The sequence below is a fragment of the Coffea eugenioides genome, chromosome 2 (assembly GCF_003713205.1).
Source record: "Coffea eugenioides isolate CCC68of chromosome 2, Ceug_1.0, whole genome shotgun sequence".
Lineage (NCBI taxonomy): Eukaryota > Viridiplantae > Streptophyta > Magnoliopsida > Gentianales > Rubiaceae > Coffea > Coffea eugenioides.
The window spans coordinates 51,772,568-51,844,656 of NC_040036.1; the positions used below are offsets into that span (position 1 = coordinate 51,772,568).

The 72,089-nt window shown below is 37.2% G+C and overlaps 3 protein-coding genes and 1 long non-coding RNA gene across 4 annotated transcripts; 2 read left to right on the forward strand and 2 right to left on the reverse strand.

Moving 5' to 3' along the window:
* The first annotated feature begins 14,269 nt into the window (after nt 1-14,269).
* LOC113761658 (cytochrome P450 98A2-like) lies at nt 14,270-18,620 on the forward strand. The gene is made up of 3 exons (XM_027304734.1): nt 14,270-14,775; nt 16,936-17,333; nt 17,745-18,620. The coding sequence occupies exons 1-3, from the start codon at nt 14,292-14,294 to the stop codon at nt 18,387-18,389; spliced, it is 1,527 nt and encodes a 508-aa protein (XP_027160535.1). The 5' UTR covers nt 14,270-14,291; the 3' UTR covers nt 18,390-18,620.
* A 1,360-nt stretch (nt 18,621-19,980) lies between these two features.
* On the reverse strand, nt 19,981-31,552 carry LOC113761741 (dr1-associated corepressor-like). The gene is made up of 6 exons (XM_027304854.1): nt 31,267-31,552; nt 29,537-29,609; nt 29,347-29,440; nt 21,663-21,773; nt 21,506-21,563; nt 19,981-20,711 (listed from the first exon to the last, which is right to left on the reverse strand). Exons 1-6 carry the CDS (start codon nt 31,297-31,299, stop codon nt 20,247-20,249), a joined length of 834 nt encoding a protein of 277 aa, XP_027160655.1. The 5' UTR covers nt 31,300-31,552; the 3' UTR covers nt 19,981-20,246.
* Nucleotides 31,553-32,343: 791 nt separating this feature from the next.
* LOC113760462 lies at nt 32,344-32,813 on the forward strand. The gene is made up of 3 exons (XR_003467042.1): nt 32,344-32,428; nt 32,576-32,622; nt 32,723-32,813. It is a non-coding gene; the product is annotated as an uncharacterized LOC113760462 (long non-coding RNA).
* Nucleotides 32,814-39,097: 6,284 nt separating this feature from the next.
* On the reverse strand, nt 39,098-46,485 carry LOC113762055 (heat shock protein 90-6, mitochondrial). Its single transcript, XM_027305301.1, has 20 exons — nt 46,196-46,485; nt 45,542-45,733; nt 45,379-45,452; nt 44,815-44,940; nt 44,645-44,738; nt 44,479-44,562; nt 44,233-44,376; nt 44,026-44,139; nt 43,738-43,797; nt 43,580-43,654; nt 43,401-43,505; nt 42,835-42,975; nt 42,653-42,745; nt 42,358-42,435; nt 41,891-42,145; nt 41,698-41,800; nt 41,091-41,265; nt 40,895-41,000; nt 40,683-40,772; nt 39,098-39,712 (listed from the first exon to the last, which is right to left on the reverse strand). The coding sequence occupies exons 1-20, from the start codon at nt 46,304-46,306 to the stop codon at nt 39,539-39,541; spliced, it is 2,394 nt and encodes a 797-aa protein (XP_027161102.1). The 5' UTR covers nt 46,307-46,485; the 3' UTR covers nt 39,098-39,538.
* Between the last annotated feature and the right edge of the window lie 25,604 nt (nt 46,486-72,089).

The following is a 72,089-nucleotide window of genomic DNA, read 5'->3' on the forward strand; positions in this document are numbered from 1 at the left end:
CCCTCTACTTAGCAGTTTCCTAGCCCGAATGCCCGAAATCAAAACAGATGAGGCTAACCTACCCCTTATATCCAACCTTAAGGTCGCCTCACCAGGAATACGGAATTCTACCACTTTTGTTTTACAATCCAGTTGGGCATTATACTTGGCTAGCCAGTCCATACCCAATATCACATCATACCCCTTAATGACCAAGCTTATCAAGTCTCCTAACAATCTCTTCTCTCCTACCCACACTTCACAATCCCTATAAACCATTGTCGCGCCTCACTTTTTGAGTATGGTGTGAAAGTAGTGTGTATGTGAACGTGTGTAAACATGAAAATAAAATGCCGGGGGATTGTGAAATGCGACGGTTTGGCCAAATAAAGTTCAAAAAGGGTTTTTGAATGGAAAAATGGAGTCGCCACTTGGTATAGAGTTAGGGTGTACCAAGTCACCCAAAAAGTGATTTTTTTTAAAAAATAAAAGTAAACAAACCCTTTTTGAAGAATTTTAGGTCTACGTAACCAAAGCAAGGGATCGGGGGTCACATTTGATAAGCCAAAGCTAGTTGCGTGACTTAGCCCCTCTTTTCCTAATTCTTCTACCCAAAGTATGTGTTGCATGTTGGATATGACTAATGGATATGAAAAAAATGCAATCCTAAATCTAAAATGTCTCGTGTGAGATTTTTTGGTCCCAATCACATGAATTGTGATGGCCAATAAGGAAAACTCTCATAGAGGTCACGGGTAATGCAAATGAAGACCCACATATGAGTGCAAGTGTGAAAATGTAAGAGGAATGCAAAAGAAAATAAAAACACAAATGTAAGTGCAAGTGTGCAAATGTAAGAAAAGTGCATGTGTGCAAATGTAAGAAAATATGCATGTGTGCAAATGTAAGAAAAGTGCATGTGTGCCAATGTAAGAAAATAAAGGTGTTCGTGTGCAAGTGGATGAAAATATGGTATAAATAGTAGTAAATGCATATAAGTGCAATTGGGTGCAATTTGTGAGGTAGAAAATAAATAAGTGATAGGGAAAGAAGAGAAGTGTGTGAATATGGCATGTGGAGTGAGAAAAATATAAGTAGTGGGAAATGTAGATAAAAAATGAAAAAGTGATATGCATGAACCTAGAGGAATGCATCAAGTCGGGTACGGGAATGACTCCTAATTTCACGACTTTAATTTTCCCTTTGATTAGAAGGAAGAACTAGCGTGCTAAGGCTATTTTGTAGCCACACTCGCTCGTTTCCCTTACCAAAAGGGGACTCTCAAGCAAATGTACCCTATAACTAGCATGAGGATGCAAAAACCTAAAATGAAGGGGAAAGGGTTGGAGGGGCATGCCAAATGCTAGAAAACTAAGAAAAATGCATGAAATGTAGTGAGACATGCAAGTATGTACTAGCGAGGGAGATCCCTAAGGGTCTAGCATTGGACTAGCCCATATCTATGAATTCCTACTAGTGTTGGACTAGTGTGGTGACGTGCATTCATCCATCATATTCATCTATGACTATAGAAAGCAAGTAGACATGCCAATCACCTATAAACACATAGCACATAACACTTAGCATGCTCGACTAGATGCAAGAGCCTAGTAAAGCAAATTAACACGTAGCAACAAAAGCAAGCAATCAAGCTAATGAACCTATTACATTTGCTAACTAAAACAAAAGGGGAAGGGGAAAAATGGATAAAATTGCTCTCCAAGCCCTATCTATTACAAGCCAAGAGGTGTACACATACCCCATAAAAGAATAACTTAATAAAAGCAAAAGTAAATGAAATGAATGAAAGGAATTAAGGAAAAACAAGGAAAGCAAAGTAGACATGCAATTCTCACTTAGCACGTTGGATCACATAGGAGAGAGACAAAAAAGATAAAAGAAGTTATACCTCCCTTGAGTTGATGCCTTAAATGGAGTGAAATCACTTATTTATCCTCCAAAATAAAAGAAATGGTCAAGGTACCAATTTATTTGGGAAAATTAAAGAAAATAGGCAAACACAAGCTCACTTGGTCATAAAGCCCATAAAGTCATGACTTTAGTGCAATTGAAACAAAGCATAGTAAGTAATTGAAACAAACGAGCAATGAAGTTGTAAAATTAAAACTACCAAGGACCAAATTGAGAAGATTATTCAATTGATTGGGTCATAGCAGCATGAGTTAGAAGCCAAGGGGTCAAAGTGCAATTTTGGGAAAGTTATTTCATGCAATCTTCATGCAAGGACGTGAGAAACATTCTGCAATCAAGTTTCAGCAATTCTTTAAGATTTCTGCACCATTCCAGCCGAGACCTTTTGCCCATTTCATAATGCAAGCAGGTTCATCAAATTCTCAGATTCTACCTATCAATCATCGACTAAACACACAATTTCGTTGCGGGTTTGAAGCAAAGAGTTGGAGCTGACCATCAAGGATAAAAAGTAAACAGCAAAAGAAGGAAGAAGAAAAAGTGCAGCAGTGGTTTTCATATCAGCAAAACAAAGGTGCAGCCAAATATTCTTTGTGCCCTTGAAGAACTAGAATCTGACCATGATGAAACAAACATCCACCAACTGATAAACTTTGATGCTATAAATGCAAGACATGAAAGCATGAAGAACAGAAATGTGGACTTCATGAGCTGCGAATCGTGGTGCAATATCTTGACAACAATGGTTCCAGCTAATCCTGGAACTCACGGTTTGGCAGCAATTCAACTTTTATTACGTTCTTAACTAGCATATGGACAACACAATCCAAACTCCAAGAGACTACAGGTCACAGCAAGAGTGATTAAATCATGGAGCTTTGGTACTTCACAACTTCCAGTCGCAAACGCAGCCAACGTGACTTGAACATCTACCAAGACTTGACCAGAAAATCAAGGAAAGAAAAGGTTCTGTAGATATTGCTGCAATAACTCAGCACAACAGAAATGAAATTCAACCCTCTTCACATGCAGAAACAGTCATGAAGCTGAAGGTGTTAGATGGAGCATTACAAGAACCAGATGGATTCGGACTGTGAAAAAGCAAAATGAAGTGCAAGAAACAGCGAGAATCCTCTTTTCATTCCATGCACTTGAAGGGCCAGTGGCTCAAATGATGAAACAATCATCAACCTGATAATGGACTTCAATACAAACATGAATAAAAGTCATGCAAAATCAGGAAGACTTTCTACTTCTACTTGTGGCGACTGACGAAGCTTTAAGCTTCAGCAGCTTTACCCGAAAGATGCAGTCATGCGATTGGACAAGCAAGAAGACAGCTCTAGGTGAATGCATACATAGTATACCCATTAACCAAACATTTCAAATGAAGCCTGAACCAGAACAAGTAAAAGGAAGGAGACGGATCCATCCAGAATTTTTGTGCGCTAATCTGGACGCAAAGCAAACCAAAATCCAGGCGACATGATCGTCCAACATTCCTCCTATTTCTATCAAACGCAGCAATGCAACTTAACTATGAAAACAGATCGAAGATGCCAAGGGAGAAAATGAGGTAAACATGTTCACGAAAGTCCCACTCAATAGCGCACAAAACTGGAAGCTTTTTCCTCGTTCAACCACAGTAAACTTTGGTAACTCATGAAAACTTTGAATTTTTTAGTGATCATCTATGACAAACACATGCCAGGCGTTAATCTGTCATGAAAGACAGCGAAATGAAAGTAACCAACCCCAAAGAAAGTCCTGAGTTTCGGTCTCTCAAAACCCCACTTTAGATCTGTACATGTCAACAGCATAGAACGATCAAAGGTGCAAACTTCCTGCAATTTTCTTTCGGCTAAGACACAATCATGCAAGACACCGATTCATTACCCCAAACTTCAGATTTTTCATTACCCAAATAAGAACCATCAATCGTATTGCATCCGAAACAGAACCAGTAAACAGCAAAGAAATGCAAACAACCAACTAAAACAAGCAGCTTTCAACTATAAAAGGGTGAACACAATACCTTGATCAAGGAAGGGAACGCGGGATGACCAAGAAAGGGCTCAAGTGATTCTTTTAGACGCTCGAAGGAATGTGAGACGATGATGAATGAAGGCCCAGTCTATCCCCTCCCGCAACTTCCAGCCGAAGATCCTTCTTGCTTTTTCCCCGTTTTTTCTTCCTTTCCTTTGCTCTCCTCTGTGGTTTCTTTTTTCATACCCTAGCCGTCATTTTATCCCCCCTCTGATTTCCGTTTTTCTTTCTCTCTGTCGGTGTTCTTAGCTGTCCTTAAAATCCTCGCTCTCTCTACCCAGCTCCCGACCCTTTTCATCCGCCGTCCTCTATCTCTTCAGCCGCAAACCTCCACTCTCAGCTCACTCTTCTCCCCAGCCAGCCCGTAGCTGCCTTGAAGTTTTCTCTCCCAAAACCTAGCCGCTACCCTTCACTCCCTAGCCGTTCCTCTCTCTCTTTTTAGATTTTCAGCCGTCCTCTCAAAAACCTCCTCTCTCAACCAGCCGTCCAGTGTTTTTTTTCTCCTTTTCTACCCACAGCCGCCAGCCAACCTCTCTGGTTTTCTTTTCTTAGCCATCACCGAACCCCCCTTTCTTGGCTGTCTTTCATTCTTTTTATAGCTATAAAATCCCCCCATAACCTAGAATTAAAGGAGGAGATTGGAGCTGCATTTTTCTTCCAATTTTCTGAGCCATCCGATGACCTCTGCATGAAGCTTGCGTCCCTTTTTTTCTTTTTCTTCTTTTTCCCTTTTTTTCATTTAATTAACAATAAACAAAATATGAAGAAAAATAACTAATTAAGTAAGATCGAATAAAAATGAGCGAAACTAGGCATAAAAAGATAAAATCAAATGCTAATTTTTCTTTCTCTTTTCCTTCTTTTCTTTTTCTTTTTTTTTTAAAAAAAAAAATTAACAATGAATTTGAATCTAAAATAAATGCTCGTAAACTAATTAAAATACAATAAGAGGCACGAAACAGGAAACAACCAAAATAAACCTAAAATTGAAACAAATAAATCTAAAATTAAACTAATAAAAAAATAAAATTCGAAACCAAAAATTTGGTGTCTACAACCATACTAGTAACCAAACGTTGATTCCCCGTAGGTGTACTAACTTCTAGGTCGTATGGTAAACTAGCAGATTTTATATCGATGCCACACAGGAAATCAGGGTTAACGAAGGAATGAGTGGCACCAGGATCAATTAAAACTTTGGCAAAACGGTGAAAAATAGGGATCGTACCTTCTACGACCTCTGAGGAATCTGGGACCTGTCGAGGTTCTAACGAATATACTCGAGCTGGCACCTTAGGTTTCGTCCCATTCCCCTTATCCGGTCCCGTAGTGGTCTTTGGCACGGTTTGAGTTCCCTTTCCGTCTTGCTTTAAGAGTAGGCAGGTAGCAAGCTGGTGGTCTGCGCTTCCGCATCGCAGACATTTGCCTCCATTCTTCCAGCAATTATCTTCAGAGTGATTCGGCTTTCCGCAGTACCCACAAGGCCCACGGGACGCCGAACCTGAACCCTTCTGGAAGTTTCCGCCCTGGCCTCTCCCGGCTGGGCCACCCCTAGTCTGAGCCCCTCTGTCGAAACTCGTCTGTCGGCCACCTCCAGCTCCTCGTCCCAACTTGGAGGGGGTACCTTTATCCCCTTGCCCGGAGATGCATCCAGGAAAACCCCGCTTCTTCGCCTGGAAGTTCCGTACTTGTACCCTGGTGCTCTCTACCCGTTGGGCCTTCTCAACGGCCTCGCTAAAAGCGTTAATCTGGGCCACCGCGAGGTCCTTCTGAATTTCCACGTTTAGGCCCTGGATAAAACGCCTAATTCACCGTTGCTCCGTCATAATCAACTCAGGGGCAAATTTGGATAAGCGCGTGAACTGGCTTTCGTACTCCGCGACAGACTGAGCCCCTTGGCGGAGTCGAATAAACTCATCTTCCTTCCTCTCCTGAACTAGAGGAGGGAAAAATTTCGCGTTAATCTTTCTCATAAAATTTACCCAAGTCCTGGGCGTTTGTTCCCGCTCCCATTTTTGCCGAATGACATTCCACCAGGAACGGGCCGCCCCTTCCAGCTGGAAAATGGCAAAAATCACCTGCCATTCTTCGGTATAGTGCAGGGCAGCGAAAATATCGACCATCTTCTCAAGCCACCTTTCGGCGACATCCGGATCAGGTCCCCCAATGAACTTGGGTGGAGCAAACTTTTGAAATCATTCAAGAGCTCTGTCTTCGCTCTCGACGTGATTGCCAGGGTTTCCAGGATTAGGGTTTGGGTTTTGGCCCTGTTGCTGCACCACTTGTGCCAGCAAGTTGGTCATTTGCTGCATAGCGGCAGCTATTTGCACGTTGGGGTCAGGATTAGGTCCAGATGAGGGTTCCCCAGTACCCCTGTCCGGTGTGGGTTGTCTATTTCCGCGCCCACGCCCCCGTCCACTACGTGTACCTTCCATGAACTCTACTTGGTCTAGGCAAATGTACTAAACCAATATAAGCACAATATATGGAAGTAAAACCCAAAAACTTTTACAAACATATATATACATTCCAAACAAGGCAAACAACACACATATCAACAACCAGTCAAGTCAAGTACAAACATGGACAATCCACGAGGGAATGGCCTCATCAAAAGAAATATACACGTAGCTAATCCAAACGTACAAAACGATTAGTTAAGGCTCTTTTCCCTATCCGCCCTATATACAAAAAACAAAACTATCCCAAAACTCTAGGAGTCGTGACCTAGTCCGACGACGAGCTAGAAGACCCACCCGACGGGGTGGATCCAACCCCAGCCTCGGGTCCCGCACACGAGTCCTCGTCACTCACGCCCTCGACCACGTCCGCGCAGAGGTTCAGGATCGATGCGGCTCGAACCTTCACCTTTCGGGCTCTCTTAGACTCGCGCTCACGCGTCTCCCTCAGCTGAGTACAGAGATCATCAACCCTATCCTCTACCTCTAGCACGTCGTACTCCAGACCCTTAATACGCTCAGCCTGTTTCTCATTGGCCGCCCTAAACTGGTTCACCTCGGCCTCAAGCCTAGCATTATCTGCGGCCAACTCCTTACGCTCCTCGGCCACGGCCCACACTAAGGCGTTAGGGTAAGCGTACTTGTGTCGACACTCGCAACGTCAGAGGCGGTTAGCCGGGCTCCAACGCACAACGGCCCCTCTGGGCCGGATCTGGTACGGGATCACTGGGAGCGCTCCACGGGGTAGCTCTCCAGCATGGGGACTACTAGGCTCACCATGACCGTCCATCCTACACCAAAAGAAGAAATAAGTATAATAATCTTAAAGGACGTAACCAAAATAATCCTCAAATCGAGCATTTCTATTACACCCAGGCTAATTCAAACCTAGGCTCTGATACCACCTGTGACAGCCCCACCTTCCCCTAAGGCGAACCAAAGGGGTTAGCGGACTGCCTGCCCAACTCTCGCCAGGACTAACGGTTCAGTTCAGAGCGATCTAACACGTTCCGGAACTTACAAACGCGAGTAAACAAGTCAAAATCCCAAAATAAAAAAAAAATGAAATCGGAGCCGGTCATGAATAGTAACCAACCCGTCAGAACCCAATCAAATATCAAGCAAACATTCACATCTTGAAATTTAGCATTTACAATCTAAAGTGGCATACAAAAGTATTCAAAAGTGGATACATGTATGGTTTGCCAAATCAAAAGAGAAACGGACCCAAAAGTACATTTAGGGTTTCAATCTAGGAGTTATACAAAAGATATGTCCATCTAGCTCAATTCGGCAACCAACTATCAATTGCAGTCCAAAAGTATTTATTTTCCTGTAAGGAAAACAAAAGGAATAGGGTGAGCTTACGCCCAGTGAGATAATACCACTCAAGCAGCAAAGTTCACATAAGCATAAAGCTTTTCATTCCAATTGATCAAAAGTAAGCAAAGGCACACATCAAAAGTGGTGATAAAAGGATACGGGCGGCTCTCAAGAGCCCTTTTCCTCGTTTGCATTCTTGATCGAACCTTATTGACTCTCCGTCAATGTTTTAAAGTAACCAACCGTAGACTCCACTTTACTTACATTCCTTCCACCCAACATACCCCTACCGGGCCCGAACTCCAAACACTTGCAATGTGGTATTACTCGAGTATACCGGAATCGAGAGTCTCTCATACTACAAGATTCCATATAACAGTCCCCAAGGTTCATTAATTGGCACGACCAAGCCCTCGCCGGCTCGATTCAATCAACTACCAATGGGGTTGAGCTCAATGGTAACAATCATGGTCGTTGGATACTCGTCCAAATGACACCAAGTCAAGTACTTTCATTTCATGTAACATTCCATGTAACATTCTAATAACATGATAAACATTCAACGCATCAAGTTCAAGTATCAAAGCCATACAGTAACACACAAGTGAGTAGTACACTCACCAAGCTTGAAAATGATATTTCATACACCTCCGTCAAAGGAGCGTCGTGAACCACCGTCACGCCCTAAAACATGCAAACAAGTACAATGAGACTTGATAACGAGTTATAAACCAATGCCAAATACTACCAAAATAGGGTTCCATAAGCATACATAAGCATGAGAGGAAACCAGAAAAATCCGGAAATGGAGTTAAGTGTTAACCCAAAAAAATAGTTTTTGACACCATTTTGCGGTTTTGGTACCAATGGCACTACGATTATCGGATGGAGGTGCAAGATATACTGTTTCGAAGCTAAGAGATAGGGATACAATGTTCCAGAAGGTCACTCAGCCCAGTTTCGAGTGCAACCAGGTCAAAAATGCAATCTACTACACCAGAACTGCAAAAACAGGTTCACAAATCGCATTCTGGTGCAAACTTCATAAATCAGGCTACCTAAGTCCAAATCCAGTAATTCCAAAGCCATCCGAAAGCTAAGATACAAGGTTACATTTCATCAGAAGACCTCAACAACCAATTCTGAAGCATTCCCAACCAAATTAACCAATTACAGACGCAACTATCAAATTCGGGTAAAACCAGGGCAGCAAGGGTAATTCCGTCTTTTCTCAGGTTACACTACTCCGATTGATCTGAAATTTTACAGACATCTCTAAAATATCATTCCCTACAACTCTCATGTTTTAACCCAAAGCCAATTCAGCCTCTAACTATGAGCTACAGTGCCAGGCAGAATGAAGAACAATGAAACCCTAACTTTTCAAGTTTCTTTCCAAAACAGAAATTGCTTGCAATTAACCACTTTTTCCACTTTCTAGCTTCCTTAAATATCATTTCCAATCATCATACATGACCACATAATCATATTCATATGAAAACAGAAAAATCCCCAATAATTATAAAACTTCACCAATTCAACCAAAAATCAAGATATAATCCATAAAATTGCATCTTATACCACCACCAATCATGAATTAAACATCATTAGAGGGAGGAGAGAGGTCCTTCACTACTCACCTTAGTAATACAAGAGAGAGAGCAATTAGACACCTTAGCTTTCCAAACAACTTCACCAATCACCTCACCAACCCTAAGTGAAGATGTTTTATGGAACAAAAGTAAGTTTAAGTGGTTGTTTTGATGGATTTGAGCTAAATGGAAGCAAGAACTTGGAGAGTTTTCTTTCTTTCTTTCTTGAAGTTGGCCGGCCAAGGAGAAGAAGAAAATGGTGAAATTTTGGTAATTTTTGTGATTTATTTGGTCAAATGGAGAAAGGTGAATAGTGGTCATCAAGTCCAACCACTCTCTAAGTGACACTTGTCACTATAATTAATGCATCTCTATCACTTTGTTTCCTCTCTCACCAATCCAAATAGCAACCTCTAATTATCTCTTAGCACCCGATAATTTAAACCCAGTATCCAAAACTTAACCTAGTTGGCCGAATTTTTCCGAACTTCCTACACTAGCGGGTCCCACGTCCGATATATACTCTTAATTTCTCAAAAACTATTCGATACTAGAAAAATCATCTAAAAACTATATCTGCTCCTTAAAAGTATCTAGAAATTTTCCTAATCACGAAAATACAGAAAACAAGCCATTGAATATAATAAAACCTAGGAAATAGAATAATTACGGGTTCTCACATGGTCAACGTCAGAAATGGAAATTAAAGAAACGGCAAGTGACAAGAAACTTTGACACAAATTATAAAGGAACCACATCTTAAAAGAGGCAACTACACGACGCAAATCAATAGTTGGTAAGAGGGTTGGCGAACCGGATAGTTACACGGTTGACGGCTCTGTGGACCGTATCTTAGACATTTGAAAGCCAATTAAAAGAGACTAAGGGGCATTTCTCAGTTGTTTTGACTTTAGCAAAAAGTTGTTTCATCAGCAATAGCAAAAAAAAAAAAAAAAAAAAAAAAAAAATTCGACCTGCGCAGCTCCTCTGAATTCAAGTTTCCCAAATTGAGTTGTATTTTAATTTATATTTGTATTAGTTGCACTGTAAATGAGTTACCATAGTAACTTACAATCGGACCGGATTCCACCTGCAACTGCAGAGAATATTTAATGACCAAGAGAAATTGGGTTGAACTCGATCATTGGCTTGAAATTCAAATCAACAGTCAACTGCCGATCGTTGGTACACTCGGGAGGAGCTATAATGGTTTTGCCAAGAATTGAAAGAACTGAAGGCACAAGGAGCTATGGGGCCGTCGCTTATTCACCAAGGGTAAAAGTGCCGCGACCAGATGCTTATAGTGGAGCATGGAAGGCACGTAAAGAACATCGTCTATGAGTTGAAACGATATTCCGATGCGCTTGACATCGTGATCGTGGGTGATGCAACCAAATTGCGCACAAACCCCCACTCGGCGATTGCACTTGCTACCACATCCGCCACAGACTCCTTATATTCGTGTCACAGTTGGAAAATGAAAATGTCAATTAATTCGATGTATTTCGTCCAACATTTGAAGATTTCCATATTTTTTTGATAATGTGGAACTCTTTATATATATATATTTTTTATCACAACGATAATATTTATATAATTTACTCTAGCCTAATTTAAAAAGGAAAAAGAGCCGACAAAAAACTCCGTCAGAAAAATCCACTTGAAAGTGACAACTAAAATTAAAATCCACTTGAAAGTGACAACTAAAATTAGGTAGCAACGTAGGCAAGGGTTAAACCCTGGTCTTCCATCTTCACCAGGACTTAAATGTCTTGATGGTACCAACAGCCTGAGAGGCCTCTTGGGCTGTTGGCCTGGAGCTCTTTATATAGTTTCCCGTAAGAAGGTCTACGAGGTACACCCATTAATCAGTTAAGTTGATAAATACACTCATTTGGATAAGAAGGTCTACGAGGTACAGATGTCCCACCCCTAGCTGCATTAAAATAGATGAAATCTACACAGACCCACATATATGGCTCCTTCTTGGTTGTAATTGACAAGCAACCAAGTTGATTACGCTGTATCCAGCATTACTCTATTGTTCTGGTCCTTTTATTACAGAAATTTATATAGGCAAATATGCTTGGTTGCTTGTCTATCCTGGAAGAGGAATCCGAATTGACTCTTTTTGTCGTCTTGTCAATTTTGTAAGCAATTCTATCAACATGGTTACTTTCTTTATGATAATCCGTGGTGAAAATTTTAATATATCCATTTTTTTGTCAATTAGTAATTTCTACAGTGCTCTTATGTTAATCTATCATATTAAGAGAGTCTAATTGGGCCAAGAGGAGTTAGATGAGAGAGATACATCCGGATTAGAGGGCCGCAATACTACACAACCTTTATATTTAACTCTAGTGCAAGAATTCGAACCCTTATTTTACAATTTACAACTAGGAGTGTAACTTATGTGATCTCGTAAGGCAATTTAATTTAATTATAACCAACTAATAAACCAAGTAGTTGGACACACATATTAGTGACAACGATGAAATGTCATGCCATCATTCTTTTGTATCCCTTCATGACCAGGCACCAACCCCATAATAAAAAGGCATCCGAAGCCATAATAATCAACTTGTACTTTTGGCACACAAAATATTATTTTACTTTTATTAAAAATACACTTTTTAATTATTCTTTTTTATCTTTTTAATCTCATTTTATTTTACATGTATCACGTTATAAAAAGTGTTATAATAATTATTTTTAAATAATCACACACACATAATAAAACAATGTTCAATTTTGATTTTGATAGATTGTTGAATTGGTTGCTCTAATTTTTCTGCCAAATAAACTATCTATCTTTTTGCCACATGGACGTCTTTCATGTTTTTTTTTAATTTTTTAATTTTTTTTCTGTTTTTTAGTAACAATTAATTCCCTTACTTTTTTACTTCCTTATTTATAATATGGTTTCTTATTTATAGTCAATTTCAAAAAATCTATTAATAACCTACCTTATATAAGTTTGTATTAATTGTACTTTCTTTATTTTTTTTGTCAATCAATTCATATCTTTTATTTTCTAATCATCTTCATTTACGTCTTTATTTCTAATATTGGTTTGATTTTTATTGCTATTACTAAAATTTGGACAAATGTAGCATATAATGTTCACATTGACAGTTTTTTCCTGCACTTTCATCTGTAGAAGATTCTTATATATTCGCTATTCACTTTCTTTTTTGGTAATTTGCTGAGTTTGTTGTATTTTGTCAAAAATACAATTTTATCTTTTTGAAATGTGAAAAAAGAAAGATTGTATCTACTTATATTTCTTGGTGGATTTTATTCTTTATCTATTTTTTATAACAATAATTTATAGTCCTTTTTACTCTCTTATTTATAGTAAATTTCAAAAAATTTATTAATTTCCTGCTTTATATACAGTTTTATAATTTATGCTTTAATTTATTTTTTTGTCCATGGTTCTCCTATTTTAATTCTCTACAATCACATTCTCTTTTCCTATTATTGGATTGATAATTTATTACCATTACTAAAATTTGGAAAAACTTTCATTTTTTCCTTGTTATTCTATACTTCTTTAATTGTAGTAAATTTCAATCTATTAATTCCCTATTTTATATACATTTATATTGAATATATATATATATATATATATATATATCTTTCTTGATTTTTTTTATCAATCGACGCATTATTTTCTTTTCTTAATTTTCTTCAATTACTTTCACATTATTATACTTAGTTATTTATTTGTAATTCTAAAGTTTTGATAATTTTGATTTTTATTAATGAATCTATATTACACAATTTTAGCATATTACTCATACAATTCCATTTTAATTAAAAAATCTATTTAATTTGTATAAATAGTCATTCTTTCCTAAAATATTCTTTTTATTTTTATAATCTCTCCATTCAAATTCGATTTAGGCCAAAGTAGTGTTCATATAAACACGAGGTTGTAAAAGTTCTTCCAAATTACTTTTCTTAGCTTTAATAATTTGAACAACTAATAAGTTCATTATCTATTTGTTTGCTTTTAAAATTCCTTTTAGTTGTGAAAGAATCAAATATTTAATTGCACTTATTTCCTAATATATCTCCTTCATTCATATGTTGATTTGCCACCATTAATTAGAGTAAACATAATTGAATTATGGGATAAGATTCAATTGAAACTAATTATTAAGTTTTTATAAATTAACAAATTCTAATATGTTTAATTTTAATGTTTGTCTTACAATTAGTATATTAAATTTTTAAAATAGCATTTTAAATTCTTTTTTAACAATTTTTTTGAAAAATAAAAATTATAGAACATAAAAAAAGTGCCTATACAAATACACAGAAAAGAAACTAGTATTTTAGATAATCTCCTATTCTGGAAGCTTTCATCTTAAGTAGCTTTTTGTCTCCATTTTTTTTATTGGTCAAGGAATTTGTTGTTGTGAAGTCACGAAGAGGGAAAACAAAAGTGATATGGTTAGTTTGAAAAAGAAACTAACTAATAGTAAAGGTAGCTTCGGTAGTTTTTTTTTTTAATCACAAACAGCTTTTGCACTTAATTTTTTTTTTAAACAATCCAAAACTATTTTTTTACATTACAAATATCATATTTGAAATATGCATCACAAAAAAGTATTACAATGTTGTTCTAAAAGTTTTTAAGATAATCCTCTATCAAGTACTATAACATTATGAATCTTCGACCTGACTTCTTATCCCCTCACGCAGGATCCGTTGTGCTTTTAGCTGCTAGATAACACGCGTATTCTTTTGACAAGAGAATCCAAAAAAAAAAAATAATAATAAATTTCTAACAACCAAAACCACTCCTAACCCGATTCCAACTACTCTTAGCTGTTTTGTCTAAAATGCCCTTTACCTACTGCCTCCCATTATCCATTTTATATATAACCTTTCTTTAACCACCACCCCACCAAAGCATCTCCCACCTTTCCTTCTCCTTTGATTGATCATGGCACTTTTTCTACTGCTTCTCACGTTCATCTTCATCCTCCTTCCATACTACCTCTACCAGAAGCTCAGATTCAAGCTTCCCCCCGGTCCCCGGCCGCTGCCGGTCGTCGGAAACCTCTACGACATAAAGCCGGTCAGATTCCGATGCTTCGCCGACTGGTCACGGGCCTACGGTCCCATCATATCTGTATGGTTCGGTTCCACGTTGAATGTTGTAGTCTCCAATGCAGAGTTGGCTAAGGAAGTGCTGAAAGAAAATGATCAGCAGTTGTCAGATAGGCACAGAAGCAGGTCTGCTGCTAAGTTTAGCAGAGAAGGGCAGGACCTCATTTGGGCTGACTATGGACCTCATTATGTTAAGGTTAGAAAAGTCTGCACACTTGAGCTTTTCTCACCTAAAAGGCTGGAAGCTCTTAAACCAATCAGGGAAGATGAAGTCACAGCCATGGTTGAGTCCATCTATAAAGATTGCACTCTTCCTGGTAAGTTTCAAAATCTTTTTTTTTTTTAAATCTTGCTTATGATCTTAACTTATGTTAGTTTTCTATTTTCTGATTTGGCACTTGATTTGTTTCATATTATATTGTGACAAATAACAAAGATTACACCACTAGTAACAAAGAGTAAGTGTGGCCTTTTTTTCCCCAGTCACTTCTTGCAATCTAATGTTAATAGTCATGATTACCGTTTTTTTTTTTTTTTTACCTTCTACTTGCAATCTTTCCCACCTTATTATCCAATTCAATATTCTCCCACTAATATTTTTTTCTTAATTATTCTTTATTAGGTTCATTGTGGTTCCTGTTTTCTTTAATGAATGAAAAGCTAAACTGTCCTCCCCTAAGAGTAATTGTGGCAACTCTTCATTATGGCTTTTTTTCTTTTGACCACTGGTAAAGTTTCCAGGGTGATTAGCAATAAAGGGTAGTATTTTAGAGTTAAACTTGATGTTAATAGTTCTAGTGAAGGTGATTAGTATATCATCCAAAATATCGACAGGAAGTGTGACATTTATAGCAGGATATGTCAAAGCAATTTACTACAAGCAGAATTCATGATTTCTAGACCTTTTCACAATTTTCTAAAACTTCCTCTAATTTTTAAAATTTTAACTGGAAAAGCAGGACAGTTCTTTAGGTATTATTTATTTGTTTATATATATATATATATATATTGTGGGGAATGTTTTATTTAGGTTTTAAATGTTTATTTGTTTATTTAGGTTTATATATATATTGTGGGGAATGTTGGTTTGACTAAGTGATTTTTGGTGGCGAGAGAAGTTGGTTTTGGTCCTGAAGATGACAAACAAGGCTGCCTTCTAATTTAAGCGTTGTGGGTGGGTGTTTGGTAAACCAATTCATGACATTGACACCTAAGTTGGTACGAAAAGACGTCGTCAACTAGGGAAGTCCCTGCATCCTTCTGTGTGTATAAAGTTTGAGCAGGGTTTGGTGTAAAAAAAATGTCATTATTTATTTTGTCAAATATACCCTATTAATATTCGCTATTATCTATTTACATTTTATCTATTAAATTTTTCATCCTACACGACTACCAATATATTAAACACACATAAATACGTACACATACTCCTTTTGTTTTAGCCTAACAAAACTTCCAATGAGAACTTTCTATCCCAAAAAAAATGAAAAACAAAATTCTTCCATCAATATTTCTAAAACAACATCCAACAACTCCTAAAAATTTAATATATTTTAAAAAAAATTCCTTTTGGATTTGCACACACATAGGATGTGTCATTCCCACTAGTTTATGTGTGTGTGTAAGCATGTAGAGGAAGTGTAAATAAAAAGAGAAAAGAAGGACAGGAATGTAAATAAACACGCTGAAGTAGAGATACTAATATAGTGAGTCTTTTGGAACAAAATATAGTAACAAAATAGTAACTGACATGTATGTTGTGGGAAATGTTGCAAATGTTGAGGAAAAAGTGTTTCAATATACCCATCTGGTCTATGTGATGGTGATATTTGGAACACTATGATAGTATAATACATGGTTCATGTCCCTTTCAATTGTAATCTTTCTATACATATTAGAGGTCCAAGCCAAATTATACACACTCAAAAAAAAAGAAAAAGAATAATTGCAATCTTTTTATACAGATTAGAGGTCCAAGCCAAATTATACACCCAAAAAAAAAAAAGAGGAAGAAGGGCAGCTCTGACAAACAGTTTTACTTTGTATCCCGAAAAAGATTTTCAATACTAATTCTTCTGAAAAACACATTTGAATTTAAAGCTTATTCTTAAAAAATTTTGTTATGCACTTTCTCTTCTATTGTTGCAAGCTTTTAAATTAAAACTTTTATTCACTAGCTTATCCTTTTCCGGACAAAATAGAATAGGCACGAAGCTGTTATCATCGTGTATAGTTGTGTCCGATTGTTATAATTCTTATACTATGCAGTGTTCACTTTTTATAAAATCAAAATCCACGCTTTTAATTAATAAAAAACAGCAAATTTTAAGCATACAACAAAATGATACAAGTGCACACTAAAATATGAAACAGGCATAATAATCATACAAAACCATACCTAACCTAACCGTGCTTTGTCTCAATTCCAAATAGAAATGGGCAGTATTTGATGGTCTTACAACTATTGTAACTTGCAGAGGGTTCAGGGCAGAGTCTACTAATGAAGAAATACCTAGGAACAGTGGCATTCAACAACATTACAAGACTTGCATTTGGCAAAAGGTTCGTGAATTCCGACGGAGTGATGGATGAACAAGGAAAGGAGTTCAAGGAGATAACTGCAAATGGCTTGAAGCTTGGTGCATCGCTCGCTATGGCAGAGCACATCCCATGGCTACGGTGGTTGTTTCCACTCGATGAAGCTGCTTTCGCGAAGCATGGTGCTCGAAGGGACCGCCTCACTCGAGCCATCATGGAAGAGCATAGATTAGCTAGAGAAAAGAGCGGAGGAGCCAAGCAACATTTTGTTGATGCATTGCTCACCCTCAAAGATAAGTATGATCTCAGTGAGGACACCATCATTGGCCTCCTTTGGGTACGTGTTCCATCACTTCTTCGCCTCACTTGCATGTTTTACGTTTATCACGAGCATTTCGATCCATGCAAAACTATATCAATTGCTATCCTAAAATCTTATACCAACTCGTGGAAATTGATGTTCTTAATGTAGAAAAAACCCAAAAACATGGAAAAACATAACAAAAGCTTGGTATTTCATTAAAAAATATTCCCCAGAAAAAAAGGCTCAAAACAGCACATTACCTTATTTTTTACTTGTGGTTAAGTTCTTCAATTACTGTAATAGACCTTATAATCAACTTGATTAAATCTCTACTGTTCAAAATGTCTTGCAATACAACAATCTGAACAGATTGTCACAGCCTAATGTTCTTTTACCTAAATTAATTAAAGAGCTGGTGAAACTGAATTGCCTATCTGCTATCAGGACATGATCACTGCTGGAATGGACACCACTGCAATATCTGTTGAATGGGCAATGGCAGAACTAATTAAAAATCCAAGAGTCCAACAAAAGGTCCAAGAGGAACTGGACCAAGTTATCGGGTACGAGCGTGTTATGATCGAGACGGACTTCTCAAACCTTCCCTATCTACAATGTGTGGCTAAGGAATCTCTGCGATTACACCCTCCTACCCCTTTGATGCTACCGCACCGGTCCAATGCCAGCGTCAAGATTGGTGGCTACGACATTCCCAAGGGCTCAAATGTGCATGTCAATGTCTGGGCAGTGGCTCGTGATCCTACCGTGTGGAGGAATCCGTTAGAATTCCGGCCAGAGAGGTTCTTGGAAGAGGATGTTGATATGAAAGGGCATGATTTCAGACTACTTCCATTTGGTGCGGGAAGGAGGGTATGCCCCGGAGCCCAATTAGGCATCAATTTGGTAACTTCTATGTTGGGCCATCTCTTGCACCACTTCAATTGGGCTCCTCCTCATGGACTTAGCCCAGATGAGATTGACATGGCAGAGAGCCCTGGACTAGTCACCTACATGAGGACTGCACTGCGGGCCGTGCCCACACCAAGATTACCATCTCATCTATATGAACGTGTGGCTGTGGATATGTAACTTCTATTATTTGTTGGTAATTTCTTTATTTTCCTTTGAGGATTATTTTTAGTATTATTGTTGTATAGGGCAACATAAATTCACCACTGGCCTTTCAATTAAGGGTTGTGTTTTGTAATGTTTTCAAAACAAAGTTTGGTTATATTGGGTCCCCTAAACTTTATTCTGTTTAACAATACCACAAATCAATTTGCCAATTAAATGTAATGGTTAGCGAGGATTTGCATTCTACTTGACTTTTTTTATTTGGACGAAGGGATAAAATAACCATTCCACTCCCCAATTATTTGAGTATGAACTAATGTCGGTCCCGTGTGTTCTCATTAAAGCCAGTTTAGCCCTTTATGCTTGTTATGTTTGATTAATATTGTCCAATAAAGTTCTCGGATGTTTGTTTAATTCTTTAATTTTGACTGTGTACAGCATAAGTTACAATGTTTTTAATAATTATAATGAATACAGGGTTGAGATATGGCTTTACTTGCAAATGATTTACAGTATTTCCATAACAAAACCAAAATTGAGTTGAAGACATTTGCCAAATTCTCAACAAATTTCAGTCAAATGCACTGATCGAACATGAAATACAAGAGGTAAACAGTTAAATTAGTTTACATCCAAATGATGGGATTAAATTGTTCATTAAGTTCTTTTGAAATTGAATGTTGGTGCCACTTCGATTCTTTATATTATGTTATTACAAACACACAATAGCAACTATGAATCATTGTCACTTTTTTAAATAAGTTTTTCTAACAGGTGTTTAATGGATATTCGTTAATACACTTAAATCCCACCTAACCTATCAAGTATATGCACACTAATAATTAATACCCCCTCTTACACCTATATACATTTTCTAATTAATTTACTTTTTAAAAAATCTAACATTTGAAATATATTTTAACAAGTGCTCAATGAACATTCATTAAACATGTTCTTTTTAAATATTAAATTAGATTGTACTACCAAGAGACGTGACACAAGTTAAAATTTCAATATTATAGTTTTTCTTTTTTACCAAGAGACGTGGCACAAGTTAAAACTTCAATATTATGAATTTTCTTTTTCTTTTTCTTTTCCTTGAATTTCCATGGTTTTTCTTTTTCTTTTTCTTTTTCTTCCATGGATCATGATCACTTTTCTAAATAACAGTCATGTTGACGACCCACGAGTTACCCTTTCAATATTATGAATTTTCTTTTTTTAAAAAAAAATTTCTTTTACGTACCATAGAACATCTGTAAATCCAATATAAATGCAATTCAGCGTCGTACAAGAAAATATCAGTTGATCAGTTTTCTCTGTAAACACAAGTATAAAGAACGAGTACATTTCAACTTTCAATATAGTAGAAGTTCGAACTCGACCTTAGCTGGCTTCAAACTAAGACCTGTTAACGAGAAGTGTAGCAGAGTTGACACAATAACTTAAAAATGGAAAAAAGCTCCTCAAACATGGAAGGGGAGCTAGAGGATTACTATTGTGCTGCAATCACTTCCGCAGAACACAGATCTAAATGCACCGAAAATGCAAGCATTTGGGAACATACCAACTTTCAGGGAATCCAGTAACAAGAAGATCACAGCAGTTTTGCCAATCACATACCTAAATGCACTGAAAATAAATCTAATATTATTACATATCAGCATTACATAAAGTACAGAGTATATTACATCTAAAGCAGATCTGAACAAGGAACTAAAATTAAAGGGAAACAAAGAAACAGAGACAGAATACAGCCGTTTTAGGACTTATCAGCCCTAGTGCATTCACATATACATCATTGTCTCATAGCAGGAAATTCATGCTATCTGGCAATAGAAAAGATTGAGCCTACTACATAAACAAATTCTTTCATCCTTCCTCATCATAATCTTCCTCTTCCTCATCCAATCTTGAGCTAAGGTGAGCAATTTGAGAAGGATCAATAGCCATCCTATCCATCTCGGAAAGTGCCCACCCAGGATACTCTTCACCTTTTGTATCAGCAGGTCCAGCTGATGAGGTAGACGGTTCTGTCAGAGTTGCAGCTGTTTTGTCTCCACCTTCACCTACACCTGAGTTCAGATCGATATTTTGCAAAACATTATCATTGTCACTGCTTTTGATGTTTTCTTTTGATGATTCTAACTCTGCCAAAGTATCCGCTGTGCTTCCAGGACTTGAGATTTGCTTACTGCTTTGCTGGATGGACATAGAGGATTCTGATTCATTTTCATGCCGAATAGCTTCTCTATCAGTTATCCGGCTACTACGACCACGCCCTCTTCCTCTTCCGCGACCTCTTCCCCTGCCACTGCTACTTGAATGGCAAACCTCCTGTGGCCATGACAGAAATCTCTTTCATTACAGCTATAAACTAAATCAAAGGCCAAAGTAATCTTTGTCTGTGTACGGGCAAATGACTGGAATGCATGAGCCACAGAGGCTCTAGATTCCAGAGAATCAAGATATTTAGCAGATAATAAGCAGAAAGATGCAATGAAAACAAATTCAGATAATACTCAAGTAGTTAATAAAGATCCTGACAGTGTCAGTAAACAACACATGGAATTTTATGTCAGATTGGTTTCAAGGGCGAAACAGCTAGTGTTATTCTGCTAAGCCACAAAAGCAACAAGCTGTAAGTGCTTATAAGTGGGCAATGCTAGAACACGTTCTTGTCTTCAGTTTGGTGACCATAGTTTTTATATTCTAGGTGTTTGATGAATACGAAAGCGGAGAAGATTAAAAAGATTATGATGAATACAAAAGCAGAGAAGATTAAAAAGATTATGATGAATATTACTTGAAAAGTGAAGAGTGATAGTCTTACAAGATAAGATGTGGAATTAGAGTAGATTGATTTCAACACAAGGAAATATTAATTTTCAGTTCTCAATGCAAACCAAACCACAAAAGCGACAAACTCTAATTTCAAGAGTATTCGACAAAGCTAGAATAAGTTTTTATGGCCAGTTAGTGATCTATGAGAATCCCTCTGCCAAGCAACTAGGTGAAAACCTCTCCATGAAGTAAACCTGTGATGAAGAGTGTACATTTGATTCTTTAAAACTTCTTGTAATTAACATGGACGGTATTTTAATTGGTAAAGTCAGATGATAGTGTTTTACCATTCTGTTCTTCCTGAATTCTTCATCACTGTCATTATATTCTTCAGGAAGAATTTTCCTGTTATGGACACCACCAGACAATGCCACCTTGTCAACAGAAGAAATGGACAAAACTAAGTGTAGGGTAAAGAAAAAAGAGTGTAGAATTATTCTCAACCTTCTTTTTGACATGTCAGCAGAAGCAGCATCAGAGTGGCCATAGTCAGGAACCTTGCTGACAACTTCCCTCAGAAAATCAAATACATTATAGCTTTGGACACAATGCTTTCTGCACATTAATACAGAACTTAATTAGCTGTGCTCAGAAATTCCAACATAGAGTTAGAGCAGTCATGTTGCCTCTTTTTTTTTTTGGTCTGTCTCTTCTACTTTCTTTTTGGTTTGTTGTACTTGAATAACAAGAAGAGGGACTTTAATAACACACAGAAAAACACTGGAGAAGTTAGAACCTAATAATTCAACCCCATTTCAGCTAACTAGTGTCATGAAGTGACTGGAGATCCAGTCAAAACCTTTTGTCCCCACCACTTTTCTGTTTCTTCCCCAGGTAAACAACACAACAGAAAAGGAAGAGACAACAATATACCGGACAAAGAAGGGAAGCAATGCTAACAATGATAAAATGCACATATACTCGTGATTCATTTGAAGAGTTACAAACTTGAAACAACCGATTAAAGCCCCATTTCACTGACTACTGACTGGAGATTTGCTCCCTCCCTAGCATACCCAACTCCTCACCTGCCCCAACCCAGGTTTCTTATTTCTTCCCAGGTAACAGACTGACAGAACGACAAAAGACAGACAATCTGCACATAGGAGGAGCAATAAGGATGCCAAAATCAAAATGGTAACAGAAAAAGTTCTTAACAAAAGATGGAAACCAACAGCTTCAGCTAGTGATGACAGATAAAGATTTAGGAATGTAAGCGGTTTTCTCAGCCAACATTTCACCAGTAGTAAACAGACTTCTCCCTGATGTATTTAAACTCCTTTTAGGATTTGGCTCCACATTACTGGTGTTCCCTCAGCATTTGTGCAAACATAGATATGAAAGCATGACTTTGAGATCAAATACTGTTTCAGAGTAAGCAAACTCAAGGATTAAGCAGCTTCAGGAGTGAGGAACTTGGTGGCTGTAACTGTTTTAAACTTAAGGATAAAACAAGTCAGTCCAGTTTAATTGCCTAAGGAATCTGGTATAGGAAGTAACAAGATTAGTTGTCTTGTGAATTCCATGAAGCCTATATTAAATAAACTAGGAGAAAAAAAAAAACAAAGGTTCTTCTGATGTACAAATATATCAGCAATGTTCGAGGATTGGTAAACCCAATCTTCAAAGATGGTACTGGATTTTTTGCAGACATATCCTCACAAGACAAATACCTACCTGTACCAATACATAGGCTGGACATGATCAAAATTTAACTCATATTGAACGAAAAATCAATTGGACCAAAACATGAGTACTTGTTCGCATATCACAACAACTAGCAAAACTCTTTTCGCCCACACCCCTGCACGGCCATTTTCTAGGTGTTAAGAAACATGGTTTCAGAACTGTATTTTCTTAGTCGTCCTTTAAAGTAGCCACAAACTATTGAAGAAAATGTTGATGCAAATTTGGCAGCCAGATAGCAGCAGACAGAGGATACAGATGGGTATACACAGTATTCATAATAGAAGAAAGAAAGATCAAGACATAATATCAACTTCCAACTTCAGCAAAAAAAAAAAAATGCTATCTTGTAAGCAACACTATGATTCATAGTTTGGGAAATTAAACAAAACAACACCTACATCCCCATGACAGCAACATACATTAATCTAGAAATAGATGATACTTGCTAATACTGCATGAATGTTTACAATGTATAACATAAAATTTTTTCATTCCTAACCATGTTTTGGGCAGTGTTTTGTTCTCCTATCAGCAAATAAACTCAAATTTTGTAGGAGTTTAAGTTAAGATATTGGCCAATCATTTATTTGGTGGTATTTTGTTCTCTGCCTTGGCAGATAAGTTGTGAGTTTGTTGATTTCAGTCTTTTTCCCCTAAAGCAAGGGAAACATCAAGTATTCACATTATTCTCAATTGAGTTTCTTACAAAATCTTTAACATGTACAAAGAAAAATATTTTATTACTTCAACTTTACATTCATGGATTTATTTTTTTGGTACACATGGATCCAGATTACCAGTAAATTCTTCCTTATTTTGTGTTACTTTTTGCCCAACCAAACCAGGCCTATATGTCAAGAAACTAGATTACTAATATAAATATATTCTGACATTTTACAACCAACCAAACTGGTCACCTGCCAAAGTTAACTCTATAGGTCAGCAGCTTTGACACACATTTACAGCTACATCACCAGCAGAATGCCCTTATATACCGGAATCCTAATAAAACCTAGTGACTATGATAATGCAAAAAAAAAGAAAGTTTAGCTGAATTATCTCAATAGACGACATGAGTACTCAGCAACCTAGAACAATCTAATAACCTGCACAGATACTCAGCAATGTAAAGCTATCTAAATTCGTCCATTCATCTGTCAATCTCTTATTACAAATCCTGTGCATTCTAGTTAAGAAAATCAACCATCATCAGCAGCAACCTTCAGCAGCTTTATTGCTTCTGAAATACAGTCAAGACTGTTGATTGGAGCCCAGTTAGAGACACTGGACAGACCTCAACAGGTAGTAGCACCTACAATCTACAAGATAGAGAAAGCACTAAAGCAAGGTTAAGGGTCTTAAATTGGTTTGACGATTATTGTTATACAATAATACCGATATGCTCTGAGGGCTCTGAAACTGATATTTTCAGGCTTAATGCGATGCCCTGTTGCCAGCATAAATGCCGCAATCTAGAGGATAAAAAGGAAGAGGTCGAAAAATGTAGTCATACATCAAGTGGGTGAAATTGAATTGCATTATAACTCCAGCAGAAACTTATTGTGCGATATATCAGTAAAAGAAAATCAAAATTAAAACCACAATGATTGCAAGTCCAAAGCTGAATCAATTGACTTCCAAACCAAAGTTTATTTCAACTATATTAGGATTCCAAAGAAAGGCCAAAAATAAATCTAATCACCTCTTTTAGAACCCTTTAGGCATCATAATCTAAGGCCATATTGCATCTCATTAGTTCCACAAAATAAATGACTTTGGAAAGAAAATCAAACTAGTTTACACGCCAACCATTGAGAAAATCCCACTTTATTAGGGACTAGCAGTCAAGATGAGATAAGAAATAAATCAAAATGTCAAATTCTAGAATTTATATAAAAAACTACCTAACCTTCAAAATAACTGAAGTACACTTGGCAGCTAAACCCCTAAAGGACAGTTTAGATACCAAAAAATTGAATTAGTCCACGCATAACAACTTACTACTTGAAACTTTGTACGATCTTAACTGCATCAATGATAAACCTGAGTCAACTATTGCCATTATTCTCAATAGCTATAATAAAAAGGACCCTATACAACTGATAGATCTATGTGTCCAATTAACTCATGGTCCTGATGGGCTTCAAGCAGCGTTACTCGCTTACCATTTAATGTAGGTCCGAAGGCTAAAGCTAAGTCCCTTTCAGACAGAAGGCTAAGGCTGAGTACCATTTAGTGGCTCTAGTACCATATAGGCACTAAGCAAAAACCAGCCTTCTTGGCAACAAGGCCTTGTACTCCCTCTAATTAAACTACAAGGATGATTGGAGAGGAAATGGATCCGAAGAGAGAAAAGGGAAGCGTTACCCACACACGAGAACACTAAAGACCTTTTTTTTTAACTTTTTTCACACACAAGAACACTCAAGAAGATTATTTCTAAGATAACTCGCATAGGATTACAATTCAGAAGAACTCCTCTTATAAAGGCTGGGAGTCTTCTAGACAACTACATTATTGGCTCATGAAGTAACCCATGACATCACACTCCATTATTACAAACTAGTGGCTTAATACATAAGCCATGACATACGGATTGAGAAGACCATGTTGCCCATCGGAGAAGTTGTGGATCAGGGATTGACTTTTGCTTGAACTAGCACATTTTAGGAAAACAACGCACATCCATTTCTACTAGGAAATAGTGACAAATGAGATGAAAAGTGAATCTCTTGATCTCATTTTTGACTACCAAAATTTCTATAAAAGGTAGAATGACAATGCTGCTCTGAGTCTTTGAATTTTCCACTTGCACATCCACAGAATTTTCTGTGTCTGTCAATTTCTTTGAGCAGAATTGAACTACAATACGTATCACTTGCAATTGTCTGCAAGATTCTTTTTCCTCTGTCTAGAACATGAAGTGTAAGAAGACTTTGCAATTAGGCTGTCTGTGATGATCCCCAGGGAGGAGAGTTTTTCTTTAGCATCTTGGTCACTGAGTTACCTTGGGGAATAGAATCTCAAGCATAATTCACAAAGAAATTAGTCCTACTGCAAGTCAAGATGCTAAAACTAGTTCTCAGTTGATAATTTCACCTGATTATACCTTCTGATCATAGATAATCACATTTTTTCACATTCTCGTTTGCTCTTGAATCTAGATTTTAGATTTTTGATAGCCAAAAAATAAATAAATAAACAAAACCCATCCACCATAAAGTAGCTTTAGCTGATTCTGATTATGCACTATAACAAATTTTTATAATCAGCTTTTGCAAAATCTAAAACAAATGAGAACAAAGTCTATGCCATGACCTATGCAATAAGCCACTAGTTTGTAATTATTTAGGGTGAAAGTCACGACTTACTTCACAAGTCAATAATGCAATTGTCTAGAAGTCTCCCAACCTCTATAAATAGGAGAGTTCTTCTCAGTTGCATTCAGATTGTAACTACCTTTGGAATAAACTTCTCGAGTGTTCTTGTACATGGCTTGGCAAATTTCTCCAAAAACAAAATCATAAAATCATATCCATTTCTTAATCCAGCGCTACCACACTTCCCATGTGCGGTGGCAGGCTAAACTTTCTCTTTTAAAAAAAAAATAAAAAATTAATGTGCAGCTACACATTGTTGTTGTTGTTATTATTATTATTGCATTCCAGTCCCTAATGCAAAATTGTAATTTTTTTTAAAGGTAGGTGTGTTGCCGCACATGATATATCAAATTTTTTTCGTAAAGTATCAACAATGATTTTTTTTTTTTTGGCTTGAAAAAGAAGAATAAAGCCGTTGATCAACAGCATTTGGAGCCATTGGATTTAGCCTGTCCCTATATATAAACCCCCATTTGCTTCTCGTACATTGCCACACAACCTCATTTTCATCTATTCTCAATCTCTCTCTCCATTCTCTTACTCCCTCTATCCCCAACTCAAGAAAACTTTCTATCATCTTTCTTTTTATTTGCTTATCTGTTTGAAACATTTTTCAAATTTGGTGGTCGAAAGTTTGGATCCCAACAAAACCTACAACTTCAGTGGAAGAAGCATTTTCCATTCAGGTAGTAAAGCTTTGCCAAAATCCAAACTTTTGACCATCAAATTCGAAAAATACTTTAGACACATTGACAAATAAAGAAAAAGACAACAGAAAGTTTTCTTGAGTTGGGGATAGAGGCAGTAAGAGAATGGCAAGAGAGAGATCAAGAATTGATGAAAATGGGGTTGTGCAGCGATAGAGGGACAGGTTAAATCCAACAGCTACAAATGCCGTTGATCAATGGCTACCTTTGAATTCTTTTTTTCGTCACCACTCCTCGTGCATATCGAAAATAAACTAGCGATTGATCAATCGCTATTATCTGTTGAACGGACTTTATTCTTCTTTTTCGTCTTTTTCAAGCAAAAAAGAAAAATTATTCATCACTTCGAAAGTGCGGTGACTCTAACACTCTTTAAAAAAATTTCATAGTGTGTCACCACACATACCTTACATCCCATGTGCAGCGTCATTGGTTTAAAAAAAAAAAAAAAATTAGCCAGTTGCTGCACATAGGAAGTGCGGCGATGCTAGATTAAGAAACAACTATGACAAAGCCCCAATTTTGTTTTTTTTCAGCATTATTTTGAGACATTTGACATAAGTAACTCTTCCTTTTTCTCTACAGATCATTTCCTCTCCAAACATCCTGGTAATGATCCTATGGTTTTATTAGAGGCAGTTTAGCTCAATTGCAAGATAAAACTCAGTGACAAAGTGCAGCACCTTAGGCTGGCTTTGGCCTAGCTTACCTTCAAGGAGTTTCTTCCTACTTTCTGAGTTTAAATTTGCCTCTAATACACCTATACAAACAGGAAAAAAAATGCAAAATTGAATATGTGCCAGCAAAAGTTAGAAAAGGTATCCTGATGGTGGGTATACTAGCCAAAAGGTATCCTAAAGGTGCTTAATAGAGGGCTCCACTAACAGAGCAAAGGACCTTTAATGATTCTGAAACATATAAGCTCTAACAGCCCTGTCATCGTGCTACCTTCCATGAAGCATATGACATTTTATGATTCTGGTATACGTAACCTCTAATTGCCCTGATTTTGAGCTACCTTTTGTGAGGATTAGTGATGCCCCGGATGTATAGGTTGACTTTCCAACTGTAACCTTGATAATTCAACTTTATAACTTGAACCAGCACTATTTTGCAGCAAGCGCAACCTTTCTAAGCATGAGTTTGGTCACCAATCTATGACAAAGAAAGGCAGTAGCTATCAGAATTATCTTACCAATGGAACTGATGTCAACCTACTGATTGTAGTCAGGGAAAAATAGGAATAAACGGCATCAATTGGTTAAATTTTACAAAAGACCTTGACAGAAAATTCAGGGCTCAAACTCTCAAGCATTAACTAGAAAAGAGAAAGTTCAAGCAAGCAGATTTGCCAACCTCCATTGAAACTCGATTCATGGTTCTTCAGAGTTCTGCAAGATTTTTGGCTGTCAATATTCTTAAGAATTCTCAGACTCAATCAAAATTTCTAACTTGAAATTTTGAAATTTCAGCTGGGCCATCAAGGATACTTAGAAGTCTCAGACTCAATGAAATTTTCATATTTCATCTGATTTGTTTATTCACTTGTTTCTTTGTATCATGAATCAGGCTAAGCATCCATAACTAGTTTGAACTAGCTTTGATACTGCAGTACTACAGCATAGGAATTAAATTATCAGTCTAAGTTGAAATGGGAAACACTCTTTCTGTTCTGGAAACAAATATTTTCCTAGAAGACACCATCCATTCAGCTCCAGAAAAGTTTCATGTAGTGCTAGAATTCTTCAGCTAGATTGGGAGAGCAAGATGCATCTAATAGCAGGTGTAAAGCAGCTCCATGAGATTTATTAAATTTTATTCACCTTAGCTCATCTGTCTAAATTTTCTGCAGTCCTGATTATGGAAACCCCAGAAGGCCTTCAATTCAAGTTAAAATCACTTACAAAAATAAAAGGAAATGCTTGCTGAGCATTACATTGTAACATCCAGCAAATAAATTCAATTTTTTAATAGCATATCCAAGGCCTTAGGAAGGTGACAAAAAGGAGACTAAAGAACTCCCAAAGCACCAAAAGCAGTCAGAGTAGCATCTTTTGGAAATTTAAGCATGCAGGCCACATAAGAGATAAAAAATCTGGATGCTCATTTAGGACAATGAAAGCTTCAAAAGAAACCATATGAACAAGTAGTTGGGGTTCCAAAAGTTGTTGTACACAGATAAACCAGATGATCTCATACAGACATAAAATGATCCTCAAGCCAAAAGATCACTAGGGATAAAGAAATTTAAGAAGTGGACACCAACGTCAGCAACTTGTATCTGGAACTTATATTATGATATTCATTGTCCAGATCTAACCATGAGGTGTAAAGGATGAGAAATGCACTCACAAATGCAATGAACTAACAGTCTTTGCTCCTCTTTGGAGCGTAATGTCGTAGGTACGATCACAAAGGTCTTGAAGAAATAATTCCAAAGCCTTGGCTGCATTATAATCAAAAGAGCAGAAGTAATGAATTCCCAAAGATGAACGGAAAAGGACTCATAGTTAAAATCGTTAACCAGTAACAGCAATCATACAAACTAAAACAGGTACAGCCATGGCTATTTTCCCAACATCTTCATCAGCTTGCATAATTTTTTTTATCCGGGCCTGCAAAGTAGAATTTCATGAGATAAAGCAAATGTACTTGAGAAAATCTCAAATAAGATTTTGCCAAAAAAAGCAAAAAGTTCTTCTCATTTAAAAGATTAAAGAGTCAAATTTTATCACCAGAGTTGACGTATTAACTTTGCCATTTCATAGTAGACAAAGAACTGGTAGCAGAGGCTAAGCCTAAGCCAATTCCAACTCCAGTAATAAAACAAAAGCAAAGGCATACTAGCCACTCATGATTTGAATGGGCAGTCATACATTGATCTCAATATGAACAGCAGCAAGCACAGTCCATAAGCTGATAATTAGATAAAGCCAAGCAAAATCCCAAAAGGGTCCTTGGCAAATGGCAATATCTAGCAGACTATTGAAATGTGCATAGTGATTCTTCACAAATCATATATAGTTCACAACAAGACATGTAATTGCCAGCCTGCCAAATCACAATAGAAGCATATTGTCCATTTTCACATTGAGAAATGCTTGCATGGATATTTTTACACTTTACACAACGGTTTCAAAATACACATGCACCGATTTTGCAATTATAGCAGATGTCAAGACCCATGTCCAAAGCATGGTCTTCCCTTAATTCAAAACATGAAACTTTTTAACTCCCACCATTATCCAGAATGCAAAAAAAGGTGTCCTTACCCATGCCAACCCTGTAACCTTTATAGCTCTCAATGTTTATAGTAAAAAATCTTGACAGACTTGGTGAAAGAAAAAGGTAATTTCCCATGAAAGAAAGATAAATCTTTCTTTGGTCCTTCAAAAGACCCTATATAAAAGGCCTCAAATAAAATATTCCAGCACCAAGCTATGGGCAAAAAACCAAGTAAGGTCATTAAGAGATTTTTTTTCTGCACTACCATTTAGCATGAAAAGAATGGACTTATAATTTATGCATTCACGTATTTATTCCCATAATCAGTTATCTAGCCCATAATTCTCATTATCTTGGACATAATTTCAGATTTTTTTCGACTGTATGATAATTTAGAGTTTGCAAACCTAGGAGCAGTAATACTTCCATTTATTACAGTAAATGAAATGGTTTCAGTAATGATTTTCTTTCAGGAGCTTTTCTGTTGCCGTTCTTTGAAAAGTTTTTAAAAGAATTTACCGATGCCACATGTTGGATAAACATTCATGTGAGACAAAAATGTCGTCACAAAAACTCTTTGATAAATTACTTCCAACTAAACAAGCTAAGTTTAAATAAAGAACTGAACTTTGATGCCGGCTAATGAGAAACCTGGTAAACTTTAAAATTCAGAAACCAGCACATAAACCATGGCAATTTCAGATAATCCAGAATCAGCAGGTGCTCAAATTTCACCCAAAAAAGAAAAGAAAAAAGGATCGCCAACAACTATAATTTTCAGTAACCAAATAAATTTGCAAATTTCTATCCATACTTCAGAAATTCCACTTGGAAAAATCGAGTGGTAATGATTTCAAAGTCACACCTATCCCATAAACCCATTTCAGAATACCCCTAAAAATGACTCAAATAGATAACAAAAGGAAAAAGAGAAATGAACTTCAGTCACATCACAATCTAAGACATAAACAACACATAAAATCGGACAAAAGAACCCAATTAAAAGAACAGAAAAAAGACAAAAGACAAAAAAAATAGCAAACTTACAGCAGGGAAGCGGGTATCAAGTTTCTTCCTCATGGCTTTTATCAGATTTGGGCCATTCTTGTATTAAAGATACAGTGATAAAATAGCAAGCAAACTAAAGAGAGAGAATCTATCTAATCCAAATCCAAAATCTAATCACAAAAATCAAACCATTTTACTAATTCAAGAAAAAGGAGGGAGAGAGAGAGAAGAAGAAGAAGAAGAAGAAGAATATTCAGAATGACACAATCTTTGCTGCTGTAATCATTGACAGGGAAGAGGGTGAGAGAAGTCAACAGTACTAAGTATTTCAGATCCCGTTGAGAAGGAAGATGCGATATTTTGTTTATTTTATTTAATATTATTTTGTGGAGATTTCTCTATATGGTCCCTCACATTAGCAACTTGTACTGGTTTTAGTCCTACATTTTTCCAAATGTTGCACTATTGTCCAAACATATTCAAAATGGCACAATTTGGTCCCATGCCGGTCCATCATCTACCTATACAGTAAAAGCACGAATGAGTTTGTTAAGATGGATGGTTGTTGTGCTGATGTGGCTGTGTTTTATTGGCTGGCGGGTGGTCGTCATTCACGTGGGAGTCACGTGCTTTCGGCAGGAGAAGAGGTGGAATTCTTGTTGTTGTCCGAGGAGTTTTGATTAAATTTGTTTCCAAATACCGGTCCATTTCTTTGGCTCTCCATGTGCGTGTGTCTTCTAAATACTTTTCTGATGGGATCATGACCACTTCAATTTACGGGGCTCAAGGTAACGACTGCAATCAATCTATTCCCACCTTTTCTTCTCTCGTCTTTTGACAAATAGTTATACTGAGTGAACAAGTTTCCTCAATTTTATCCTTTTTTTTTTGTACTTTATTGTGTGACCTTCCATCCCTATCTCCGGAACCGATCAATTACAATTTAACACCCACTTCTTCTCATTTTCGCAATCTTTTCCGGGTAGCTTCCAGATTTGCTAGATTCTCTTGTAAGTTCTTCTTCGTCAATAAATATTATTGGTGGATTCTGCTTTCCCTAATTTTTCCTTTTGCAATTAATTCTCTCCCAATGCTTTCACTTTGACTGCCAAGATCAACCCAAAAAAAATTACGTCAAATCATTCTGGAGGGGAAACGAAAAGAAATTAAGCATTTGCATGGTAATCGAGTGACTTTTAAGGTTAGCTTCCTATTATTTTGTAGATATTTCTTGGCTGTGAATTTTTCTTTTTCATTTTTAAAATTTTATGACTATTAGGTATCATTTGGTGATTATTTTGTTTTTTGGTTTCTTTGGTTTCTTTTGTGTGCATTATGACTAGTAAAGAAATAGAGGAGTTCACAAAGAGAACTACACGCAGTTGGTTTCTTCAGGTTGTTTATTGCTTGGTGTGGTTATACGGTAGTCTTTAAAAGATTTTTTTTTAGGGTTTTCTTGTCTAACTTTATATTTATTGTGATATTGCAGGTTCAGATATGGAAAATCTTTTGCAATGTGTCTTGCCTACGGTTTTTCATATAAATACTCCAAGAAGATTATTCTCATTGCTTAAAGGGTTTGTTCTTTCCTCCCCTGCCTAAACTTCTCTAGCCTTTTTTCCTTTTTGTTCTCCGGTTTAGTTGTCTAATATTGTGGCTTGTTGTGGTTTTTTTTTCTTTGTAGGATAATAAGGTTGCTCCAGATCTTCTCTCTCTGCTTGATCCTCTTTAGCTCCAGAAGCAAGGAAATTTGGAGAATCTATCTCCAAACTATCTGGTTTGTTGTTGCCTCTTAATCTTTATTTCCTTTCTATATTTATTGCTTTTATTCCCCAAAAATTTTCACCTGGTTAATATCTAAATTTTGCCTATATTGTTCCTTATTTCTTTATCCATGCTTTCTCACAAGATAGATGCAGCCAAGAGAAGATCATCACCGAGAAACATTGCGGGCGATTTTGCTTCCTTCGGTTTCGTCTTTCTTCATCTCAGTTTTCTCTATTTTATTTTTGGGTAAAAAATAAAAAAGCCCCCTGTGGTAAACCTAATACACAGAAAAGCCCCCCGTGGTTTCAAAATATACAACACGACTCCTCATACTTTGAACTAAATTGTAAAGGTGACGGAATCCGTTAAACTTAACGGAAATGGTCAAAATGACCAAAATACCCTGATATAATTAAGCAAAAGACAGCTCAAAAAAATCATTTGTTTTATTTTCTAAATAGAGAGAATTGAGGGTTAAGGGGTAGAATTGGTATATTTGATAAAAAATAGGTATAAAAAAAATTTTTTAGGTTCCAATAAGTCATTTCTGTTAAGTTTAACGGATTCCGTCACTTTTATAATTTAGTTCAAAGCATGAGATGTCGTATTGTTATATTTTGAAACTATAGTGCGGGTTTTTCTGTGTATTGGGCGTTACAGCAGGGGTTTTTATTTTTACCCTTTATTTTTTCATTTTTTTAACTTTTGTACTCTTTTTTAAGTAGTTTCTATGTTACTTGTTTCTTTCTTTTGGGTCTCTAGAGCCCGTTATACAAACTTGTATGATATTTATTATAGATGGAAAAATTACTTGGTAGAGAAACTGAAGGAATAGGTTGTCCAGAAACTCTGGAAAATGGAGTTTTCATGGCTCATCTGATGGCTTTTTTTTTTTTTTTGGTTTGTTATGTGCAGGAGTACGTTCAATTATTGACTCACAAAAGACTATCCATATGGTAACCAACCCAAAGTCTCCATTTGCAGAGATCAAATTTCATGTCAATGACTGTTAAAAACTTTAGTTAATTTTTTTGTGTCTTTATTTTGAGAAAACTATTCTCTTATTTTTCCTTGTGAAGTTTTGTTCTCATTTTCCGAAGAGGTGTGATATGGATTCTTTAAAACAAAAGAAAAAAAATACTTTTGTGTTTTCTTAGTTTTTTTTTCAACAAACATTGTGTTTTCTTAGTTGCTGATAAAAGCATTGAAACTGATCAAGGAGCCATTAGTTGAGATAGTCGTTTTAAGTACATGTTCCCTATATATTTGTATATGCATGCATCTTGCCTGCCCTCCTTCTTTTACACGAGTACCTTTTATTTTAGTTTTACAAGAATACCATTTTTTGGTTAAATTTTTGTTTATTTTGTTCCTAGAATATTGGTTTGAGTTCATGGGGATAACATTTTGAGAATATAAAGTGAATATAGAGTAAATATGGCAGATTGAGTATTAGCCTGTTATTGCAGTGAAATTTCTTACCATCTACTGCCATTTAAGTGGTTTACTACATGTTTCTTGCTTATTTAGACTTTACCTTTCGTGAAAATGATTTCAATGTTTATGGCAATTAAAAGTTTGGTGTGCTAATATGTTGGTCTTTCCAGATTCTTTATATTCCTTGAAAAGGTAAAGAGAATTTTTTGCAGCTAAAATAACAAAAAGATGTTAGGATTACTTTGCATTTAGATCCTATTTTCTACAGGCATCTTCATTTTATTTTACTTTTGGTTATGTTATTAATTTTTTTATTCTTTTATGTTATTAATTTACTTTGTTCATGTTAAAGGTGCAAATGATTGAAGATGCAGTCACTCTGAAACCAGTTCATGGAATAACAAACTTTGTAAGTTAAAAATGCAGTCCTTTCTTGTTTTTTTTTATCTTGCTTTTGTGTTGAGCATGGTCATTATTAGTTGGTTTATTCTTAATTTCAGCCTTTCAGTCCTTCACTATTTGCATACCATTAATTCATTGTCTTGGAATCATAAATACTACTTTGTTTGCTACAGAAGGTTTTTTTAGGTCTCTTATTTTATTTAATTATCTTTTATTACAGCAAGAAACGTGAAGAATTATTCAAATTTTACTGAGGAAAAAAATGTTTAAGTGGGCAATTTTTTGTAGGCTTTACTCTTCATATATGTATTGATTTGCTCAATGGTTTTCTGCTCAAATTTTTTGTCAAGAGAGGGAAGAAAGAAAAAATGGTGGTTAATTCTTACTTTTAAGCATTAGGGGGGGGGGGGTATACGACTACGCGAAACTTAATACTTATTGAATTTGTTGTTGACCATTACGCTGTTATTGTAAGAAAACTTTTAAGAATTATTGCCATCCAAGAGCATTCAAGAGGTTTACTCTATATTTCTTGCTCATTTAGACTGTCTATATTGTTTGGGTAAGATAGCATATGGATACGTCTGACAACACATTGTCATGCCTTAGGTAGTGGACATTTGTGGTGTGCATCGAATCACCATTGCCAAGATTGCTTATTTTGTAAATTATAACGATTTGTTTACATATTTAAATTTGTGAAATTTACTTTACGGGATTTATTCCTCATCTCACCATTAAATGGTTAAATGGAATCTTTTGAGAGTACAAATAGAGCTTCATGAAAACAAGAAACTAGATTCGTGCATAATTTTGGTAAAAATGGAACAATTTGGTTTGAAGGCAAGATTAAGGAATCTTTGATTTTTCTTTGTATTAGCTTCTCACAGTTGCAACAAATTTCTAATGGCCTTGCTTTGATTATGTTTAGGTTCCCATTTTAAACAACAGGAGAAATGGGACAAAAAAAAAAGCCATGAAAAGAAGCAGGGAGGGGAAAAATGGATCTTCATCAGAACATGTATGCTTTTGTTTTCACTTTTTTGGTGAAATTTAGGTTGGTTCTGTAAGTATTTTTTTGTTTAATTTTTCCCCTGATTAGAAGGAGAAGATGAGAAGAAGCATAAGTAGAAGAAGAGAAAAGTATGGATCTTCAGCCTAATCAGGTCTATAAGTTTCTTTTTTATTTTAATTTAAGCAGTTTTTGTAAGGTTTTATTTTAGTTCAAAATACATTTTTATCTGAGGTTTTGAAATGAAAATGAGGTGAAGCAGATGAAGGGAAAGAACACATCTTTGGTTTGATTCAATGCTGTAAGTTTTTTCTGTTACTTTTTCTTTGTAACTTGAGCAGTTTTCTGAGTTTTTTTCTTGTTTGCCTTTTTTTTATTTCTGACTTTCTATTATTGATTCTGAAGCAAAAAAAAAAAGAAGAAATAATAAAATTACATAGTCCTAAGCGATTTTTTTTTTTTGGAAAATTTTTTGTGTGAGTTGCATTTATGGTTGTAGAATTAGTTATTAGAATGATTGAAAAATTGGATTTTGATCGACTCATTATAGATGGTAAGAGCTTGAAAGTAAAATTGGATTTCTACTATTGCTTTAGGTAGAATAATTTCAAATGTATTACACTTTGAATATGTCTGAAGATCTATGTTTTATTTGATTGAACTGTTTCACTAATGATGCATTATCCTGCTGGGTTTAATTATTCTTGCTGCCTTTGGTTAAGATTGTCTTTGTTGCTTTTTCGGTTCTTGAGATATTCCTTTTCTTTTGTTTAGAAACATTAAATTACCTCTCGTGCACTTGAAGTGTGAAGATGCTCATGAGTTATTTGCATTAATATCATCCAGAAATTTTGTCAGATCTCATTGCTTTTGGTTTCTCCTGAGGTACTGTCTTGTCCTTTTACTTATTTATTTGCTTATTTTGACTTTCAGACTATTATTATAGGTTGGTATAAATTGCTTTGTTTTTTTTTTTTTTCCAAAATTTGATGTTTCTGATCAGAATTAAGTGTTCCATAGAAATTCAAATTCCTATGATATTTTCTTTAGGATTTTTTTTTCACATGTTTGGTAATCTGGTTTATGACATTGCTTCTTGTCTATAACTTTTAACTTGGAGTTTCGTCTATAGAGAGTTTTTCTAAACCCATCGTTCACTGCTGGATAGGTGTTTGCTTTCGGCCTTTCACGGGAACGAAAGGAGAATCTGAATGAAGCTGGAGCTCTCTGATGCTATTAGTCATTGAAACTCTAGAATCATTTTGCTTGTGGCCAATTAGAAATACTTTTTTCTTTCCTTTGTCAATTTGTTCAATTGGCACTGGTATAGGTTTAGTCTCACTAAGTAGATTTTCTCTTTATACTGCATGTATATACACTTTATTATTCGTTTGAATATATTGTAAAAGAACTTATTGCTGTTAAATATCCTTTTCTAGGAACTGACAACTTGATTTGTGGTTTTTATCAACAAAAAACAAACTTATATCTATTAAATGCCTTTTTTAGGAACTAACAACTCGCTTTGTGTATTTCTTCAAACTATATTTTTTCCCCTTCTCCACCATTACATGTGTCTTTTTTTATTTATATTTTCATTCTATGCAAAAGCAAGGAGCATCTTAATGATCTTAGTAGTCTACTCATTGTATTGTCTTGCATTTCCTTAACAGATTATTCATATTCACTGCTTAATAAAACTACAAAAATAGAATGGCAAAGTTTTTGGTGTATCTTTTTGTAACTTTTCATACTTAATATTTGAATTTGAATCATTGGGCATTTCTGGGCAACCTTGAAAATTACACCGCGCATCACGCGGTGTTCTCCTCCTAGTTGTTAACAAATATAGAATGCATCCGTACCATAAGATAAACCAAAAGTCTAAGACGCCCCTAAGCCATTGTTCCCGTCTATTAAAGTTAATAAATTTTAGCACTATTTGTAGATTTTGTAATTCTAATATCTAGAATTTCAATTCCAAAACATAGTTATTTTAAAAAAAAAAGGCCAAGACCCATTGTTTTTTTATCTTTATTCAATCTATTGCACACATGAGAGCTTTTCTATGCTTTGCTTAGCACTAGAAGTTGCACTTGCCTTGCCTTCATTAATAGAGGGGTGAACCTATGAAAGAAAAGTTATATGAGAAACTTTCTATTAATGTAGGCTCCGTTTGATAAGTGAATTTTTTGGAAATTTGTCTAAAACTTTACTGTAGAAGTTGTAAATATTTTTTGAAGTATGTAAATTTTTGAATATTTTAAAATGTATAATTTAAAATTTTTGAGAAATTTTTTAAAATTACTGTAGTTAAAATTGTTTAAAAAACTTATAGCAGACAAACTTGATCAAAAACTTACTTGCCAAACAAGACAGTAGACTTTCCTCCCTCTTGATTTATGGAATGTGATTTGAAATTTTGAGATACAAAAGGAGTCTACATGCCTTGAGCAAAAAAAATCAATAGAATATAGCACAAGATCGATTTTTATTGCTATCATAAGATTGACTTGTGAATAAAGCTAATTCTAATGGGAAAAAAAAAGAGAAAGAAACAAAGAAAAAGCAGTACTCATCTGAAAAGTGAAAGTTCACTTAGTTGAAGGTAGGGACTTTGGAATTACTTTACTATTAAAAAGGGAAAGAGACAACCTATCTTACAAATAATAAGAAAATTGGCATAAGGTGGCTTGCTATTATGCTAGGAATAAAGAGATTGTGATTGAGAAAATCATTTGTTTGAGTAAAAATAATCCTTACTTTTTATCAAATTATAATATATTAATCAAATAAAACAAGATTGTTGGTAAACCTCATGTTTTATCAAATTATAATATATTAATCAGCTAAACAAGGCTACATGGAACTTTTTTTATCAAAGAATAATTAGAAAACAATTTTTGGAATAAATTAAGAAAATTAGTTACAAGCTAACTAGAAAAACAAAGATCATATAAAAAGTCAATAAGAGTCTCTAGTTAGCTACACTAATAAAGAATAAATTTTTGAATTAATCATTAAAAGTAATCCAAAGCAAATCATAAACGCATAAATATAATCGTACTCGATATTCGAACCGTTTATACCCCCAATCACAAAGAAGCCCTTTTCGAAGTAAATATAATATACCACCACACTTCACGAAGTAAATATAACACACCACCGCCGCTGTTGCGTACCTACACCCTCGTAAAGGTTTCAGATTATCAAATTACAGGTACGAGCTACTTCAGAAATAACAGCTCCATCTTCCACTACAGTTAATTCCCATTATAACGTAATATCAATTTGTTTTTGAAGTATACACTAGATCAATGAACAGAGACCCCTATTTTAAAAAGACAAACTTGTACTTCACCAGTTTGCTTTGAGGAACACCACCCCAAAACAAAACCATGGATTCCCAAAAAGAATAGGAAGAAAACAACTTGGGCTACAGTATAGGCATAGTGATGAGCAGATATTGACCAAGAAAGTCGTAGCTTAAATAACATACTAGTATTTGTGTTTAGACGACTAAAAATGGAACAGATAAATTAGTCTCTATGAACAAAATTGCCAATGAAACTCAAGGTTCCACCTGATTCATACTTCAAACCTGCCTAGTAGAATCATGGCAGGTTGTCAAATCTAAATACCAATATACCTAGCGACAAAAATATGTTACATCTGTGAAAGGCGACTCGACAATTATTTCTGCACTTCAGCAGCTGGCTCTACTACCTCTGCCTCAATTGTCTCTGGGACATAAGTTGAGGAGGTCGTTTGCTGTTTGAACTCGCCAGCAGATGTTCCCCATTTTGCAGAAAGAGCCATGCTCATCATTTCGTAGATCTTTCCCCCAAGCTGTGCAGGATTTTCAGGCTGCATCCAATCACAAAGGCAGAATTGAAAACAGGTCTTCTAAGGGTGGGGGAAAAAAAGACACCATAATAAGGGTAACAGTGGTGTTTCTTGTCAATACCAAACACCTTCAGATTTTTGAACTACATTTTCAACCACCAGCGAAACCAACAAGATAGATCAAACATCTCGCACGAGAAATTAATATCTAATGTCAAGATTAAATAAAAACCAAGAATCACTGGATATTTCACATTACACATATAATCATAAGCGTAGAAGTTTAATTATACAAGAAAACAAATGTTACATTCTAAGTAGCAAATGTTTCCTGTTTTGATCACATTTCAATTTCTGAAGCAGAAAATCAATTTGGGACATCAAGAAAAATGGGCGGACAACAATCATGGGAAGGAGGGATCACGCAGAATAGGCTCACAAGAGAGAATATGACGTCATATGCAGTATGAGAGAACCTGATCATATCAGTTTTGGATCACCTATTAAGTCATTATTCTTTCTTTAGATCCCATGTGTATCTTTAAAATGGAAATGTGTCATACCTAATGGGCTAAGTAGATCACATCACTGGTGCATAAACTAGAATGATCAATACCTAGTGGGCTAAGTATGCCCCAAAGGAACCTATCCTACAGGTTATTGAGGTATTGTATGTCAAAATGTCAGTCACCACGAATACACGATGCCATACTAGCTTGCTAAAGCCAAAAACAAACTAGACTGAAAAATGCCAAACTGCCTCAGCAAAATTCTTTAAGCACCCAAGCTTGATGCATATTGTGACAAAACTGCCTTCGGCATTATCAGTGAAGCACATTCAGATACCTTCTGGGCTTCAATTAAGGTGCGTCTACCCCAATTACAACTTGACATCATTTCTAGTCCAATACTTTAAAGCCAAAACCAAAATGTTTTACTATAATATTCCAAGAGAACAATTTCCACTGAAAATAAGTTAATAATTACTTACAGTGAAACCACTTGAAACAGCAGCAGTATCATATAACAGATCAACAGCTCTCAATGCTTCTTCATCATTTGGGTTACTCTGACATGCAGCCTGCAATATTCAGAAATTAGCAAGATCAGGAAAAAAAATGTCTTTTGAGTAGATGCATGATCAAAATAAGAAAGTGTTTAAACCGTTCAACAAAGTTAGCTTTGTCCAACAAATTCTCATACATTTAATGTCTTGATGATTGGATGTTCAGGATTTATTTCAAAGATTCTCCTGCTTCTCATAAAGTCCAAGCTGGAGGAATCACCCATAGTTTGTGCTTTCATTAGCCTGCAAATAGATGAAATCACTTAACAAGTTACAAAACTAAACTAACTTAAAAAAAATGTCAGCACTGGAAGAAAAATTAACCTAAGTTACCTCTCCATATTGGCAGACCAACCAAACTTTGCCGACACAAGAACACAAGGTGACGTGCTCAAGCGATTTGAGATCTGGACTCCTGCAACTTTCTCACCCAGCCGTTTCTTTATCCAGTCACAAATTTGACCAAATTCCTGCTTCATCTCTTTTTCCTTCTCCTCATTTTTCTCACCTAAAAGTATTTAAACATTTAAGATACCAAACACTCTACGTCAACCATAGAATACAAAATGTGGAACAAATTAAGCTAAATTTCAATTAAAACAAAGAACAAATTAAATGCCAAAAACGTACATAAGACACTCAGTTAAGAGAAAAAAGGATAAATTAGATTATCTAGATTTCCAGTTAAACAAAGATGAATAGAATGCCAAAAAAAATAGAAGAAAAAAAGAAAAGGTAAAATATCTAATTAAGAGAAAAAAGGATCAATTTCCAGGAAAACAAGTATCATGTAACCATATTCATTGAAGAATTACATATTGCTTACTAAAAAGTTCATACAAAAGTAAAGTTAACCTAGCCAAAGTAAACAGTTAACCAGCATTCATATTGCCACCCTAAGTAAACCAAAAGTTAAATGAGAATATTAAAATACACTAACCTAGATCCAAATCTTCTTTGCTGATGTCAACAAACTGTTTATCCTTGAATTCTTTAAGATTTTGGACAGCAACCTCATCAATAGGATCAACTAAGAATAACACCTACAAACAAGAAAGTGCATAATACCATGAAGCAAGAACACTTCTGCAAATAAATAAATAGATAAATATATTCAAAGCAAGAGCTCATACTTCAAGATCCTTTTCAAGAAGTTTCTCCAAGAAAGGGGTGTTCCTTGCACTATTTACACTGTCAGCAGCAATGTAATAAATGTTCTTCTGCTCTGGCTTCATGTTGTCAACATACTCGTCCAGGCTTATTGGAACATCCTCACTCTGAGATGAGAAGAATCGCAAGAGTGGCGCAAGGCGCTTGTGATTTTCTTTATCATCAAGGATGCCCAGTTTAATGTGTTTGCCAAAGTTCTCCCAGAACTTATCATAATCCTGTTCAAAGAATGGTAGAGCTAAATCAACAAAGTTTGGGGGATGATTAAAAGACAAAAGAAAAAAGAAAACAAAGTCTCAAACAAAAGATACAAGTTGTAGTTCACTTTTGGAGTCAGAATAATGGAATGAATGACTTCTATTTCCACCAAGAAATATCCTTGTAAGAAGGGAAATTCTTCACTAAGAAAATCCTGAGACAGTAAACATACATCTTTATTTTCGCTCATTGCTATTCCATTGATCATATCAAATGCCTTGCGGACCAAGCGCTTCCTCATGATACGTATCTTTCACGCAAGCAAATAGAAGATCATTAGTACAAAAGTTGTCAGAAGACCCAAAAATATAAGAAAAAAGAAAAATTACATAAAAAATGGATAACCAAATACAAAGCCCCACCCCAACACCTCCCCCCCCCCAAAAAAAAAAAGAAAAGAAAAAATGAGATTATTCCCGTAATCAACAAAATACACATGAAATGAAGAAATAATTCATAGCACTTACAATACGACTTTCCTGAAGGATTTCACGCGAGACATTCAAAGGGAGGTCATTGGAGTCCACAACACCCTTGATGAAGCTCAGGTACCGTGGGAACTGTACATTCACAGGAGAGGGATGCCTATCAGATATCGTTTATGTAGAGCCTGCAGTAATCTCAAACTAAGCACTTCTTGCTTTCTTACCAATTCACCATCAAAGTCATCTGAAATGAACACCCTTTTGACATAAAGCCTTATATTCTTTGTCTTGGGATTGATTATATCATCCTTTCCCATGGGGGCAATTGAAGGCACATAAAGTATGGACCTAAATTCCACTTCGCCCTACCACACACAGAAAGAAGGGGTTAATGCTTACTAATTGGCCATTAATTGCAGCATCCAAATGAAGCATGAATTATCCAGGTGGATAAATGAAAAGCCAATTTTTCCTGTAAGATGTCATCTTGTTCAATTAAACATAATTTACACAAAACCCTCTGCTTTTCTACTGCAACCATGATCAGTTATTTCATCACATGAGAACCAAAAGTGTGCTTATTATTTTGTGAAATAATTTGGCAAATGTTATTAGAAATGTATTCAAAAAGGGCAGTAGACTGTGTAAGCAAAATTATTTCACTAACCGAACAATAATCATACATGTTAGTTAAGCTACCTTCTTCCCAAACCTATTATTTATCTGTAAAATTACATTTTCTTCCAAACCCTTGAACCAGACCTCAGCTTAGTTTAGAATCTATAACTACCTCAGTAGTAAAATGAGTTGATGCGAGAGGCTCCAAGTACTCATTGAAAGTCTTCTTGTAGAATTCATTATACTCCTCTGTGCTTACTTCCTTAGGATTTCGAAGCTGCAAAAAGCAGGAGCTACTTAGAATTCCCACAAACAATAGCTAGCATAATAGATAGCAGATTAGAGACTGACCCATATTGGTTGAGTCTCATTTGTAAGGTCCCAATCCCAGTATTTCTCAACAACAGTCTTGGTCTTCTTCTTTTTCTGTTACAAATGAAGGATTAAGATGTCAGAAAGATAAACATGTAACCCATGGTGGAACTACAGCAACAGTAGCAGATGAATACCTCGGTCTTGTCACCTTGATCATCCTTCTTGGCCTCAGATGGGTCCTCATCCACCTCAACCTGCAAGAGAGCCACAAGCTCATATCAGAAAGGCAAGAGTAAAAGGTTGGCCAACTAGACAATTGCAGCACTTGACCATCCTTCTGTGCAAGGGGTATAGGAAATAAAAATGGAAGCCAACATGTTGAAATCAATAATATTTATCTTCTTTCTGCTGGACACTAGGGAGAGATGAGCGGTCCATTGGAGCAATCAATGATACCCCAGAAACAGTTTGAGATACTGTACCTCTTTTGTGTATCCCTTCTCTTGCCAGGTGTAAATTGGGAAAGAAACAAATTGGGAGTAGTTCTTCACAAGCTTCTGAACTCTTTCTGGATGAGCAAACCCTTTATCGTCACGCTGGTTAAACGTAACAAAGCAGGAGTTCAAAACATATACTGTGAATGTCTCGAGCATGAGAAAACATGTAACAATTACGGGTAACCTGGCTACCTTCAGATATAAAGTAAGTCTAGTCCCTCTAGGAATGAGCTTTGCAGGGTCAGTCTCCTCTCGAATGGTATAGGAGCTAGAGTTGGCCTCTCCTTCCCATACATATTGTTTATCAGATTTTGGGCTTTTAGTCGAGACTTCAACCTTTCAATGACAAGGGCAGACAATCTAAGACAAAATTACAAGAACGCCAGGCCATGACTTGCAAACTTAAAGATAAAGTAATTTCCAAAATAGCATGCCTACCCGTTCAGAGACAAGAAAAGCTGAATAGAATCCAACACCAAATTGGCCAATTAAATTACTGTCACCACCAGAATCCTTACTCTCCTGTAAAACAAAACACATGACAGTAAATACTTGCATTCAACTATTAAGACAGCAAAGCACGGTTTTAGTTGGGGGAGGTGACCTTCAATGCTTTCAAGAATTTTGCTGTTCCACTTTGTGCAATAGTACCAAGGCAGTCAACAAGTTCCTCACGGTTCATACCAATTCCAGTATCCCTGGACAGAGCAACTTATGTTATGACAATTTTAAAGCAGAAAGGGGGAAAAAATGCACAATCTGAATTCAACTCACGTGATTGTAACTATGCCATTGTCTTTATCAGTTTGGATACGAATATCAAGATCAACAGCATCCTTCAAAAGCTCTGGCTCTGTAACACTAAGAAACCGCAGCTTGTCCAAGGCATCGCTTGCATTGCTATAATTCAAAACAGCTGATATCAGGCTAATTGTGTATATGAGATCAATATTCATATTTGTGTCAAGAGATTGTAATATTCCTTTCTAAACCTGATAAGAAGCTTCAGTTATACACAATCAGCATGGTATAAATTAAATATGACTAAAATAATATCAGCGATTAACATATACAGGTATCATAAGATAAGTCTCCAAAAGACCTGATCATCAGAAGCATAAAGCACCCATAACTCGTACTAAATTCTAAAACAATCCAAAATACTCATTTTGATATCATTAAGAAAAGTAATAAAACTTGACAACATCATCACAACAGTAACTTTATTTCTTCCCTCCAACAACAACAACAAATGCTGCATGGGAAAAGGAGGCACCGTGTATAACCAAACCAGCTGGTAGTGATACACTAAAAGGTGAAAAGAGAACCAGGGCATGCCTGATAAGCTCTCTAAGAAACACCTCCTTATTACTGTACAGACTGTTAACAATAAGGTCCATCAGCCGGCTCACCTGTTGCATAATAGACTACTAATTAGTTATTGAAAAAATAAATTTGCTCTCCCCATATAATTCAGTTAATCAGGTCAAGTGATGCTCACCTCCGCTTGGTACTCATACTTTTCAGGTGGAGGATTGGAAGAGGAATCAGATGCGGCTGCAGTAGATTCATAACGGATTCTCAACAAATGGTGGCTGCTTCCAAAGTTAAATTGCTTAATGGGTTTACCACAATTAATCTGTCTGGTGGTTAAAACCGAGTACCATCTCACGTTTTCATCATTCTCCTCCACCTGCTCAACAATTTCCCAGAAAAAAACAAAATTAACATAACATTAAAAAAAAAATCCAAACATCATGTAAGGACAAAAAAAATGAAACAACATAATGTACAAACAACTAAATTCAAAAAAAAAGATACAACTTTTTACCAAATTTCAAATTTTCTACTCTGATGACTACAATATAGCTGTAACTTTTCTTTTTATTTCCTTCATTTAATTTTTTTTAATTTCTTTTTTTCGTCCATACTGGAAATTGAAGGTCGAAAAAGACGAGTGCTATCAGAAACTATTACAAAAATGGAAATAATTCAACAAATCCCGCAAAATAAAACTCCAAAGAGAACAAATTCACTTTCAATTTCACTGCCACTGATTCGCTTGAAAGAAACAACACACCACCAATTATTAGTACCATAAATCCCAACAAAAAGCTTTTGGTGTGCATATATTGTTCTCTATTACGAAACATACTGATTTGTGGAAAATGTTGGAAGAAGAAATTGAGGCAGTAGCATTGCGGAAACGCGTGCAGCCACCGGCGCGAAGGATGGTGGAAACTGAACGCCCAGAGAGCCTGTGCATCTTCTTCTACACCGCTTGATGATACTGAATCGAAAAATTTGAAGAGGGTTGGAATGAATTACGGTAGAAATTGCTTGTTCGATCGTGCGAGAAGAAATAAAGGTCTGCAATGGGGGAGTAGGGTTTTAGGAGTGCAGTCCGAAAATCGTTGGAAGCGGTGGGGGGTTTAAAGGGTTTAAGCTTTGGCACAGAAGCTTCTGGAGAGTGGTTTTAAGTCTGAGGAGACCGGAGAACAGATGCAATTTTTGGGGGTAATTAATACTAATCGCTCGTGGGCCGGGGTCTTATATTATGATATTATCTAAATCTATTAATCTCGTGAATTAAAATAACCTAGAATGTAATCCCTTTGTTATGGTTTTATGGCCGTTTTCTATTTTTCTTTATTTTTATCTCATGGTTTAATTTGGGCCTTTTTATTATGTTTCTTGGTTTTGGGTTTTATATTGTTTGGATCTTAGGCCCCGTTTGGAACCTGAGTTTTTTAGAAATTTATCTAAAACTTTACTGTAGTGCACTGGATAAGTTTTTGGAAAAATTTTTCAATATGAAAAACTTTTTTTCCTTTTCTTTTTTTTTTTCTTTCTTTTTCTTTTTCTTTCTTTCCTCTCTTCTTATTCTTCTTCCTTCCCCCTCTCCTTTCCCTCCCCCGCCACCTCTGCCTCCGACGTTGAAGAACCAGCAGTCATGGTCCAAATTTTTTTTTCCTTTTTCTCTTCCCCTCTGCTCCCCTTCCCCTTCTCCCTCCCGATGCCAGAGAACTTGCAGCCATGGTATTTCCTTTTCTCTTTTTTTTTGCTTTTTCTCTCCCCCTCTTGTGAGAACCCTCACTTTAAAATACAAATTATCCCAAGTTACTTGCATTACTCTAAAAGTAAATCACTTATAATATGTCCTTGCATTGCATTCTACATGCATTATAACATTTCCCTTGCATTGCATTTCATTACCTTTTACTTAAATTAAAACATTTCCTTTACTTGGTATTATTTTATTTCACCGCATACTCTATAACCAAATATTCTTTTTATTGTGATTGGAACTTTATATGATAGTTTAGGAGTGTTAGTAAGACATTGGAAACATTTGGAGGATAGAAACATGATTTGACAAAGATTAGAGAGAGAATGACCAAGATTGAGATAAGTGGCAAAACCTTAGCCATTCAATCTTTTTGACCAAAGAATTAGAGGAAATTTAAACCATTCTTGGTTCCATTTTTCTTCATGTTGGCCGGCCACCTTGAAGTTTCCAAGGGAAGAGAGAAAACTCCCTTTCATGCCTTTTAAACCCTAACTTGATCTTGAGCAAAAATCAAAAGTGAAGGACTTGAATTAGTGGAGTGAACAACCTTCAACCCTAGTGTGTGATTTCAAGCTTGGAGTTTTTGGCATGGTGGTTGTTTTGGGTGATTCAAGCTTCTTATAAGAGAGGTATATGATCCTTACCTCTTGGTTTTATGGTGTTATATCAAGTATTTAAAGCTTTGATGGTAAACTAAGAGTTGTATGGATGTTACTTATGGTTAAATTTCTTGAACTAAACAAGTGGTAGTAGGGTTGGTTGTTTAGCCTACCATGTGTTTGATTAATTGTTAAAGCTTTGTTTATGGTTTTCTTGATGTATTAACATGTTTTGGATCCTTTTTGAGTTAAGGATAACACTTGGTATGATGTTTAAGTTAGTCTTCATGAAAGGATGAAAGTTGATGATGCAAGTGAACTAGTGGACTGTTTTGCTCTCTCTTGACTGACCGGTTTTGGAAGAGAGGTTTCTCCTTGATTTTGTGGTTCATTTGCACCTTAATTAAGCCTAGGAATCTTGGCTAAACATTGGTTTAAGGTTTGGTGTGAGTTGAAATGGAAATGAAGCAAGTAAAGTGGTTGTTTTTGGGCAACTAGTGGACTGTTTTGGTTCTTGTTGTTGGCTAGATTGTTTTGGTTTACTTGATCATTTGGTGTGTTGCATTTTAAACTCTAATGGTACTAGGTAACATGATCCCCTGTATATGAATTCTAGGAGGTTGAATTGGATGAATTTGAGCCAAAACAAGTGAAGTTGGCAAGAGGAAATAGAGTAATTTTTGTTAGGATTTTGAGCTGATCAGAACCTAAAAATCAGACAACTTCCCTGGATCACTGGTATTGATAGGAGAGGAACTAGAGTCTGCATTTGGTACTGTTGAAAACGCTTCGAGTCTAGTTTCCAACGCTGCTAACGTCACATGATTTTGACTTTCCTACAGTGAAAAATGACCGTTTTCCCCGAATTGCGCGAGTGCGATTGTTTTACCCGCGAAGAAGACTTTGAACTTGAATGCGAATTTTCTTTTGCTCTACTTTCTTGAACTTGTCAAACTTGTTTTCTTATGACCTTTTACTACATTTTGGGCCTAACTTGCATGGTGAATTGAGTAGATTTAACCACTCACTTGGTCACCTAATGAGTTCACATTTGGGTTGGAAATGAATCTAGATTGTTAACGATTTCACTCGTTGCCCTAGGATTGGGAAACAGAGGTGAACGTAATCAAGGAACTTGACGTTTGAACTCTACATTTCTTGACAGGTGAGTGTTCCATTACCTGTTATCTGTCTATGTGAAATATCTGAATGCTTGATCTATGACTGGTTGAGCTAAATGATTGTTTTGACAAATTTGAGGCGAGCGTGTACTTTATCACACTTGACCTTCTTTGATTTCATTGAGGCTCTGTATACTGCTATTATGAGATGTGATTTCTCTATATTTGACTCTATGTGAGTTGTTTGGGTGGCATCCTAGCAACTACTATGACTGTTTGGGTACCCAACCTCATAGGTGAGTCGGTTGTCTCGAGTTAGTAAGGGCTTGGTCGAGAAGGCCGATAAATCCTGAGGGCTGTTTACTGAATCTGGATCCTGTATACTCGAGTATTACCTAATTACTGTTTGTGGTGTTCGGGTCCGGTAAGGGGGTTGACTGGTGGACGGAAATTGGAGTATGTGGTGTTCTACGGACATTGTATTCTTTGAACGCAAACGTTGACGGAGAGTCAACGGATTCTTGTTATGATTAAGTTCAAGTGGATTTGGCTTTTGAAAACCACCCATATCCTTAAATTGAACTGTGCTTTAATTGTTATAGTACAATACGGTGGTTACTTGTTTATATTACACCTTTAATTGGCCATGTGCTTACATATTTATTTGGAACCTCACTGAGTTTTAGCTCACCCCACTCCTTTTGTTTTCCTTAACAGATCGGGGAAGGAACTATGGTCGTGAACTTTTATAGTTTTAACTTTTGTTTTGAACTTGTACTTTAGATTGTAAACTCTTGTTTAGAAGACCTTACTTTTGACTCTTGTAAGCGTGAATTGTAAGTTCGATGTATATTATGTAAATTAAGTGTGGAATTGTAAGTTTGATACTTAGCTCTATAGTCTAAGTTTTGGAAAGTGGTGTGGCAACTTATATTTCCATTAGGGTTTGTACTCCTTTCTTTGAAGATATTTCATTAGTTATCTTGAGTTACTAGTTCTTTCTTCGACTGAGCCCCGGTGAGAGTTAGGCAGGCAGTCCGCAGATACCCTAGGGTTCGCCCTAGGGAGAGGTGGGGCTGTCACATGTGGTATCAGAGCCTAGATTTGAATTGGTCTGGGCGTATTAGAATTTTTTGACTTTAAGATTTCATTTGTTCATTTTTCCTTAAGTGTGCTTAAGTTTTATCTATATTTTGTGTAGGATGGACGGACCTAGTGGCCCTAGTAATAGTCAAGGTGGAGGGCAGCCCCGTGCTCCATTACCGATGATTAAGTACCAGATCAGGCCCAGAGGAGCTACTATACACTGGAGTCCAGCTAACCGCCATCGGCGTTGCGAATGCCGCCATACTTACGCCTATCCTAACCCAGTAGTTTTGGCAGTTGTGGAGGAGAGGAAAGCACTAGCGAAGGACAATGCTAGGTTTGAAGTTGAGGTGAATCAACTAAGGGAAACTATAAATATGCAACCCGACCGGATTAAGGAACTTGAGGATGATGTAGTCGAGGGTCAAGAAAGGACCGACGATCTCTGCGCGCAATTTGGGGAAGCCCAGGAGCGACTGATTAAGGGAACCATGAAAATGAGGGCTAGAGCTGAGTCGACCCTGAATATTTGTGATGACCTATTTGGGGATTTGAGCGATGAGGTTTCTAATGTAGGAGGCGAGGCAGAAACTGAACCTGCCCAGGATGGGAGATCAGCTAGTCCCGCGGCGGACTAAGTCTTGACTACTAGGTTACATTTTTGGATGATTTTGACCATTGTACGTAGAAAGGATATGAGAGGTGGTGACTCGGTGGTTGTATAGTTTTCTTTTGGCTACTTACGCTGGTTTTTGTATGATATGGTTGGATGACTGTATCTGTACTTTTGAGACTCGTACTTGATACTTTTGGCCTTGTTAGTTTGTAAATAACTACTATGAGCCTTTGAATGTATAATTCATTGACCTTGACTCTGATTTTGACTTTGATTTCGATCTTGACTTTGACCTTAAACTTTGACTTTAACCTTATTTCGATTTTAGCATTTAACTGTTTTGTGTTTTCACTTGCTTATCATAATTTTGACTTTATTTCCCTTTGACCTTCGATTACGCACAAGTATCTATTATATACCAATACTTGCCTACACCATTAGTTATAATTCGTGAACCCTAGTCCAGTGAGAAATAATGGAGGGTAAACGACAATGTGGTCGGGGCCATGGGCGTGGACCCAGGCAAGAAGAGGAACAAGGATCTGTGGCGAATTTGAACCAGGGACCTGGAGGTGAAGAAGGGGACCAGATAGCTACGGCTATCAACCGTATGACTGATTTGTTAGCTCGACTGGTTGACCAGTAAGGTCAAGTGCCTGGTAATCAGCAAAGGGACCTTGAAGTAGGTGAAAACAGGGCCCTGGAATAATTCCAAAAGTTTGCTCCTCCAAAATTTCTTGGAGGATCAGATCCCGAAATTGCCGAGAATTTGTTCGAAAGAATGGTGGATATATTTGCTGCATTGCACTATATTGAGGAGAGGCAAGTGACTTTGGCCGTTTTTTAGTTGGAAGGTGCGGCCCGTTTCTGGTGGAACGTAATAAGGGCAAAATGGGACAGGGAGCAAACTTCACGTACTTGGTTTAACTTTACCAGGGAATTTAACGAGCAGTTCCTTCCGCCATTAATTTAGGAGAAAAGAGAGGATGAATTTATCAAATTGCACCAAGGCACTTTGAGTGTGGCAAAATATGAGACCCAGTTCACCAGACTCTCTAAATTTGCTCCGGAACTGGTGGTTAATGAGCAGAAACGCATAAGGCGATTTGTACAGGGGTTGAATATGAAAATTCAAAAAGACTTAACTGCAACCCAGATTGATACGTTTAAAGATACGCTGGAGAAACCTCAACGAGTGGAGCAGACCCGATTTCAGGTTCGGACTCTTCAAGTAAAGAGATGAGGTGCATCTAGTAGTACTACCGGGCGAGGCGATCAGTATGTACCACCTCCTAAGTTTGGAAGAGATACGAGTGGAGTTCGTATCTCAGGAATACCGAGAGGAGCTCCATCCAGAGGGGCTCACAACGGGAGAGGACAACAGAGGACTGTCTCCTAAGGAGGTCCTGCACCAGCTCCTCGAGTAAATTGTGGGTATTGTGGTAAGACGAACCACACCGATGATACTTGCTAGCGAAAAATGAAGAAATGTCTCCGTTGCGGTAGTTCCGAGTATCAGATCGCAGCCTGTCTTGTTAAACTCCGTGAAGGGAATGAGGGTGTGCAGCCAGAGAAGTTAAACTCTAAACAACCTATTGCCAGTGGGAGTAGACCAAAAGCTTCTGTTAGGGTTTTTGCCTTGGACAATCAGCGAGCCCCTGAATCATCTGAGGTACTGGAAAGTACGATCCATATATTCCACCGCTTAGCTAAGTTTTTAATTGATCCTGGGGCAACTCATTCTTTTGTGAATCCTACCTTCATATGTGGTATTGATATAAGTCCTGTTAAATTACCCTATGATTTGGAGGTTAGAACACCTACTAGGGATCAAAACTGAATTACCAACATGGTTTACAAAAATTGTGAGATTTGGGTAGGAGAACGGAAGTTGGTGGTAAACTTGATAAGTTTAGACCTCAAGGGGTATGACGTGATTATAAGCATGGATTGGTTAGCTCGTTGTAATGTTTAGTTGAACTGCAAGACTAAAGTGGTGGAGTTCTCTATATCCGGAGAGGCAACTCTAAGATTGGATGTGAGAGGTAGATTAGCCTCGTCTGCACTTGTTTCGGGAATTGGAACCAGGAATTTATTAAATAAAGGGGCACAGGGTTACTTAGCTTTCTTGATTAATACTCCTGGAGATAAGGTGAAACTAGAGGATGTGTTAGTAGTAAATGAATTTCACGATATTTTTCCTGACGAGTTGAAGTCGATGCCGCCAGAGAGGGAATAGAATTTAAGATTGATTTGGTGCTTGGAACCGCTCCCATTGCAAAAATACCATACCGAATAATCCTGGCCGAATTTAAGAAACTAAAACAGCAGTTACAGGATTTGTTAGAGTTAGGGTTTATTCGAGAAAGTAAATCACCTTGGGGAGCGCTTGTTCTATTTGTTAAAAAGAAGGATGGCAGTTTGAAACTGTGTATTGACTATCGCGGTTTTAATGATGTAACGGTGAAAAATAAATATCTTTTGCCGTACATTGACGAGTTGTTTGACCAGTTGCAAGGAGCAGTAGTTTTCTCTAAGTTGACCTTGAGGCAAGGTTATTATCAGCTACGAATTAAGTAGGAGGACATACCGAAAATTACTTTTAATTCCAGATATGGACATTTCGATTTTGAAGTGATGCCGTTTGGTTTAACAAATGCTCCGGCTGCATTCATGGATTTAATGCATCGAGTCTTTAAATTTTATTTGGACCAATTTGTCGTGGTGTTCATAGATGATATCTTGGTATACTCTAAAACTCGAGAGGATCATGAACGATATTTGAGGATAGTTTTGCAGATCTTAAGAGAACACCAGTTATATGCCAAGTTTAGCAAATGTGAGTTTTGGTTGGATTAGATTTCTTTTCTAGGGCATGTAAGATTTAAAAATGGCATTTCTGTGGATCCAGTGAAAGTAGAAGCCGTATCTGAGTGGAGACAGCCAGAAACCCCAACTGAGATCCGTAGTTTCTTGGGTTTAGCTGGGTACTTGTGACAGCCCCACCTTCCCCTAGGGCGTACCCTAAGGGTTAATGAACTGCCTGCCCAACTCTCGTCAGAACTACTAAATTGAAAACACGATTACTAAACCATACGCTTGCATAAATATATACTCCCTTCGTCCCATTCATTTGGTTATGTTTGGGGAATCCAACTTTTTAAGAATAGTGGTTTGATTGTGATGTTTGTGCTTCTCTCCAATTTTACCCCTCAAATTCAAATTTTAAATTTGAATGTGTGATTAAAAAGAAGGGTTATATTGGAAAGAGAGTGTAAAAGTTGTTTTGATTTTTCTAACATGACAATTGTTTTGGGACATCCCAAAATGAAAAGTATAACCAAATGAATGGGACGGAGGGAGTACATTGGAGTCATTACAAGCCAAAATGTTATATTGGATCAAAATACAAATAGGGTTTTCTATTACAAAGAAGTTTAACAAAAGAATATCTATACTAGCTCGACTCTTTCTTCCAAAAATCATGATTTCCAAAATATTGTTCCCTGTAAGGAAACAAAGGTAACGGGGGTGAGTTTTTCGCTCAATGAGGTACCAAAATCCAGGCAATCAAGAATCATGGAACTTCACTTAATCAATTAAATAGAAACACCAATTAAAGAGATGAACAAACATCTCAGTGGATCATAATAACTCACATAGAAAGGATACAGATGGCTCTCAAGAGCCAAATTTTCGTTGTAGTACTTGATCCAAACTCGTTGACTCTCCATCAATGTTTAGAGAAAACAACCATGACCGTAAACCCCACTTACACCGTATTCCGTCCACCAAACATATCTCTTATTGGACCCGAACGCCATACAGAAACAGAGGTGGTAATACTCGAGCATACCGATTAGTCAAGGAGATAACACTCCACTCGACAAAATAGAAGACCCATGGTTCGTTACCTAATCGACCAGACCCTTGCCGGCTCGACTCGAGTAACTAGCCATAGGGTTTGAGCTCAGAAGTCATAGCAAGGCCGTTGGATACAAGCCTCCAAACGACATCAAATCATATACAAATAACAGATTCAAATGTATACAGTAACCAATCAAACAGACGAGAGAAACGAGTGTGATAAAGTACACCCTCGTTTCGTCCAGAATAGATAGAAGTCACAAATTGCATGTACAAGTAAACCAGTTAAGCAACAATTCATGCTAGTGGTACACTCACCAGTCAAGCAAAACAACTTCACAAGTTCCCTCCTGAGGTACGCCCTTGATCACCGGCACGTCCTAGAACAACCAAGGAAATACAATTGAGACTCGACTTCAAAACCTAGTGAACGGAATTCACAAGTGAGACTCGGATACGAGTCGTTTGCCTATCCGAATGAACCACTAATGCAAAGCAAAAAATGTGACTTTGGAGTGAAAAAGGTAGCAGTTGATCCTAACGACATGAACAACCCTAAAACTCTTCATTTCTACCCAAAATCAACCAAACTCGAAGGAACTAAATGGCCTCAAAATTTGGACAGCACCTCCCCTTAAATTCCTTTACTTTTTCCATCCTACAATCAATACCAAAGTTCATCCAAAACAGCCTCAATTGCACATACAAATCACAAGCTATTAAAAACACTTAATTAGGGTCACAACACCCTTCAATTTTAGCCAATTGATAGCTCCAAAACCCAAACACAATCAGGTCAAATTTGGAAACCCTAAGCTGAAATTTATGCACCCAAACTGGAAATTTCCTTAGGCAAAGTAAACTAGCACATAAACACTAGATATTTCACATGTCAAAACTAATAAATCATGGCCAACCCTTAACCTTCATATATAGGCATAAAATTCACCAATAAAACTGAAAATCTACATATCACTATCTTCAATCATGAAATTTCCCACAAAACTACACATTTAGCAAGTTTAAACCACTAATATGCAATTATTAGAAGCAAAGAGGGATTTCTTGGCAAGTTACCTTAGAACCATAAGAAAGATGGTAGTTTAGTACTTTTCCCTCTAAAATCACTCCACCAACACCTTGAAATCTACCTTAGTTAGCATTTTTATGGAGTATTTTGCAAAATTGATGGTTGGAACTCAAGATTGTAATAAGAAATTAAAAGACAAGATGAAGTTCTCTCCCTTACTCTCCCTCAAGAAGTTCGGCCAAGCAAGAAGGAAAAATGAGGAAATTTTGGTCAAATTTTGATTTTTAATAAAGTTAAGACACCTTGGTCAAAATCCAATTTCGAATAGTGTCGCGACAAATGGCACCTTAAGGTTTAATCTCATCCTCTTGTTTTTCAATGGTTAATCTATCTAACTAACCTCTAATCATCTCTTAACACCTTGTAAAATAATATCTCTTTATACAAAACTTCATCTAGTCGTCAAAATTTATCGCACTTAACGCACTAGCGGGTCCCACGTCCAATATACACTACTAATGTCACATGAACTAATTTATACTAGAAAAATGATTTAAAAACTTAACTCCCTTATAAAAATGTCTAGAAAATTAATATACTAAAGGAAAGTATAGAAAATGTATGCAAGGAAATAAAATAATGACTAAAACATAAGAAAATTTTCGGGTCCTCACAGTACTACCGTCGGTTCATCAAAGATTTCTCCAAATTAGTAGGGCCTTTAACCGACCTGACGAAAAAGAATGGTCAATTTGTCTGGGATTCTAAGTGTGAAGTTAGTTTCCGAGAATTAAAGAAATGGTTAACGTTGGCGCCAGTCTTAGCCTTACCAAACGGGAAAAACAGTTTCATTGTATATACTGACGCCTCAAGAGAAGGATTGAGATGTGTTCTAATGCAGAATGGAAATGTGATTGCCTATGTCTTTAGGAAATTAAAATCCCATGAGCGGAATTACCCGACTTACGACTTGGAATTGGCCGATGTAGTCTTTGCCTTAAAGAAGTGGAGGCATTACTTATATGGGATGACTTTTGAGGTTTATACCGACCATAAGAGTCTGAAATATCTATTCTCTCAGAAGGAACTAAACTTGAGACAACGTCGGTGGGTGGAATTTCTTGAGAATTATGATTGTACCATTATCTACAACTCGGGGAAGGCCAATGTTGTAAGTCAGAAAGTTCAAGTAACTGGATTAATGGTCAAGGAATGGAATTTATTGGAAAAAGTGAGTGAATGGAATCCACGATTGGACCAACAGAGAGTAATCTTGGGCAATATCACGGTGAGATCTGATCTATTGGACCGAATTACAAAGTTCAGAAGAATGACCAGATGGTATAGAAGTGGGTGAAAAAAGTGCAAAAAGGGGAAATCTCGGACTTTAATGTGAGTTCCGAGGGTATTTTGAAATTTCAGAATCGAATAATGGTGCTGCAAGATAAAGTAATAAAGAAAGACATTTTGGAAGAAACACATCGATCTAAGTATACCTTACATCTTGGGAGCATAAAAATATACCAGAATTTGAGGAGACTGCATTGGTGGGATAAGATGAAGAAGGAAATTGCTCAGTTTGTCCAAAAGTGTTTAGTGTGCCAATAAGTAAAAACTGAATATCAGAAACCCTCAGGTCTTCTACAGCCTCTTGAAATCTCTGAGTGAAAATGGGAACATATTATGATGAATTTTGTGTCAGGATTACCCCGTATTCAGAAAGGTCATGAAGCCGTTTGGGTAATAGTTACGATGAATTTTGTGTCAGGATTACCTTGTATTTAGAAAGGTCACGACGCCGTTTGGGTAATAGTTGATAGGTTGACCAAATCTGCTCATTTCTTACCTATAAATATGAGATACTCCTTGGAGAAATTGGCCCAATTGTACATTAATGAGATAGTGAGATTGCATGGGATCCCTGTAAGCATTGTTTCTGACAGAGATCCTCGGTTTGTGTCTCGTTTCTGACAACAGTCATAAGAAGTTTTGGGGACCAAGTTGAACTTTAGTATTATTTATCATCCCCAAACTGATGGACAGTCAGAGAGAACTATTCAAACACTCGAGGACATGCTAAGGACTTGTATCTTGGATTTTGGTGGAAGTTGGGGACAGTATATGGCGTTGGTTGAATTTGCATACAATAATAGTTATCATTCCTCCATACAAATGGTACCGTACAAACCTCTCTATGGAAGAAAGTGCCTGATGAGAATATAAAGACCAAGGCCCGTTCAAGCACATGGGGAATTGGAAGATTCAAGTGAAGACTAGTTGATTGCACGAATGCTTGAGTTTAGTAGGATTATTTGATTTTCCTCGTTGATTTTGGTTATTTCTCGTTTTAAAAAGTCTAGGTAATTAAGATAGTTTAATTGCGGCCCATTTGTTAGTAAGTAAGGCCCAAAATCTTTCTTAAGTATGTAGGGTAGTTTGGTCAACCTTTGGATTAGGGTTAATGATTGTAAGGGCTATAAATAGCCCCACTTCCTCTTTGTTTGGGATCAGTTTTTGACTATTAAATACAATTAGTGAGTTTTCACTTTCTCTTTGGCAAGAGAGTTGCCTTTGAATACTTGAGAATCTTCTCAAGTTATTCACCCGAACTTATCAATCGAGTATCTCCTTGATTGTGGCGTTCTACTATCTCCAATTTGGTTCGTTAATTCGAGTAGTTACGGGTTGAGATAATATCAAAATTGTTCGTGACTTCTAGGGATTAGTTGGGTCAAATTTCCGCTGCCTAAGCCATGGTGTTTTGGTTGTCTAGATCGGGGTTTCACATCAGTTGGTACCAGAGCTAGTCGACAACCACCAGTTTATATCTTTTTTTTTCATTTATTTCGAGTCATATATGTTTAATCCCAATCTGTTCGTTTGTTTAGAACCAAAAAAAAAATTATTACTGTTCTTTGACTGTTCACCGACACTGTTCACCGATACTGTTCGCCGACACTGTTCATAGTTACTGTTCATCCGAATACAAATCTGTCCAGCCTTGTTGTTTGTGTTATCCAACTTGTTTACTTGGTTTTCAAATCTGAATTTTGGCAAAACTTGTTGGAATTTTGTGAATCTTGAAGAGAACTTACAATAATCTTGAGCTTCTTGAATTCTTGACCACAATCTTGAAATTTCTGAAGTTCCTGACAACTTCCTTGAACGTTCTTGAAAGATCTTGGAGTTCTTGGTTGTTATTATTTATGGACTTCCTTGTTCTGTGTCGTGGTTGATAGTTGTAGTCAAAAAAAAATGAAGAAAGAAAAGAGGAATTGGTTGGCAAGAGAAAAAAAAAGGAAAGGAAAGAAAGGGGCAACCGAATTGTTTTGAATAGAGAACCAAATCTGATTTGTGCAATCTTTCTTGGAGTAGAATTTGGAAGTTACCAAAAGTTGTTTCAAGAAGATTACCAAAGGTTGTTTCAAGAAGGTTACCAAAAGTTGTTTCAAGAAAGTTACCAAAAGTTGTTCAAGAGGAAGAGGATTTTCAAAAGGTTTCCAAAAACTAACTTGTTTCCAAAATCAATTAGGAAACTAAGTAAAGCACTTGGATAACTCCTTGTACTCATTTGGACACTCTCTCTCCTACATTTTTAGGAAACTTTCCTAAACTCTCTCATCCATTTTTTTGGAAACTTTCCTAAATTCTCTCATCCATTTTTTAGAAAACTCTCCTAAAATTCTCTCATCCATTTTTAGGACCTTTCCTATATTCTCTCATCCACTTTAGGAAACTCTCCTATATTCTCTTCCTAGATTCTAGGAACACTTTCCTACATTTTCTCCTACATTCTTGTGATTACACTTGTGGAAAGGTTGGTAACGGTTGTTGGACTTGAGCAGCATTTCTCAACTACCTAACCCAACAGGTAAAGGTATTTGGTAAGTCCATTAGAGTGACATCCATATACACGAGTGCGACTGGATACACGTAAGGGAGCGTGAAAGGCAATATCTTCGGTTTCGTTGCTAACTTTTTGCAGGTTCCCTCATACGTCATGGCGAGTATAAGACGCATAAAAGCTAGCCCACAACATTGTCTTCCTGATCCTAAGGGAGTCAAAGAAGTGGCATTACGTGGTGTAGATGAGCAATTGGACCTCGTCAAATCTCAGTTGCTTGGTTGGTTTTATACTCGTTGCGGTATCAAAGATAAAATTTGTAGCTTGGCCATTGATGGTAGTTGTGAAGTCAATCTTGCAAGTGCTATCATGGTTAAGAAATTAAATCTTCCAACCATTGATCATCTTCAACCGTACAAGTTGACGAGCACTCATGGGGATGTTTGGGTTACTAAGCACATACTTGTACCTATTCAAATCGGCAAATATGTGGATGAGGTGTTGTGTGATGTAGTCCCAATTCAAGTGACACATGTGTTGTTGGGCAAAGCATGGATGTCGAGGCGAGAAGTTAAAATTGATGGACATACTAATAAGTATTCCTTCTTATTTAATAGTCGTCGTCTTGCACTTGTATCACTTACTTATGACCAACTTTGTATTGATCTAGCATGCATGAAAAGTGAGCTTGAGCGTTATAGAATGGAGAAAAAACTAGATGAGGGAATTGTGCCTGCAGAGGTAAAACCCGAAGAAGTTGAAAGTAATGAGATAAAAGGGTCAGCTGTTGAACTAGAAAAAGAGATGGAAAAATCTAATGAGATGGGTGGTAAAAAGGAAGAAAGAAGAGAAAGTGGGCTGATCTTGAGCAACCCGGTGAAGGCCTATTATTTTCTTAACAAACTTACCTTTGCTTTGTTTAGTGTTTCTTCTTTTATACAGATCAAGCAAAGGCAAGTTGAGCTGATCTTGGTGTGTTCCATTCCAAAATCAATTGTAGACGTTGCAAGCCTCCATGGAGTTGGTACTCCAAGAGTTAAACCCCCTTGGTATCCATTCATGGAACAATGTCAACTCAACTCAGTCCACACCAAAGGGGAGTTGATTCGAGCTCATCTTGAAGGGAACACTCCATATTTTAGGGATGGTTGTGTACCAAGGGTTCGTTTAAAGAACAAGTACCTCAATGACCATTATGATTTTCGTCTTGCTCTTAGTCCACATGCAGCTCCAACATCACCAAATCCGCCTTGGTGCCTTGTAAGTGTGTTCGAGCCGGAGTTCGATTTCACGGGATACACTTCATACCACTTTGAGGACCCTTACCTCATGACCACAAACAATAAAGTTGAGCATACATTGAAGATGGTTTGTGAGATTCAAGGTTCGACGAGGGTTATTTTCCAACTTAGCACATGGGCTTTGCATTGGATGCCATCTGTAGCCATCATAACAAGATTGAGTCGAAGGCATGTAACTCGTCTTGTCACCATTCGTGCTTCAATTTGTGGGCAAATTGCTTTTAAGAGGAGGGGAATGATGAGAATATAAAGACCAAGGCCCATTCAAGCACATGGGGAATTGGAAGATTCAAGTGAAGACTAGTTGATTGCACGAATGCTTGAGTTTAGTAGGATTATTTGATTTTTCTCGTTGATTTTGGTTATTTCTCGTTTTAAAAAGTCTAGGTAATTAAGATAGTTTAATTGCGGCCCATTTGTTAGTAAGTAAGGCCCAAAATCTTTCTTAAGTATGTAGGGTAGTTTGGTCAACTTTTGGATTAGGGTTAATGCTTGTAAGGGCTATAAATAGCCCCACTTCCTCTTTGTTTTGAGATCAGTTTTTGACTATTAAATACAATTAGTGAGTTTTTACTTTCTCTTTGGCAAGAGAGTTGCCTTTGAATACTTGAGAATCTTCTCAAGTTATTCACCCGAACTTATCAATCGAGTATCTCCTTGATTGTGGCGTTCTACTACCTCCAATTTGGTTCGTTAACTCGAGTAGTTACGGGTTGAGATAATATCAAAATTGTTCGTGACTTTTAGGGATTAGTTGGGTCAAATTTCCGCTGCCTAAGCCATGGTGTTTTGGTTGTCTAGATCGGGGTTTCACATCAGTGCCGATCACTAATATACTAGGATGAAATAGAGGAAAGAAGGGTTTTAGACCCAATTGCAGTGCCATGGATCGAGAATACCTATGAGAAGGTGAAGGTAATACGTCAGAGGCTTCAGACAGCACAAAGTCGACAGTAGAGTTATGCAGATAATCGACGAAAGAACTTGAAATTTGAAGTTGGGGACAAGATATTTCTAAAGGTTACACCACTTCGAAATCTCACGGCGGGAAAAGAAAAGAAATTTCAACCGAGATATGTGGGACCTTTCAAAATTCTCCAATGAGTTGGAAATATGGAATATCAGTTAGAGTTACCGGCGAGTCTATCCAGGATCCATGACGTATTTCATGTTTCTATGTTGAAAAAGTATCATCCAGACTCCACTCATGTACTAAAGCCAGAAGAAATTGACATTGACGAATTTCTGACTTATGAAGAAAGGCCGGTACAGATCTTAGATCGAAAAGTAAAGGAATTAAGAATTAAACAGATACTCTTGGTAAAGATTTTATGGAGAAATCATGAAGTGGAAAAAGCTACGTGGGAGGTGGAAGAAGCTACGTGGAAGAGGATATTCGCGCCAAGTATCCTGAGCTATTCAGTGATCAAGGTGAGAATTTTGAGAACGAAATTCTTTAAGGGAGAGAGAGTGTAAGAACCCTCACTTTAAAATACAAATTCTCCTAAGCTACTTGCATTACCCTAAGACTAAATCAATGATAACATGTCCTTGCATTGTATTCTACATGCATTATAACATTTCTCTTGCATTGCATTTTATTACCTTTTACTTGAATTAAAACATTTCCTTTAGTTTGTATTATCTTATTTCACCACATACTCTATGACCAAATATTCTTTTATTGTGGTTGAGACTTTATATGATAGTTTAGGGGTGTTAGTAAGACATTGGAAACATTTGGAGGATAGAAACATGATTTGACAAAGATTAGAAAGAGAATGGCCAAGATTGAGACAAGTGGCAAAACCCTAGCCATTCAATCTTTTTGACCAAAGAATTAGAGAAAATTTAAACCATTCTTGGCTCCATTTTTCTTCATGTTGGCCGGCCACCTTGAAGCTTCCAAGGGAAGAGAGAAAACTCTATTTTCATACCTTTTAAACCCTAGCTTGATCTTGAGCAAAAATCAAAAGTGAAGGACTTGAATTAGTGGAGTGAACAACCTTCAACCCTAGTGTGTGATTTCAAGCTTAGAGCTTTTGGTTTGGTGGTTGTTTTGGGTGATTCAATCTTCTTACAAGAGAGGTATATGATCCTTAACTCTTGATTTTATGGTGTTATATCAAGTATTTAAAGCTTTGATGGTAAACTAGGAGTTGTATGGATGTTACTTATGGTTAAATTTCTTGAACTAAACAAGTGGTAGCAGGGTTGGTTGTTTAGCCTACCATGTGTTTCATTAATTGTTAAAGCTTTGTTTATGATTTTCTTGATGTATTAACATGTTTTGGATCCTTTTTGAATTAAGGATAACACTTGGTATGATGTTTAAGTTAGTCTTTATGAAAGGATGAAAGTTGGTGATGCAAGTAAACTAGTGGACTGTTTTTCTCTCTCTTGGCTGACCGGTTTTGGAAGGGAGGTTTTGATACGAACGTCGCCAACCTTGTGACGAAACCCGTAAAAGATTAGCTTCAGGATCGACAAGAGGACACCAAGTTTGGAGCGGATGACCTCAACCTGTTAATCACGTGGTTAACGAACCTTGCTATAATGGTAGAAGGCGCCACAACCTAGTGCGATTCTAGATTGATAAGTCACTAACACCTAGAGAAATTCTAAGGTATTCAAGAAGTCTTGGAGAAACCAAGAAAACTCTCAAAATCTGATTTATTGATTGAATGCCTAAAACCATTGGAAGTGTGAGCTATTTATAGCCTTACATAGAGATGAAAAACTAAATAATGTGAAACTATTCTAGAATTGTGGGCTTGACTAAGACTAAGAATTGTAGGCTTGACTATTTCCATAAGACTAAGGATTGTGGGCTTGACCGAACCTTATGAGGTCATCCCTTAGGTAAATAACCCTATGAGGTCATCCCTTAGGTAAATAAAGCAAGGCTATGGACCATTAAGCCCTTATTACAATGACTTTAACTAAAACAGCAAATGTGACTAGAGAAGTGTCACGCATGGTTCTCTTTGACTTGCACTACATGGATGGCCTTCATTCCTTCATGCTCAAGTCCCTCAATGACCTTGGGGACAATTTCTTGGTCTTGTATCTCACGAACAAGCCCTTGGAGTTCCTCCCTCATCTTTTTAGCTCGTGCTCGAGTCACGGGTCCTAGGAGAACTCGAATAGTTCACAATGGTGTCTCTTGGTTCGTATCATTCCCCTCCTCTTCAAAAGGATTTATCCTCAAATCAGCTTCATCGTCTGCAAGAAAAGGAGATAGATCAGAGACATTGAATGTAGCGCTCACATTGTACTCACCGGGTAGGTCCAGTTTGTAAGCATTGTCATTGATGAGCTTGACGACTTGAAATGGCCCATCTCCTCGGGGAAATAATTTATTGCACCTTTGGACTGGGAACCTTTCCTTGCGTAGATGTAACCACACCCAGTCACCAGGTTTAAACACAACGCATTGGCGTCCCTTGTTAACCCGTTGAGCAACTTGGTCCATCATTCGCTCAATGTTTAGGTGTGAGGACTCGAAAATTTTCTTATTTTTATAGAATATTACCGGGTTATTTAAATAATTATTCACTCATTTTCTCCGAATTATTTATTTCGACCATTTAAATCCATTTAGATGGAACAACGTCTCTTTTATGTTTTTAAAGCGTTTTGTTGGAAAATTTACTTTTCAAAAATTTCGTTTAGTTTGGAATAACGAGTGCACGTCTTTCGAGGCTATACTTGAATCGGGAGTGTATTAATATTGGAGAATTAAGAAAAGTTAATTGAGAAATTAATATTCGACTCATGTAAGAACTCACAAATTTACCTATTTTAAACTCCAGTTACGAGCTTATTTAATTATTTATTTGGCCAATGGCCCCAAATATTATTTTCTATCCTTATTAGACCTAAATACATGGAATTATAGCTTCATTATATTTTTAAAGTGTCTCGTTTCAAAAATTATTTTCTTGGAAGCTTGTTTAGCGAAAAAAATGAAAACGCGTTAGGAAATTTTATCCGATTGAGAGTACAATAGGCTTGGAATATTCAAGACTTGTACAATGGTCCTAAAATAGGTAATTTTATGTTTAAGTACTCAAGTGATAGTTAGCAGTACAATCGTTATAAGAATTTCTCGAAAGTTTCGCGTTATAGCGTTCAAATTGGCGATACGCGTTTTCACACGCGCGATTTTAATTGAGGGACTTTAGACCCTTATTTCGAGACAATTAAGAGTGAATAATATTTATATGAAAATAAGCACATTAGAGGTTTAGTGCACTAGTGAACCAAACGCGAGAGAAATCGAGCCCTAAACGCACCAAACGAGCCCTAATGAGGGTTGACTTTGGAGTGAATTTACACCACTCATTTTAATCTTCTCTTGGAAGCTAACCTTGATCAAATTTCACTCTTTCTTCTCTCACCAACAGCCGGCCAGCCTTCCCTCTCTCTCACTCCCTTGCTTCACAAATTTCTTCATCAAATTAACCACAAAACTTCAATCAATCTTCACCAAACTTGAAGACCATCTAGCAAACTACTTGGAGGTTGGATCTAGCTAACTAAAGGGCTGCATTTCACGGTTTCTTGGAGCCTCTTGAGGACCGAAAATTTCTGGTTTAAAGCACTAAGGAGGTATAACCTCATCCTACACCTTAAACTTGGATTATGATGGTAGAAATACATCTTTAAGCTATTGCATGTGTATGGATGGCTTGATATTGTTGGAAAATTTGAAAAATGGGCTCTATGAATTCCCACACTTGGGTTGTTGCTGATTAGAGGATTAATGTTGGATTTAATGGTAGTTTAGTGGTTAAAATGATGGATTTATGGAGTATTATTGTTGGAAACTCAAAGTTGAGGTCATGACAAGAAATTTCCGAAAATGCCCCTGTTTTGTTCGGCCATGATAAGGCCAATTTTTGGTGATTTATTGGCGTGAACCTGATGTTTATGTGTTATGTTATATGTGTAAAAATTTTCATTGGAAAACATTAACGTTTAGATGGGCAAATGAATTTATTCGTGAACTAGGCAAGCTGGAAAATTATTTTCGGATAACCCTGTCCAGCGGTAGCATTTCGACAATAACTTTGTTCTCCGACGTTGAAATTGAGTGCCGTCAGTGGTATTCGAAAATAGACATCCATACCTTTCCAACGGTATAAAATGCGTATTCTGATTCCATGTGTAGGAACCGAACCATTCGTTTTAAGATAGCTGTCCTGTCTCTCGGATCTGCTGGAATGGTTTGTAGAGGCAGCAACTTGAGGCTCAATTTCGAGCTGGTTGCTTGCCAAATTTCATAACATTTCCTTCTGTGAACTTTTAGTCCTATGAATTTATTTTCCAACGCCATAAACCATGCTCAATTCTGAGCTAAATTGACGGAGTTGTGACCAAAACAAGAGGACTGCCCTGTTTTGGAAAAACGTAATATTTGGACTGGTTTGGGACAAAACCCGGGAGCGATCTTATTAATTGAAATTTTTTATGCTAAACCATTACCAAAGGTATCATGGATGTATCTTAGACCTTTATTTCACAAATGAACCATGGTTGGATAGCTTTCTTGGTTAAACGATTTGAATTGGGAAATGAAAGTCAAAAGGCAGATTGCCTTAGAAATTTTCCGGAACTTTGGATGATTAGTTAACTACCTTCCTGAGGGTATTTTTCCCTGAAATTTGATAGAGAAATACCTTTCACATAGGAGTAAAATACTGCCAATTTTGGTACCAATCCAAGTTCGTTTCGATACCTAATTAAATTTCTAGTGTTGGAGGTTCAAATCTGGAAATTCTTCTCCAGTCTTGAATTTCCCCAACTTTGAGTTACCGTATCTCGGTACTCGAAACTCTGATTCTTGATCCGCTTGCTTTGCTATAAACCTCACTTGCAACTCTAATTGAGTTACAAATTTCAGAGGCCGGTTTGCAACGTGTGAATCGTGCCGAATTTTCAAAGTTGGCCGAAATCCAACTTAATTCTGCCTTGTAAACCGAGTCTGTACCTTCAAGCTCATTTTTGAGCACTTTCCACTTCAATTCATGGAAAAGTGTCTTCTAGGAACTTATAGTACTTTCTAAGAGGTTTCCAACGGTATAAAGTTTTCCAATTCTCGACTTGTGCCGAGTGAGTTACGATTTTTCAAAGATTCATAATAAAACTGAAATTTTCCAATTTCAAGGAAATAGAGTTTTTCAAGAACTCTTTATTCTTTTGATATTATCTAAACGTTTTATCCCCGATTTCCTAGATAAAGACTTAAATACTTTTGAACGTTATCAAACCCCACTCGAACCTCGATTTACGAGTAATTGAGGTTCATTTTCACGGAATTCCCTCGATTAATGCTAGCGAATGAATTATTCCTCGATATTTGGGTTGTGAATGATAAATTTACTATTATTTGCTCAGGCACACACGAGGACCTTCAAGAGGATTCCCCGGTGGACGCTTGAACTTCCCTTGACCTTACTCACACCTAATATTTGGTGAGTGTCAGGTGTATGTAACCTTGTTACATGTTTAATTGTTATTAATAATTGGAAATCTTGAAAGTGGAGTCGAGTGTGTACTTTACCACACTCGTTCTCATTAGAAATGAAATTTTAATGATTGAAATGCATTGAATGAATGATTGAAATGCATTGAATGAATGAAATGTATTGGTATGCTAGCTGCATACGTCGTTGGAGTGAATCTCCTCGACACACAAGTGCACATGGGGGACGCCCAAATCTCATTGGCCGACCTTGGACTCGAGCCGGCATGGGCTTGGTCGGGAACCTTGGCGAACCATGAGATATATAAGCTTGACCTAATGAGAGGTCTTTCTTGGCATACTCGAATAGTATCGCCACAAACTAATGACAGGCGGGCCCGATACAGGGGTATGTAAGGTGAAAGGGGACAGGTTAAGTGGAGTTCTACGGACTAAACCTACTCGATTGACGGAGTGTCAATTCGTGGAGGTTATTGCTCGTGCAAGTGGAACTCAGCTCCTGAGAGCTACTATATCCTTGAATTGTTTCTATTTACTTTTCCCGCTCGAATTGTTAATTATTGCAATATTATTGCTTGACTTGTAAATTGAGATTGTTATTTGAGCAATGTGCTTGCATGTGTGTTCTTGGCCTCACGAGCGTTTTGCTCACCCTGTAGATTTGTTTTCCTTAACAGGACTGGATTCGGAGACGTATTGGAGAAACCCTCCTGATGTACTTTTGTTTAGGGTTTCTATCATATTTTGACTATGCCTCTTGGTTTTGGGTTGTACTTTTGTAATTGGAATGTAGTATTTGGGCATAAGGTATTTTGGGTTTAAAGTTGTATGTTGAACACCCGATGTACGGGTTGGATAATGGATGACCGTGGTTAAACTTGAACGCTTCCGCATCTTTGTATTTATGTTATTGTACTTGTGACGTTAGATTGGTAATAAGTTTGAATGTTTTGCGTGAGTCCTGGCGAGAGCTGGGCAGGCGTCCCGCAGATACCCTTTGGTTCGCCTTAGGGAGAAGTGGGGGCGTCACATTAGGCGTACCTGCTCGTGTAATTTCTTGACAAAATCTGCTCGTTTAGCACCATCCATGTTAATGTGCTCAGAAGAAGGTAAATGTGATAAGTCTAGTGGTGTTAAAGGGTTAAAACCATAGACTATTTCAAATGGTGAAAAATGAGTAGAACTATGCACCGTGCGATTGTATGCAAACTCAACGTGGGGTAAACACTCTTCCCAGGTTCTAATATTTTTTCTAATGATGGCACGCAAGAGTGTAGATAGTGTACGATTGACAAACTCAGTTTGGCCATCAGTTTGTGGGTGACTAGTAGTAGAAAATAGCAATTTGGTACCCAATTTTCCCCACAAAGTTTTCCAAAAGTAACTTAAAAATTTGACATCCCTATCAGAGACAATTGTCCTAGGCATGCCATGCAATCTAATGATTTCTTTGAAAAACAAATCAGCAATGTGCGATGCATCATCTGTTTTGTGACATGGTATAAAATGTGCCAATTTTGAAAATCTGTCAACAACAACAAAGATGCTATCATTTTTCCTCTATGACCTAGGCAACCCTAAAACAAAATCCATGAAAATATCGGTCCAAGGTTCCTTAGGTACAGGTAAAGGACTATAAAGGCCATAGGGTTGAAGTTTAGACTTAGCTTTGTGGCAAGTGATGCATTTAGCCACCATTCGTTCCACATCTCGCTTCATCCTTGGCCAATGGAAGTGCTTTTGAAGGATAGCTAAGGTTTTAGCCGCGCCAAAGTGTCCCATCAAGCCACCTCCGTGTGCTTCCCTAACAAGTAAAGAGCGAATAGAGCAGTTAGGTATACACAGTCGATTGAGGTAGAAAAGAAATCCATCAAGGATGTAGAATTTACCTTGAGTTGCTGAACCACAAGAGTCATAAATACCTGAGAAATCTGGGTCATTGGTGTATAACTCTTTAACTAATTCAAATCCTAACAACCTTGCATCAAGTTGAGTGAGCAAGGAGTACCGGCGTGATAATGCATCAGCAACAACATTAGTTTTTCCCACTTTGTACTTAATCACATAAGGGAAGGTTTCAATAAATGCAATCCACCTAACATGACGCTTATTCAACTTGTGTTGTGATTTAATGTGCTTAAGCGACTCATTGTCAGTGTGTATGACAAATTCCCTTGGTCTCAAGTAATGTTGCCAAGTTTCTAAAGCACAGATTAAGGAGTACAACTCCTTATCATAAGTGGAGTAGTTCAAAGCTACCCCATTGAGTTTTTCACTAAAGTATGCAATTGGTTTGCCCTCTTGCATTAGGACAGCTCCAATACCCACCCCAGATGCATCACACTCTATTTCAAACATCTTGTCAAAGCATGGCAATGCAAGTAGTGGTGTGTGTGTGAGTTGATGTTTAAGTATTTGGAAAGCACGTTCTTGAGCATCACTCCACACAAATGGCTCATTTTTCTTAATTACAGCAGTTACAGGTGCAGCAATGGTACTAAAATCTTTAACAAATCGTCTATAAAAACTAGCAAGACCATGGAAGCTGCGTACCTCACCCACCGTGCTTGGAGTAGGCCATTCTCGAATTGCTTTAACCTTCTCCTCATCCACTTTGATTCCCTGTTTACTCACAACAAAGCTTAGGAAGACAAGTTGATCAGTACAAAAGGAGCACTTCTTAAGGTTGGCATAGAGTTTTTGCCTTCGAAGTACATCAAGAACATGCTTCACATGTTCAACATGCTCATCTAGGCTCCTACTATAAATCAGGATGTCGTCAAAATACACAACTACAAATTTTCCAAGGAATGGACGAAGTACATGGTTCATCAACCTCATGAACGTACTAGGTGCATTAGTTAGTCCAAATGGCATAACTAACCACTCGTACAAGCCATGTTTGGTTTTAAAGGCCGTTTTCCATTCATCCCCCTCTTTCATCCTAATTTGATGATAACCGCTTTTTAGATCAGTTTTAGTGAAAATCACAACACCATATAGCTCATCTAACATATCATCAAGTCTAGGAATAGGGTGACGATATTTTACCGTTATTACATTAACGGCCCTACAGTCAGTGCACATTCGCCAACTTCCATCCTTTTTAGGCACCAAGATGACGGGAACCGCACATGGGCTCAAGCTTTCTCGTGCCCATCCTTTTGTTAGAAGCTCTTCGATTTGGCGTTGGAGCTCCTTTGTCTCATCTGGTCCCATTTTGTAAGCTGGTCTGTTAGGAAGTGGGGCACCTGGAACCAAGTCAATTTGATGCTCAATTCCCCTTATTGGTGGTAGTCCATTTGGAATCTCATCGGGGAAGACATCCTCATATTCCTGCAAAAGAGAGACAATACTAGATGGTAGAGTGTTAGTAAGATCACTTGTGACAACCAATACCTCTTTGCACAAAAGTACAAAGATGGGTGTATTAACACTCAAAGCTTTTCTTACTACATTGGCTTTTATCAATAGATTTTGCCTTTTCTCTCTCTTGTCAATTTTGGCCGGCTCACCATATGTCTTTTTCCTCTCAATTTTCTCGGCCTTATCATTTTCTGTTGAGCTCTCAGCTTTTTCTATTTTTTTCTTCTCATTCTCAAGCTCATTCTCCTTGATCAGGCTTTCTTGATCTTCGTGAACTTGGATAGGAGTGAGTGGCACAAGCACAATCCTCTTCTCGCCTTGCTTGAAGGAGTATTTATTGGTAATGCCATCGAATGTAACTCCCTTGTCGAATTGCCATGGTCTCCCTAATAGTATGTGACATGCTTGCATAGGGACCACGTCGCATAACACCACGTCCTCATACTTTTCAATTCGGAAAGGTACTTGGATTTGCTTGGTCACACGAACATCCCCACTATCGTTCAACCATTGCAAACGATAAGGTGTTGGATGTCGTAGAGTGGGTAGTGCTAGTTTCTCCACCATCAAGGCACTAGCGACGTTAGCACAACTACCTCCATCTATGATCAAACTACATACCTTGCCTTTGATATAGCAACGGGTGTAGAAAATGTTCTCTCTTTGTGCATGGTCGGCGGCTTTCACTTGGGTTGCTAAGGCTCGTCTGACAACGAGTCCAACTCGTTCATTGACGGGCAATGCTTCCTCTTCTTCCTCAAGGGATGGCAACTCCTCCTTCTCATCTTCATCATCGGTGAGAAACTCACCATTGGGTAAGATGATCATAGTGCGTTGGTTCGGGCATTGGCTAGCAATATGCCCTCGGCCTTGGCATTTGAAGCATCTAGTATCTCGATTTCGCCCCATGCTCGACTCAATGGCAGTTTTTGGTATTGCCTTAGACTCCCACTTAGTCATATCCGGCCTCGGTCTTGAAGGGGTGGAATTATTCGGCCCTTTATCCTCTTTCTTTGGTGGTGTAGTTCGGGGATAAGAGGGTGAAAAGTTGTAGTAACTCCGAGTCGAACCCCTCCTCTTAATCCTCCTTTCAATCTTGATGGCCTTCTCCACCAAGTCCCCAAGTTCCACATAGTGGTGTAACTCCACTTGATCAGCGATTTCGGGCCTTAATCCGTTCAAGAAGCGTGCCATTGTTGCTTCTCGATCCTCCATGATGTCTGCCCGTAGCATGAGTATTTCCATTTCCTTGTGATAGTCCTCGACACTTCGTGCTCCTTGGTTGAGGGTTTGAAGCTTTTGGTACAAGTCACGGTAGTAGTGACTTGGTACGAAACGCTTCCTCATTAGTCGTCTTAGCTCCGTCCAAGTTTGTATGGTAGGTTCACGACTCCTCCTTCGACTAGTGGAGAGTTGATCCCACCACACAACGGCGTAGTCGGTGAATTCGACCACGGCCAACTTGACCTTTTGCTCCTCCGAGTAAGTATTGCAGTCGAAGACAAGTTCAATCCGCTTCTCCCACTCTAAGTAGGCATCGGGGTCTGATCGTCCTTGGAAGGGTGGAATTTTCATCTTTATGCCCGGAATGTGGTCATTTGAAGGCCTAGCGTCACGCTTGGACCTACTTTGCTTATGCTCATAGTTGTTGTCTGAGTT

What these genes read in the sequence shown, in the direction of transcription:
- LOC113761658 (XM_027304734.1), top strand. Translation starts at nt 14,292, where the DNA reads ATGGCACTTTTTCTACTGCTTCTCACGTTCATCTTCATCCTCCTTCCA. An exon ending in TAAAGATTGCACTCTTCCTG is followed by an intron (nt 14,776 to 16,935) that starts GTAAGTTTCAAA and finishes TGTAACTTGCAG; the next exon opens with AGGGTTCAGGGCAGAGTCTA. An exon ending in CCATCATTGGCCTCCTTTGG is followed by an intron (nt 17,334 to 17,744) that starts GTACGTGTTCCA and finishes ATCTGCTATCAG; the next exon opens with GACATGATCACTGCTGGAAT.
- LOC113761741 (XM_027304854.1), bottom strand. Translation starts at nt 31,299, where the DNA reads ATGAGGAAGAAACTTGATACCCGCTTCCCTGCT. An exon ending in GGCTGTACCTGTTTTAGTTT is followed by an intron (nt 29,441 to 29,536) that starts GTATGATTGCTG and finishes ATTATAATGCAG; the next exon opens with CCAAGGCTTTGGAATTATTT. An exon ending in ACTGTTAGTTCATTGCATTT is followed by an intron (nt 21,774 to 29,346) that starts GTGAGTGCATTT and finishes ATTAATGTGCAG; the next exon opens with AAAGCATTGTGTCCAAAGCT.
- LOC113762055 (XM_027305301.1), bottom strand. Translation starts at nt 46,306, where the DNA reads ATGCACAGGCTCTCTGGGCGTTCAGTTTCCACCATCCTTCGCGCCGGT. An exon ending in ATGACTTTGATGGTGAATTG is followed by an intron (nt 42,746 to 42,834) that starts GTAAGAAAGCAA and finishes GTGAATGTACAG; the next exon opens with TTCCCACGGTACCTGAGCTT. An exon ending in CTGTTTCAAGTGGTTTCACT is followed by an intron (nt 39,713 to 40,682) that starts GTAAGTAATTAT and finishes GATTGGATGCAG; the next exon opens with CCTGAAAATCCTGCACAGCT.